Here is a 60,175-nt window from a genome sequence, read left to right as displayed (position 1 = left end):
TACATTTAGCAAATTAGGTCATTACAGGGGAGATTGTAGGGCAGAGGTGGAGAATTTAGCTTCAGCACTAAATTTGGGGAAGAGGAAGGGAGAAACATCAACAAGTCTTTTCTCTCTCCAGGGTTTTTGCTTTGTTTCATTTTGTCCTGGGTGATGGGCCTCCCAAGTCTTCTTACATGCTTTTTGTGCTCCCTTTATCAACCTACATGGTTACTTAATGGCTGCACCTGAAAAAGCCAGATGTAAGGGTTTTTATTTTTTAATGCAACTTATACATACTATAGGAATAAAAAGTTGTCTGGTTCTTTTCTTTTACATCCTATCATTTACATAATCTTTTTTACATCATAGTTTCATTTTCACTTTCAGCCAAATTATTCTCTTCCATTATTTTTCATCTTTATTGTTATTTTTTCTTAATACATAAAAAAATATCTGCAATTGCCCCTTCAAAGTTACACCAAATTTTCATTTCTTATTTTCTCAAAATATTGGTATGTTTTGCTATAAACAGCATACATCCTCTAATTCAATTTAAACATAGAGAGCATTTCTTTCAAAAAATTTTCTACCATTAACAATATACTATCACTTCTTTATTTCTTAATTAGTTACATAACAATGACAATCCTACTACTATTCTCTTTAGTCTACTAATATAACTCTTTTTTCCTTTCTTCCACTTTAACCATTTTCTCTTGGGCTCTCAAAAATCCCACTTTTAATTCTTTTCCTTCTTCTCCCCCTTTTCCCTAACTTCTTCTTTTTCTTTTCCCTATTTTTGTGGTTCTCGTATCTTTTCTTCTGAGTATTTACTTGTATTCTTCTAGTAACTTTCCGCAGGGTTTTCCCTGTTCTCCTCCTTTGCTTTCTATTTCGTGGTTTCTTTTTTGGGAGATCAATCCCTTTGTTTACCTTTTCTTTCTGACTGTAAATCCCAGTGAAATCTTCTATCTGCATTTTATTTTCAGTTCTTTTTTCCACCTTATCTTCCTGTACCTCATTTGTGCCCTCTTTTTACCACCTCTTCTTCTATTTCGTGTTCTGTATGTTCCCTTTGATTTCCTAGCTTTTCTTTACCAATTAACATTTCACACACGCTTTTCAGCATCACAAATAATTCATCATACATCCAAGTCTCCATTATGCAAGTTTAACTATTTTAGCAGATTTTTAAATTTTGGGGTTATACCACATTTAATTGCGAGTTTAGAATCTTCCAGATTCTGTTGCTCAGTTTTAAAATTAGTTCAGTCCAGGTCCTAGTTAAAGTTTTCTTTCTCTTCACAGCTGTAGATAGTTTCAGTCAAAACAATGTTGCAAAGACTCCTTAACGATTCTCACGTTTCAAAGTCTCTTCCTGAATCCAAGGTCACACTGCAGCTGCAACTCTCTCTTTTTTCCCTTTTCTTTTAAAGCACTTTAAATCCACAAAAAAGAAAAAAAAGAAAAAGGACTTCCCTCTGTTATTATTATTACTTTTTTTTCTTCACTAGCTGGTGTGGTATTTCTGCTCGCCGGTAAATGGCTCTCTGCAAACCACAGTACAATCCCACAACTAGCTGTCAATAGCCATCCAAGTGCGTTTAATCCACAAAGAATAGAATCAGATAAGGGGAAAAGAGACTTCCCCCTGGGCTCTTCCTTTCAGTTGTTAATTTTTCTTCACTTCCAAATTGCAGAAGACAAAATCCTCTGAGGCTTTGGTACTTAACCTCCTCTGCCTCCTTTTTTCAATAACATTCCCTGAAAGCTAGTTAGCCGCTAATTCTGCTCTGGGACCCTTTTTAAGATTAAGATCACCTTTTTCTTTTTTTTCTGTGAGTTGGTCAATCACTCACTCGGTTTCAACACTCTGGTCCGACACTGCTCCTGCACAATAACTTAGTCCAGATACCCCAGCTTTTTAGCAATCATTCAATTATGCCCTCCCCCCACTGCCGGTTTGAAGAGTTTTTTTTCTCTGACTTCCCGAGGAACTGCCGCTTCCTCTAAGTCATCTGAGACATCACTTCTTCTCCCCTGTCCCTCCAGGACAGGTTTTAATCCAAAGACCTCCCGACAGAGGTTTGTCCAGCTGGATTTCTGTGAGGTTTGGCAGAGCCTGCTTTTTCCCAGCTGGTCTCTCTGCGATGCTTCTGGCTTCTCCGTGTGACTGCCATTTTCTGAGCAGTGGACAGTGATAGTACAAAGCGAAGAGGAGAGGAAGAGGAATAAGCTCAAGACAGAGGTTTCCTGAAGCTGATCATAAGTGCTATTGAATTTATTGGATTCCATTGGATTGGTGACTATAAACTCTGTTTCTTGATAATAATGTACTGTATAGGCTTGTGAGGAGGAGAAGCTAAAGAGTAAAGATGTATATGTTGGATATAATTTAAGATGGACTAGAAGTGGATTGCAACAGGACTGGAACTATGAATTGTGTATTTGGATAATATCATAACTGTTAAGAGGTGATGGATTTGAGAAAAACTTTCAAAGCTGAAACATAGTAAAGGAACCTGTGCTGAGCAAGAAGAACAAGAGCCCCAGATTGTAGATATTGGACTGATAGAACTAATCAACTAGACTGTATAAAGAAATGATGCAAGACTCAAGACTTGATGGAATTCATTGGTTGAAGTGGTTGTAGAAGACAACATGGGGGGAAAGAGAACAATGTTGAAGGACTTGGGAGGATAATAAAACAAGAAGAAAGAAACAAAAGATGCATATATAAACAAAAACAAAATAAGAACTACATGAAATAGAATTAAGTGTAAAAGGTGATATAACTGTTTAACACTTATAGAATTTTGGTAATTTGAAAATAAGATATTTACACTCTACATATATATTACCTATATGTTTATAAGGTGGTTGTAAAGTGTTATAAGTATCATTAGAAATTATATTGAAATTATAGTGTGTGTGTTTGTGTGTGTGTGTTTGTGTGTGTGTTCGTAGATTTTCACGGGTGTAGGTATGCTGGTTTTGTTGTATTCGGGTATTTTTCCGTGTAAGGTTACACGGGAAAAGACCCGAATACAACAAAACCAGCATATATATATTATCACAGTAGGATATATACTTATTTATATTTATATTTATATTTATGGTATTTATACGTTCGAAGTTATTTATAAGGAGTTTTATATTTAAACCCATTTATATTTATGGTATTTATACGTTTGAAGTTATTTATAAGGAGTTTTTATATTTTAAACTAAATAGCCTAAGGCACAGTGAAGATATTCTTATCAACATGGCAGAATTGTTGTTTGATATATATATAGGTGTGCAGTGGCCTTAAAACGAAACCTAAATGGTTAAACCATTACATGTTGTTTTGGAGAAATCTCTTCCGTGTGGAAAAAATGATGAGTACCACAACTATTACCAGGACAAGTTAGAAAACCTTCCCAAACCCTACATCTACTACTGCATCTCCATCACACCAGCATTCAATAGAGAGTATGTTGGGACCAGAAAAAGGAGGCTTAGCATCAAATATCCAGAGTATGCAAGCCATGCTCTTGATGATACAAGAAGCAATGATCAAAACACAAGAAGCAATAGCAAACTACCATGAAGAGACCAAATGAAATCATAAAGAGATCAAACAGGATATGGGAGAAATGAAGGGAGATATAAGAAGAATGGATGACAAAATGGAAAATATCCAGCAAGCTATTATTAAAAATAAACAGAGAATAAAAATAGTAGACAAAAATGGAACAACTAGACAAAAAGATGGAAACAATGGAACAGAAATACAGACTTGTAAATCGAGATATTGAAGAATCTATTGTCTTTCTTGAGATGGAGAAAGCTTCCTTCTTTTTAAGTTTTCAGAATATCGTAGAAGAGAAGAAAGAAGACCAAGGTGAGAAGATGGCAGAACTTCTAGTGGATGTACTGCAGAGGGACAAATGGGATAGACGGAAAGATATAGACGAGGTGTGCAGAGTGTATACCAACTATGCACATAGACCCAGGTTAGCGAAAGAAGTCCATGTGGAATACCACCAAAGCATATATATGAGGACTCACTACAGTGTACATGGCAAGAAGAAACAAGAAAAGGAAACAAAACAAAAAGGATTGCAAAAATCACAAGAAGCAACCATGAAGAGACCAAATGAAATCATAAAGAGATCAAACAGGATATGGGAGAAATGAAAGGAGATATAGGAAGAATGGATGACAAAATGGAAAATATCCAGCAAGTTATTATTAAAAATGAACAGAGAATAAAAATAGTAGAGACAAAAATGGAACAACTAGACAAAAAGATGGAAACAATGGAACAGAAATACAGACTTGTAGATAGAGATATTGAAGAATCTATCCCAGAGGCCCAAAAAGATAATTTAAATTTGAGATTTATTATTTTACAATTGGAGACTATGAACTTTGGGGAGAAATTTGTAAAGATGGTGGAAAAAATATACACAACCCAAATAGCCAAAGTAAGAGGCAGAGGGGCTGGAAGCGTGTGTTCCTATAGTATCTTCCAGCCCCTCTGCCTCTTCCCTCTTCCTGGATTCATCAGACGTTTTATAAAACCCACAGCCTGTGCACACACACACACTCCTCTAGCAGCCCCTCAGCCTCTTCCCTCTTCCCCAACATCCTTCCCACCCCCAACCCAGCCACTCACCAGTTCTTTCTTCTTCTGGTTTTTCTTCTGAGAACTTTTCGGCAGCATGGTGAGGATGGGCAGGGTGAGTGAAAGAGTGAATGAGGGGAGGGAGCGTTCTGGTACGGGGCCTCCTGACCAACGGGTACAGGAAGGCAAGCTAAATTTCACCATATGGTACAGCTGTACCAGTCCGTACTGGTTGAAATCCACCCCTGCACAGGAGTTAGAAAATAGCAATGTATAGGTAGAGATGAACAAACATGTATTGTATAAATGGAAATGGTACATAATGAAGGATTGTAAATTAAGGAATGTATATAATAGTATCATATGTATAGACAAAGAGAAACTGAAATAAGGGAGGGAGAAGTGTATTTACAATGGATGTATATTGAGGTAGAAATGTACAGAAGTAAATTGCAAAAAACCTTTTGGCCTTTTTAAAAAAAAATGTTTAATAAAAATTTTTTAAAAAGCAAAAGGACAGAGGAGAGATATTTTCAGACATGCAAGAATCTGTGACTATAATTTTTCCACAAAGGTAGCATTAGTACTCGTGGTTGGTGCTTCTTGTCAGGGTAATAACGATTTAATAGCTGACCATCTGCTGTTGTAAGGTTGTAAACCAAGCTGATGAAATGAGAATGAATCAGCAGGGTTATTGCACTTTAAGAAGCTGCTTATATAAGGGGGGCCATGTGAGGGCATATCTCTCTCTCCTCGTGTATCACTCTTCTTGTGTATCTCTCTGGGTGCTTCCATGCTATAGTTGATGATCGATTGCCTGATTTTGACTAGTACATGTATGTATATATTCCTTTTATATAAAACACTGTTTGAAAGACAAACTTCTATTTACTCTATTTTGCTCCTGTGACCATCTCAAAATGGTCACACTGTGCTCATTCTGACACTTCTTGTCTGAACTATCATGAAGAACTCACAATTTGCAACTCTCTGTTTCTGCATATCATTCGCAAATTTTCTCTCATCCTCATTTTGGGCAGCAACAATTCTCTTACATGGGTTTGTTCGCTTCCACAGCTTCTTCCGTATCTTTTCCCACCAAGCATTCTTTTTCATATTTCTCACATCCAGACACTCATTTTATTCATACTTTTAAACAATTGTCTATATCCTACAGTCATCCCCAGATGGGCCTCTTAGATATAGACCTCTGTCATCTATCATGGTTTTCAAGTAATGCTTTTCTTAGTAAAATAAAGGTTACCTCCATCTCTGCCATTCTTGTTACTTAGGTTATTACTTAATCATCATGTTCTACCATCTTCTTTAGCTCTTTTTAAAAGGGACATGCAGTGCTGATACAATGTTTGACTAAAGACAAACCTTCCTTAAATATTTCAGGAACAGGAATACAAAAACATTGAAACAGTACTTTAAATAAATGTTGCTTTTAGACATGACATGACTGACTGCCAGAGATTCGATAAGACAAAGTAAGGTAAGAAAAGAATTGCAACTAGTATGTTCTTAGTACTGTAATTCAAACTTTCTCTTCTATGTAGAACTCTTAGATGGGAAGAATAGGAGCAAATGTACTCTTTCCAATGGAAACCTTCGTGAGTGAAAATTGAGTTCATGAAACTAATTAACTAAATAATTAGGTAAAATAATCTAATGATATATGTGTTTTTCTTCATGTTGCCAAGAATCAATGAATTTGAAAGAATTGAATTAATTCAACATTGACTATTAATATAGGAATTATTTTCAATTTCTCTATTCTATCAACAGGACAAGCAATGGAGCCATCAGAGAAGGGCATATATCTACACAAAGGGTGTTATTTTATATCAGTGGTGTCCTCACCTGAAAATATAGATTCATTGGAAAGTTTTGAAATCCGAGATGATGATACATTTATAATCACATATCCTAAATCAGGTAAATTCAAAGATGTCTTCCGAGGAAGAGTTGGTTTTGGATCCAGTACTTTTATTCAGTTTTTCAGTACTTTGGTTGCTGCAACTGTATCGTGCTGTAAACAGATTTTAACATTTGGCACAGAAGATGAAATGCAGGTGAAATAAAGCTGCAAATCTGTATTTTGACCATTTTTAATTTTACTTTACAAAGCTGACTTTCTGTCATACAACATATCAAATATTTTAGAAGAAGTTGTCTTTATGCATCTCTGAAATGTTTACTATAGGAAGATTGACTAAGAACATAAAATAATAGAACTGGAAGGGACCTCAGAGGTCTTCTTGATCCCCACTGCTTGAGCAGGAGACCCTATACGGTTTCAGAGAAGTGGCTGTCTCTAGTTACTTCTTAAAAGCATCCAATAATGGAGCACCACAACTTCTGAAGGCAAGCTATTCCATTGGTTGATTGCTTTCATTGTTAGGAACTTTCTCCTTAGTTCTAAGTTGCTTCTCTCCTTGATTAGTTTCCATCTATTGTTTCTTGTCTTGCCTTTGGGTGCTTTGGAAAATGGGTTGATCCCCTCATCTTTGTAGAAGTCCCTCAAATATTGGAACAGTGCTATCATGTCACCCCTAGTCGGTCTTTTCATTAGACTAGACATGCCCAATTCCTGCAGCTGTTCTTTCTATGTTTTAGCCTACAGCCCCCTAATCATTTTTGTTGCTCTTCTCTACACTCTTTCCAAGGTCTCAACATATTTTTTATATTATAGTGACAAGAACTGGATGCAGTATTCCAAGTGTGGTTTTATTAAGGCTTTGTAAAGTGCTACTAGAACTTCACTTGATCTTGATTCTATCTGTTAGTGCAGCCTAGTGCAGCATTGGTACTTTGCTGTCACCACACATTGTTGACTCATATTTAAATTATTGTCCACTAGGACTTCAAGATCCCTCTCATAGTTACTGGGATTAAGCCAAGTTTCACCTAATCTATACTTATGCAGTTGGTTTTTCTTGCCTAAGTGAAATATCTTACTGTTATCTATGTTGAATTTCATTTTGTTAGATAAGGCCTGGTATTTAAATCTGTCAAGGTCTGTTTGGATCTTGTCTTCCGGGGTGTTGACTATTCCTGACATCTTAGTGTTGTCTGCAAATTTGATGAGCTCCCCTTCAATTCCCTCATCTATATCATTTATGAAGATATTGAAGAGTACTGGAACCTTTGGGTACCTCATGGTTACTTCCCTCCATATGGATATAGTTCCATTGAGGACTACATGTTGAGTACTGTTGGTCAGCCAGTTACAAACCCACCTAGTGGTAGTGCTATCTATACCACATTTAATTAGCTTGCCAAGAAGTAGGTTATGATCGAGTTTATCAAATGCTTTACTGAAATCTAAGTATACTATGTTGACAGCATTTTGCTCATCTACTAATTTGGTCATTTTGTTGAAGAATGAAATAAGATTTATTTGGCATGATCTGTTTTCAATGAATCCATGTTGGCTTCTCATCATTACACTGTTTGCTTCTAGGTCCATGAGGGCGACCCTAGGGAGGGCAAAAAACAACCCAATGCACAAACCGGAAGTTCAGGAACAGACTTCTGGTTGGCCCTTTGGGCCATTCTTCTCCCTCCAGAGGCTTCGGGGAAGCCTCCTGAAGGCTCCAGAGGGTGAAAAACAGCCCCACAGGCAAACCAAAAGTCAGTTCATGAATTTCCGGGTTGCCCACAGTGCCTTTGTTTGGTCTACGGCGAAATTTCTGGGTTTCAAAATTTCTAGGGCCGTTTGTCGCCCTCCAGTGGCTTCCTGAAGCCTTTGGAGGGCCTCCAGGGGGACGGGGGGCTATTTTTGCCCTCCCCAGGCTCCTAAAAAGCCTCTGGAGCCTGGGCAGGGCGAAAAACCAGTCCATTTCACACCAAAAGTGTGTGTGGGGGGAATGGCAGGGGTCGTGCGCACATGCACATGGGGGTTGCACATAGAATATGGGTGTGAGCACACTTGCACATGACCCCCGCTGCATCCCCCCGCTTTTGGCACACGATGGGAAACAGGTTAGCCATCACTGTTCTAGTGATGTTCACAGATTTGTTGCTTGATTATCTTTTCCAAGATCTTCCCAAGTATTGATGTCAGGCTGATTGGTCTATAATTTCCTGAATCTGCTCTTTTTTCCCCCCTTTTTGGAAGATAGGGACCACACCAGCTCTTTTCCAGTCCTCAGGTATTTCACCGGTGATCCAAGAACTTTGAAATATATGTTTCAAGGGTTCTGAAATTATGTCTGCCAGTTCCTTCAGTAGTGTTTTTCTTTTTGTGTGTGAAGATAGATGTGTGAAGTATGAATTAAGCAGTTCTGCTGTCTCTCTGCTCTCCATTTCTTCTTTGACATCTTCTCCGATTAGTAGACCAATTGCTTGACTTTATTTCTTGTTATTCTCCAAATAATAATGGCCCTGGATGAATTAATTTAATTATTTCTTATTTACAGGCACAGTGTGGACTCAGAACATTGTGAGCTTGATTCTTTATGAAGGTCATCGAGATGGAACTGAAAATATTACCCTGATTGACAGGGCACCATGGCTAGAGTATAATATTAATCATGTAGATTTACCTAGTCGCCCATCACCTCGTGTCATTTGTTCCCATCTGCCCTACTATTTGGCACCCAAAGGATTACGAAGTAAAAAAGCAAAAGTAGGACATATTTTGGTAACTTGTGGGGTGGAGTAGGGAGCTTTCTGTCTTCTTTTTTTTAAGCTCTACATCTGATTGTATTATTGACAAATAAATGCAAATGAACAGATGTTACATTGTTCCAATGTGTTGGGTGATTTGCAGGCTGGGAAAAAATAACTCAAATAAAATGGGGAACCCAGAATCTCATGCTTGGCCAAAATAGAACCCAACTGAAGATCCATACAGAGATATTTAATCCTTCAGGTTACTTTTTCCAAAACGACATTTCCAGATGGATTGGAACTTTTTGTGCTGCATAATCAGTTTCTATCTTAACATATATGGAGGATGCCAAGTTGAGGGATGCCAAGTTGAGGAATGGCTAACATAAAATCCTTTTTACAATTGCTACTCTAAGTCACTCATGCCCTTCTTGATGGAGGACTGTAGTAGCTTTAATTTGGAGCTGTTTTATTTATCAATTATTCAGAAACTTGAGTGGGTACAAATGTAGCAAGGTAGGCATTTGTGTGTTCTCCAAGAACTGCATACATTTCACTTCTGCTATTGAAACCACATTTGCTCTCTGTTTGATTCTGGATCAAATTCATATTTCCTAGTTATGACCTTTAAAGCCCTTCAGGAATTGGGGACAGGTCATTTGAAGGACCTCTGTCCTCAGTTACATCTACCCATTCCATCAAGTCCAGTAGGAAAGGCATGATGGGAAATCTGCCAGCTAGGGAGTTTTAGGCATGACCTAGGCAGACCTTTTTTGCCAATCCCCTGTCCTATTCCCTCTAAAGTGAGGCTGGTTCCAACCTTGCTGGCCTTCTGGAAGGTCCTCCAAATGGTTTTGCTAATAGCTTCGAGGTTCTATAATAAAGTGTAGCTTCTAAGGTGATTTTATGAGAATTAATTGATGTACGTACTCTGTATGCTTTGCTGCCATTCTGGGTTTGTTTGTTTGTTATCTTCTTTTAATTTAAATTTAAATTGAGGTTCTTAATGGTTTTTATTTTATTTATTTAATAAATGAATTAATAAATAGTTACCCCAAATCACCATGTAAGATGTGCAGGTACACAAATGTGATAGATTGTGTGTGTGAGAGAGAAAGGTAGGGGGAGGGAGGGGGAGAGAGAGACATTGCAGATATATATTTTTTCCCATGGAAAGTTAACATATTGTAAAATAAAGTGCAAATGGATTTCTGCTCTCTAGAAAGTCCCCTAAGGTCCACCAAGCCTCAAGGTTTTTCGACCAATCCCACTTTTTTCCTGCTGTATTCCCTCTAACTGGAGTCTGAGATAATTTTTGACTAGATACTTTCTTCTTCCTACAGATTGTTTATGTGTTCAGAAATCCGAAGGATGTCTTGGTTTCTGGCTATCATTTTTTCCCAGTTATGAAAGTGCTGGAAGCATCAAAAAAATTTGATGTTCTCTTGGAGAAGTTTTTGGCTGGCAAAGGTAATAAATTAATCACAATCAGGTTAGTTTTTGTTTTGGACAAGAGATATAAATTCAATCCACTTCCTCCTCCATACAATAAAATAAGAATAGCTATTTTCAATCCTCATTCAATAATTTGCATAAACTGTATGCAAACAGTTTATAATGGGATGGATGAGTGGAGAAGAATGCAGGATTCCTAGAATAATTTGTGATGCAAAAATAGATGGGAGAGGGGAGACAAGGCAGCTTATTAAGGGAGAGTGAGAACAAATACAAGGATCCATTAAAATGGAGAAAAATGGAGGGGAAAATTTGATGGATTTAAAATCAGGGTGTATTATTATTATTGTTGCTGTCATTGTTGCTGTTGTTGTTGTTGTTGTTGTTGTTGTTATTATTATTATTATTATTATTATTATTATTATTATTATTATTATTATTATTATTATTATTATTATTATTTTACGATTGTATCACAGCGGCCAGTTGTTTCGCCGGATTTGGCATTGATTACCAGTCGGGCCCCACCCAGGGCCCTAGGACGTCGTAACGTATTTTCGTAATATACGTGCAGATCCAAGCAGTGCAGCTTTTTGCATTTGACTGATGGTGATTTTGTCAAGTTTTAACTGTTTTAAATGTAATTCCAGTGCTTTTGGAATAGCACCCAGTGTGCCGATTACCACTGGAATTACCACTGCTGGTTTGTGCCATAATCGTTGAATTTCAATTTTTAAGTCCTGGTATTTCGCGACTTTTTCATGTTCCTTCTCCTCAACCCTGCTATCACCTGGTATTGCGATGTCTATGATTGTAACCTTATTTTTCTCAACCAGTGTGATGTCTGGTGTATTATGCGCCAGTATTTTATCCGTTTGTATGCGAAAATCCCACAAGATCTTGACCATCTGACCCTCGGTGACTTTTTCAGGCTTATGTTCCCACCAGTTTGTTGCTGTTTTAATATTATAATTTTTGCACAAATTCCAGTGGATCATTTGTGCCACTGAATTGTGCCGCATTTTATAGTCAGTCTGCGCGATTTTTTTACAGCAGCTGAGTATGTGGTCAACAGTTTCATCAACTTCTTTGCAGAGTCTGCATTTGGCATCATCAGAGGATTTTTCAATTTTGACCTTAATGGCATTTGTGCAGATATCTTGTTCTTGTGCAGCCAGGATTAGTGACTCTGTTTCTTTCTTTAATGTACCTGTTGTTAACCATAACCAAGTTTTTTCACTGTCCACTTTATCTTTTTTTTTTCTAGAAATTGACCATGTAAGGCTTTGTTTTGCCAACTCTCCATTCTTGATTTTATCATATCTTTTCTGTACTCTTGTTTCGTCTGTTGGGCCTTCAGTAGATTTTTGTTCTTTACTTCGATTAATAGATGTTCTTGACTTTCTTTTAAATAATCAGTCAGTGCATGTTTTTCTTCTTCAACTATTTGCTTCACTTGTAATAATCCTCTGCCACCTGATTTTCGGGTTTGCAGGTATAGTCTATCAGTGTCACCGCGTGGATGTAAACTGTAGTGCATTGTCATTAGTTTCCTGGTTTTTCGGTCCAAAATGTCCAAATCAGCTTGTGTTCAGTTAACTATACCAGCTGTGTATCTTATAACTGGTATTGCCCAGGTATTTATGGTCTTGATTGTATTTCCACCATTTAATTTAGATTTCAAAATTTTCCTAACTCTATTGGTGTACTTATTATTATTATTATTATTATTATTATTATTATTGTTATTGTTATTGTTATTGTTATTGTTGTTGTTGTTGTTGTTGTTGTTGTTATTATTATTATCATCATCATCATCATCATCATCATCATCATCATCATCATGTAATGGGGGATAAAAGCTGTTCCAGATAGGGAGGTTTTTTTGTAGAATCACAATGTTCACTGTTAGATACGGCAATGAGAAGGCAAACTCAGGTTTAACGCAACAACAGCTCTTTATTACAACAGTCAAGTCTGTACAATCCAGCAGCAGTTAGGTCTGACAGCTCTCCTTTTATAGGGACCTGTCAGACCTCTCGACCAATCAGATTGAATCTCTGTTCCTGCCACAGTAGCCTGTGTTAATGTCTAACACCCCTCCTCTCTTGGTCAGGATGTTCCAATTGGTTATGTAGTCCTTGAGGTAGGCGGGTCTTTGTTTTACCCTACCAGACCTACGCAGTTCATTCGGAACCGGCTCTTCAGGCAGGTCGGACAGAACTCTGTGCTCTCCAGCTCCGCTCTGTGGAACCTGCTGGAACTTACCCCAGGCTGCGGCTGGAGTTCCTTGAGTTTGCTCACTTGGAGCTCGCTGTGGGCCTGCAACAAACTCAGATAAGTCTACCGGACATTTCGGGTTTGAGTTGTCTGTGAAAGGAGTGAATGTTTGCTCCTTTTGGGTAGGGCCTTGGCCGTTTGGTTTCAGAGTTTGGTCTGGTACTCTAAGATTGGAGTGGGAGAGGCGACCACCGAGTTGGTCAATGTGCCTCCTCCAATTTCTACCATCCTCAAGCTCCAGTAAGTAGGAGCGAGGCCCGGTGATGCCTATCACCATAGCAGGAATCCACAGAGTTCCCCGGCATAGTTGTGGGCGTATACTGAATCCCCTATGCTAAAGTTCTGAATCTTGCTTGTGGAATCTGGGGGCGATGTGGCAGAGTAGTTTGGATGTAGCCGGTCTAAGTGGGACCTTAGACGGCGACCCATGAGAAGCTCGGAGGGGCTTCTCCCGGTGGTGGCGCTTGGCGTAATATGTTGGATTAGTAGATAGTGGTCAACCCATGTTTGCTAATCACCCAGGCCCATTCTGGTGAAGGCCTCTTTAGCAGATCACACCATTCTCTCCGCCTGACCATTGGAAGCTGGATGGAATGGCGCTACCAGGGCATGCCGAATTCCCTGACTGGCTAAGCAGGTCTCGAATTGCATGGCCGTGAATTGGGGCCCATTGTCTGAGACCAAGATGTCGGGCAGGCTGTGAGTGGAGAAAAGTCTCTGTAGCACCTTGATGACCGCCTCTGCCGTGGTAGAGGTCATCAGGGCTACCTCTAGCCATTTCGAATATGCGTCCACAACTATGAGGAATGTTTGGCCATGAATGGGGCCTGAAAAATCAATGTGCACCCTAGGCCAGGGTGCCTGAGGGCGCTCCCACTCCTTAGCGGGCGCCTCTGGGGGAGCTGGTCTGGATTCCTGACATGGAGCGCAGGTAGCCACCCACTCTTCTATCTCCCTGTCCATGTTAGGCCACCAGATGTAGCTCCTAGCCAAGGACTTCATCCTGACGATGCCAGGATGCACCACATGTAATGCCTCCAATACTGCCTTTCGCAATTTGTTTGGAACAACCACCCGGTCCCCCCACAGTAAACAACCTTTGATAACTGACAGCTCATCACGTTTAGCAAAAAACAGCTTAAAATTGGCCCCATCAGGCCCCTTGGGCCACCCCCTCCACACCCAGTTAAGAACCTGCTTAATAACAGCGTCTTTGGTGGAAAAGCGGGCAATGTCAGTGGAAGAGACAGGTCCAGAGTCCAGGCAGTCAATAAGAAGGACCGGTGTCTCCAGAGTGGGGTCAGCCAACAGTTCAGGTAGGGGAGAGCGGTTTAACGCGTCGGCATGTTCCAACGTAGAGCCAGGGTGGTGGATGAGCTTGTAGGACTAGGCAGCCAGGAAATCAGTCCACCTGGTCATGCGCGGAGATAAGGAAACTGGGGTAGGTCGGTCCCCAGCCAGCAGCCCCAACAATGGTTTGTGGTCCGTTACAAGTTTGAAATCGCAGCCGTAGAGGTACTCGTGAAAACGCTTGACTCCCGCTACTGCAGCCAAAGCCTCTCTGTCCAGCTGGCTATAGTTCCGTTCAGCGGGAGACAAGTTTTGTGAGTAGAAGGCAATGGGGGCTTCCGCGCCGTTGGGCATGCGGTGATTGAGGACAGTGCCAACGCCAAAGGGGGATGCGTCGCACGTTAACACCAGCGGCAGGGTCTGGCTGTACTGGACCAGCTGGGAGTCAGCCATGAGCAGGTGTTTCACCCCGGTGAATGCGGCAGCCTCGGCTCGGCCAAAGGACCATTTGGCATTTTTGGACAGGAGGCGATACAAGAGCTCTGCGATGGTAGCTTTCTGTTTGAGAAAGACACTGTAGAAGTTAAGGAGCCCGAGGAAAGCTTGCAGCTCGGCCTGATTGCGAGGTGTAGGGGCGTCCTGGATTGCTCTTACTTTTTGGGGTGGATCCCAGAACCATCAATTATGTACCCTAGGAATTCTACCCTGGGCACATTAATTTTGCATTTTTCTTTTTTAAGTTGGAGGCCCTTTTCGTGAATTCTGGTCAAAACAGCCCTAACTCTTTTCAAAAGTTGTGCCTCGTTTGCAGCCGATACCAAAATGTCATCGAAATAGGGGACGACTCCTTGTACCCCCTGCAAAAGCCATTCCATTACGCTTTGGAACAGTCCTGGGGCGATACTAACTCCAAATTGCAGGCGGTTGCTTTTGAATGCACCCCTGAGCGTCACAATGGTTTGAGCCTCTGCTGTGGTGCCATCTACAGGCAACTGCTGGTATGCCTGCGCCATATCTAATTTAGCAAAAAAAATTCCTGGCCTTAGCGAATGTAGTAGGTGCTGTACAATGGGCACAGGGTAGGCGCTTTGTTGCAGCGCGTTATTAATTGTGCATTTATAGTCCACGCAGATGCGGACTGACCCATCCAGCCTGACTGGGGTCACTATAGGGGTCTCCCAGCGAGCATGGTCGACTGGTTCTAGGATCCCCTGGCTCACCAGTTTGTCAATTTCCCTATCGATTTTAGGGTGGAGAGCGCCATATCTAATTTAGCAAAAAAAATTCCTGGCCTTAGCGAATGTAGTAGGTGCTGTACAATGGGCACAGGGTAGGCGCTTTGTTGCAGCGCGTTATTAATTGTGCATTTATAGTCCACGCAGATGCGGACTGACCCATCCAGCCTGACCGGGGTCACTATAGGGGTCTCCCAGCGAGCATGGTCGACTGGTTCTAGGATCCCCTGGCTCACCAGTTTGTCAATTTCCCTATCGATTTTAGGGTGGAGAGCGAAAGGCACTCTCCTGGGTTTTAGCCTGATAAGCACGACGTTGGGGTCCAAATTAAAAGAAATTGGCATCCCCACATACTTACCGAGACCGGAGCCGAAGACGTCCTCGAAGTCCTTAAAAATCACCTTGGCGGCGCCATCCGCTATTGTGTTGATTCCGGTGACTTCCAAGCCCAGGGCTTCGAACCAGTCTAACCCCAGGAGGCTCTGTAGTGGTGCGCTGGCCACAGTCATGGGAAGCTTGGGTTGATGCCCTTGAACTGGACCCAGAAGGTGCCCTGGCCCATGATGTGGACTCGGTTCGCCTGGTAGTCGCGCAGCATGATGTCTGGTGTGCGAAGCTGCCGTTTTTTCAGGCTTGGGATGGCTTGCTTCAGGGTCGACCAGGAGATGATCGTGAGTGACGATCCAGTGTCGACTTCAAGTTCGCAGGGAGCGACCTCACTGAGGACTGTGACTTTCAGCTTTTTTGACCGCCTTGTGCGGACTTGCCCTATCGTGGTTTGATAGGTTACCCTTGGTTCTTTCTCTGGGTACTCTCTCTGAGCTCTCTCCCTGGGTTGTCTCTCTGGGGGCCCTTGGTATTTCCGCCAGGTCCCTGGGTTGGGCCTCTGTTGACGGTTTGATTTTGGCTGCCATGTGGTGGCAGGGACTTCACTCCGGCACACTTTTGCGATGTGCCCCTTTTTATCTCAATGCTGACAGGTTGCGTCCCAGAATGGGCAAGTAGACCGGGCATGATTTCCTCTGCAGCTTGCGCAGGGCGGCAAATGCGAGTCGAATTTTTGCGCCGGCTTTGTGTGGCTACTGCGCATGCAGTAACTGTCATCGTCTTCGCTGTCAGGGGTTTCTTGGTCTGCGGCCTTGTGTTGGATGCGCACCTGTTTCTGAGTGGTTTGTGGCGCATTGTGCTGGCGCTGCAAGGCTTCCATGGACTTGTCGGCCGATTCAGATGCTCTGGCTTCATCAAGTGCGATCTGCAGAGACATGTTTGATTTTGCGAGCAGACGTCTCTGCAGGTGGATGTCCTGCACTCCGCAGATCAGGCGATCTAGGATTTGGTCGTCCAGGTCATGGAAGTCACAGTATGTCGCTGCCTTTCGCAGGGCCGCAACATACTGGTTAATGGACTCTCCTTCCTTCTGGTTCCTCATGTTGAATTCATGGTGGCGAACGTGTCTTGAAAGCTTGGGCGCGTAATGCATTTTTAAAGTCTGTTGCAAGGCCGCCCATGTAACCGCTTGGATCGGAGTTGGCTCTGATAGGTCTTTTGCCGTTTCGAAAATCTCTTGGCTGCAGTAGCCCAGGAAGAGGTTTTTTTTGTGGGAGTCTGGAACTCCCATGAGGTCGTTTGCCTCGAGGAAGCATTCGAACCTCAGCATGTAGGATTCCCAGTGTTCGGCCACTGGGTCGTACGGAGTTGGCGGGGCGTGCATGGCCATTTCATCTTGGAGCGATTTGAGTTTGCTGCTTAAAATGGCTGCTTGATGCTGCGCCAATGCTCCGGGCTGGATTCACTTGCTGCATTGACTCGTTGCTTGTTCTTCGCCTTATCTGCCTCTCGATCCCACCTTCATTGCCAATGTTAGATAGGGCAATGAGAAGGCAAACTCAGGTTTAACGCAACAACAGCTCTTTATTACAACAGTCAAGTCTGTACAATCCATCAGCAGTTAGGTCTGACAGCTCTCCTTTTATTGTTAGCTGTCAGACCTCTTGACCAATCACATTGAATCTCTGTTCCTGCCTAAACAGAGGACTGGAGTGGAAACCACAGTACCCTGTGTTAATATCTAAATGTAGAATTTCCAAATAGCGAGGTAGCCCTATTATTATTTGGTTAATCTTTGGTGAGATTCACAGCCTTTGCAGCTGGTTGATTTAGGTTAGGTTAGGTTTATTAAATTTATAGACCGCCCCGTCTCCCCGTAGGGACTCGGGGCGGTGTACAGACTGTTCATGTATAAAACAACAAAACATAACATAAAACACCAGACAAAACAACGCAACCATACCGTCTGTATATACAACCCAAACTAATTAAATAATTAAAAACAATTCTAAAACCAATTTAAAACCCCAGAATTTAAAATTTAAAAAGCCAACCAGGAAGGTCAGTAGTGGGTGCTACCTGTAGGTACAATTACAATTACAATTAGGCCAGGCCAGCTAGTCGAAACAGGTGGGACTTGAGTTTCTTGCGGAAGGAGCGGAGGTCCAAGGTAGTTCTAATATCGGGGGGAGGTCGTTCCAGAGGGTTGGGCCCATCACAGAGAAGGCCCTATTCCTAGGCACCACCCGCCCGCACTGCTTAGCGGAAGGTACCCGGAGGAGTCCCTCTCTGTGAGAGCGGATTGGTCGCAGGGATTTGTGGGGTAGAATGCGATCCCGCAGGTAACTAGGTCCCGAGCCATGGAGCGCTTTAAAGATGACAATCAACACCTTGAAACGCACCCGAAAAGCCACAGGCAGCCAGTGCAGCTCTCGCAGGAAAGGTGTTACATGGGAGTACCTAGTACTCCCCATAATAACCCGCGCAGCTGCATTCTGGACCAGCTGGAGCCTTCGGGTGCATATCAAGGGGAGCCCCATGTAGAGAGCGCTGCAGTAATCAAGACGGGAAGTCACCAGGGCATGAGTGACTGTGTGAAGGGCGTCCCCTCTAGTAGGGGGCGCAATTGGCGCACCAGGCGAACCTGGTGGAACGCCCCCCTAGCCACGGCTGTCACATGATCATCTAGCGACAGCCGGGAATCTAGGAGGACGCCCAAATTGCGTGCCCTATCCACCGGGGGCAGTTGTTCCCCCCCGATGGCCAGAGATGGAACACACTGGCTAAAGCGGGGCGCCGGTAGCCACAGCCACTCCGTCTTGGAAGGGTTCAGCTTGAGTCTGTTGTCACCCATCCAGACCCGCACGGCTTCCAGACACCGGGATATCACCTTGACGGCTTCGTTGGGGTGGTTCGGGGTAGAGATATATAGCTGAGTGTCATCTGCATACAGATGGCACTCAACCCCGAATCCTCGAATGATAACTCAACAGCTCGAATCCTAATCCTATTTCATTCTCCAGAACCTTCTCAACCTGATGTATCACAGAACATGCTCTCAAAGTGCCAGGTGGGCAGAAGCTGAGGCAAGTGATGGGGGCTCACCCCACCATGCAATGCTGAAGCAGAGACTGTCATGAAGCCACTGAGTAACCACATCTCATTAATCAGGGTGTGATTATGTTGGGAATAATGGACAGAATCTAAAATTAATACAAATCAATGTTCATTTGGAAAAGTAGCGAGTTATCTGTATTTTTTTTAAAAAGACTAAAACTAAAAAAAACAAACACACTCTAACGTGAAATCACATGGGAAGCATTTAAGGGTTGGACATAGAAGAGAGCTAACGGGAGTAAGTCTGATATTTGCAAATGTATAAAAAATTAATTCAGAGTGTCCAAAGATGCAAATAAAGAAAAGCAAAAGAAACAAAACAATGTAGCAGCTTCTTGACAAAACTCTCCCTTTAGCAAGTGAGAGTATGCAACCACATTAGTTATGGCTCCCATTCCTTCTCTCTCCTCTCCGCAATTAGTGTTATTAGGTGTTTAGTGTTATTATCAATTGAGCTTTCATCTGTAGGTCCATCCAGTCATAAAGATAAATGGAAGAAATTAAAGCATTCAGAATGTATCTCTGAGATGGATTGTTAGTTGCAACATTGCAGTGCCCAGCTAAACAATTAAACCAAGTGACTTTGAAGATTGCACTCATAATTATGCCAAATTCATTTCTTTCCTATCAGTGTTCTGTAGTTTATGGCTAGACCATATAGAAGGCTGGTACAATCATAAGGATGATTTCAATATTCTCTTCCTTTCTTATGAAGAAATGAAAAAGGTAAGATGTGCCCATTTTGTGTGGTGTGGCATAAACAAAAATTAAGCACAGAATGGTTTAGAAATGATGGGATGTATAGAATAACTTATTCCAAGAAGGAGTAGTAGAGTTGACCACCAGAACCACCCTTGGTTATTTCTGTGAACTCCCCTATGACCGATGAGATCTCTGAAGAAACATAAGAGCCCTCTCTTCAACAGGAAGGAGGAGGATCCATGAAACTAGAATGTGATCATCTTAGTATCAAAAAGATTAATTTTAAGGCATTTTTGGGAGCACTTGCTGAGATGATCAGGATATGAATTTAATCAATAAAATAAAATGCATAATGTTCTCCTCTTTTGGCTCAAAGAAGATTGACTCAACTCAAGTACATTTTCAAGAGAGACCAAAACATTCATTTAGTTTGGTTGGAGAACCAGCCAGCTTCTGTTGCAGCCAAGATTGCTTAGAATGTAAGAGTCTGAATCATAAATACATTGAGAACCAAAAATGTTTCTCAACAATTTGTCTCCTGGAAACCTTTAGCAGCAATTCTAAGGATGGATTTCTGTGTTTAACGAATATTGTACGCTTTTTGAAAAAAATACAAATGATTTAATATTAGAATAACTGTTTCAGTAAGAAAAGAATTAAAGGCAGGGGAAGTGAGAGACAGCATTGACATGCGAGATATGTATAAGATAGTGATAATCTTTAGAATTCCCCAAATATATCAGCCACATTTTCCGTCTCTTCTCCATTGTTATGGATGAACTAATATAAAGCTGTATCAAATTGCAGGATCTGAGAAGTTCTGTACTGAAAATATGCAATTTCCTAGAAAGAGAACTAACTGAAAAGGAGGTGGATGTTGTGGTGGATAAAGCTACATTTGATGGCATGAAAGCAGATTCTAGAACAAACTATGCAGTCATGAATCCTACCTTAGCAGATTCTAGCAAAGGGGTCTATCTTCGTAAAGGTAAATCCATAGAAATTTATACTCTAGGGGTATGCTTATGAATTTGCCAGGATTGCAATTTATACTCTAGGGGTATGCTTATGAATATGCCAGGATTGCCACCTTCATCTGAAAGGATTTTTTTGTAGAGTGGTATCAGGGATGGGCTTCAAAAATTTTAGCAAGGGGTTCTCTGCCAGGTTGCTGAGTGGGCGTGGGCATGGTGGGCATGGCCTAGTCGGCCTCCTGCACCACAGCGTGTGTGTGTGTCCTCTCCAGGCTCTGGAGGCTTTCTCCGAGCCTCCAGGAGGGCAAAAATGACCTCCTCGGGCTCAGGAGGCCTTCTGGAGGCTGGAAACGGGCCCATTTCTGGCCTTCTTGAACTTTTGATAGGCCCGTTTTTCACCCTCCCTGAGCCTTCATGCATGACCTGCACTTACCTGCATCCAAAACAGGCCGTGTGGGGACTCCTTGGGACAAGCAGGGTGGGATGGGCAGGGCCAGCCAGGTGTGGGATTTGGGGGTTCTCAGAACTGCACAGAATCTTAGCTAGAGGTTGTCCCAAAACCCTGCGAACTCCCAGCAGCCCATCCCTGAGTGGTATGTACATTTTCTAACAACTTCGCTTTCTGCTGTCTCTTCATGATGTTGCACTAATCTGAGGCAACCATAAGGCTTTCTTAGCTGTACCAAAGTTTAATTGGTGTACTTTGTTTTATCCTGATAGTTTTTTTTTTTTGCCATGGATAGAATCTGACAGTTACAATGTCTGGTCTGCTGCTTCACAGTCTAATGATCCTTTAGGAATGAGATTGTTCAAATACTGACCACTTCAGCCTGTTGGAGAGACATCATCTTTGCTCTCTACCCTGGGAATTGTCCTCCAGTCTTAGAGCTGCCTCCTTTAATCCTGCAGTAACACAGCCAATGCTAAAAAAATACAACCCATCAATCATTTTAATTAAGCATGGGACCGGTTCCAACAGGGTGAACTCCAGATCATTTAGAACTTCACTGGCAGACTATTGGTTCCATGACTTCCCAGAACAAGATGCTTATACCAGAGAAATCACTTGACTCCATATAGTTAGAAATCTTTACTGTTCTATCAAGCCTTCACTCTGTAGTCCTGCTCTAGTTAAAATAGTAAGGAACCAGCTTCCTGCCCAAAAATTAGAAATACAGATTTGTATATATTGTGTGATGGACAGGGAGGTAGACATTCCTCTGATAACATAGGGATATGCAATGTTCCCGATTTTGCAAACTATTACCCTCTATCTAAGACTCCATGAAACCGATAACAGGCATGGTAACTGGAGGCTAGAAACCACATCTGGAAGACTTTTGACCTTCATCTCTATAGTCCACTCCAGAAGCTCTAAAGATATAGATATATACAATGTGTGTATGTATGTGTGTGTGTGTACATACACATACACACAAACATACATACATTCCAATACACACACACACATTCATTTTGGTGATAGGATGACACAAATAGCCTCTAGTTTAATTGAATACAAAAATTATGTTTTGCAAACCATTAAACTGTTGACATTTTTTTAACCACTGCTTTCCAGGCATTGTTGGGGACTGGAAGAACCTCATGACTGTTGCCCAGAGTGAAAGGTTTGACCGTGTATTTAAGGAGAGGATGGAAAAACTGCCCTTCAAGTTCTGCTGGGATATTCAGGAGGATCCATGAGCCTATTTCCAGCTTACTGGAGGAAAATAATGTCTGATACACACCTTCAAATAGCTTGAATCAGAGATGACCTTCCAAGAATGGTCTTTATGTAACTTTGTAATGTTTAATTCTCAACTTTGCAGAGATCATAGAACAAAGCAACATTAAATTATATGCTATTATTATATGTAAAAGATACTGCAAGAAACAGTTAATAGTAAATCTCTCTGAAATTCTTACTATCATTTGTATTTTGATTCCACAAATGAGGCCAGATGCACTAAAGTTTTGACATTGTCCAGCTAGTTCCTACTGTACCCTTTAAAAAAAAACAATTTGCCAATTCCTAGCATCAGATTTCCTCATATGGGTAAGGCCCTTTCTCCATTGCCTTTAGTTAGTAGTGGAACTACTAACTACTACTGGTATAAAAATTGCTGTCCTTATTGCTGATGTCTTTCTGAATCTATTACCTCCCATTTGGCTTGTCCCATAAGTGATGTCCTTATTTCTTTTTTCTTTTTAACACTTAAAACACTCTTTTATTAAGAAAGAAAAGGAAACGGGACACCTGCAGGCTCCCCTCCCCATTTCTTCCTCTCAGGAAAAATAGGAGAATATTCTCTGCATAAAAATAGCAAAGGCGGGTGGAAGGAGGAAGGAGGAGAAACACTGCAGAGGCCACCCCCAAAAAAGGGGTATGAACGGAGGTGAAAAACTGAAGGTGCTGCTCTGTGTATGTGGGGGGGGGGAGAGATCAAGGCGACTCGGCACTTATGGGCCCCTCTCAGCAGGGACCTGGATCTGACTTTGCAACCCATTCAACGGCAAAAGTGGAAGAGATCCACCCTGGATTAAGAATTTTAATTGAAGCCCTCAAAAACCTGCACAGGATGGGGGTGGGGGTGGAGGAGAAATGGAGGCCGCCTGTGCTGCGCCATCCCAACTGGGCCCTTCTGGGCTAGGGGCTCATAGGGGCTTCTCGAGGGCAGAGGGGTCTTTGCTGTGGAACAATGGGTGGTGGTGATGGAAGGGGAGAGGGTCCAGCAGGCCAGGCCGACCTCTTGCTCTGCTCTGTGGGGTTAGCTGAGCTGTGGATGTTGAGGATCAGCCTCTGGCAGTAATCCTTGAAGTTGATGGGCTTCACCTCTGTGGCCGTGGCCTTCAGGCGGGGATCATCATTAAATGTCTCCAGCTTGACTCGGATCCAGAATTCATGGGAGGTAAAGCAGGTGCAATGAGTGGGGCATGGGTGCTTTCCTGATTTACTACAATTTATTTGCCAATTCTCAAGGTTTTTTTTTTTCCCCCAGGCATCTTTGGAGCAGGATCTGGCAGTCTTTCAAAACTCTGCTCAGCCACAAGTATAATGAGGGAATAAAGTTCAGGGGTGTTGAAAGACTGAGGCTCCCGCACTTTTCTCTTTCAAAACCCCTCACCTAAGGAAGTACAGGACTACAGCATCAGCTGTCCATCATGCTCTGCTATTCCTGCGTACAGAAGTTTAAAAAATGCATAGTGATGAAGGAAAGGGGAGAGCTGTCCCTGCACCAGTCTGAAGCAGATGCTGATTTCCCTTAGAACATAGAATATGCTTTCATAGGGGTGAAAGGGACCTTAAAGGAAGTTTAATCCAATTCCCTGCACAAGGCAAGAGACCTTATACAATCCTGATCAAATGGTCATTCAGTTTATTTTTAAATATTTCCAATGAGGGAACACCTACAACTCCAGGAGGCAAGCTATTCCACTACTATTAATTGTTCTAAGAATTAATCAGTGGAGGAATACTTCTCCTTATTTCAGAGGAAAATTTCTCCTTATTTCTAAGTTGGACCTCTCTTTAGCAAACCTTCCACCCATTACTTCTTGTCCTATTCTCTGGAGATAAGTCAGTCCCCTCTTCTCTGTAACAGCCTCTCAAGTATTGAAAAACATGTATCATTTCCCTCCTAATCTTTCTCTTCGACAGGCTAGATGTGCCTAGCTCCGTAAACTGTTTCCCTTTATCCTGTCTGCACATGATAGAATCTCAGCATCTCTTTTGTAGTGTGGTGACCAATACTGTATGCACTATTCCAAATGCGGCCTGCCAAGTACAATATAAAGCAGTTTTTATCACTTCTCGTGATCTTGATGCTGTCCCTTCTTTCATCTTATACCAGTGATGGATAACCTTTTCGGGACCGAGTACGGAAAAGGGAGGGTGTGCGTGTGCCCGCTTGTCTGGGCCGTGACCCAGACGTGGAGCTGCACAGGGGGCATACATGCACAGGAAAATGAACTTCCAGTTTCTGGCTTGCACGTTGCCCAGCTAGTCTTGTGGTTACTGGCATAGATGTGTGCGTGACAATCAGCTGGCCAGCGTGCATGCTCACACGGAAAATGGAAGACCAGCTCTTCCAGTTTCTGGCACTGCCACACACCTGAAGGCCAGCTGATCATCACCTGCGCAGAAACACGAAAGAGGAACAGGCAATGCCATGCGCACCAGGCAACATGCATCCGCATGCCACTTCAGGCACATGTGACATAGGTTCACCATGATTATTCTTATACTATAACTTGGCCAATCATGTCAGATCCATTCACTGTCAGGGTTCCAAATGACATCCGAAATTAAATCAGAGTCCAAGGCAAAGTATTGCTCAAAGTTCCAATTTATTAAAAGAGTCATGTTGGCACATGTGGAGAAACACGAATCTGAGCTTCCTGGTTTTTCCCCACCCAGTTGAAAGTTCATGATCTTGCCCCCACACCCACAAGTCCATCACATGGTTCAATCTTCCACTGACATGCTGGCAGTTTCACCCATCCAGTTCCGGTCAGGTGCAGAGATGCAGAGACAAAGGATGACCTTGGATTCTAGAAAGGAATTTTATTTTGGCTACATAGCATTTTACTCCATACTATCCCTCATCCCATTTCCCCCCAATAGAAACAGCATAGTAGAATAATAGAAAGTGTGCCAGGCCAAAGATCCAAAAAGGAATATGGCTGCAGGCCTGACAGGTGGCCTCTCCTCAGAAGAGAAATGGTTCCTGAAAGAGATTAATGTAGGGGCCAGAATTAACCACCTCCCCCCCCAAGAGGACCCTTTGGCTTATCGAGAAACTTATCATGGAATTGTTTTACTAACTTATCTGCTTTTAGGTTCCAGATTTTCACCCAAGTAGCTTCAGACAAAGGGTACCCCTTCCAATGCACTAAATACTGTAAGCGACCCCTATACAGCCTGGAGTCTAAGATTTTTTTCACCTCATAATGTGTTTTCCCTTCTATCACTACAGGAGGAGGGAGAGGCTGGGTGGATGGTCTTATGCTGGACCCAATTACTGGCTTCAATAAGCTACAATGAAATACTGGGTAAATTTTCCCTAGAATTCTGGGTAGACTGAGTTGAACTGCAACTGAGTTAATTATCTTCACTATTGGGAATGGACCTAGAAATTTTGGGCCAAATTTCTTGCTAGTCATTCTTAATCTTATGCATTTGTTAAATATGAAAACTTTGTCCCCCACACAAAAGGGGGGGTTGGAGTGAGTGGTGTTTATCAGCTTGTTTCTTGTAGGCTTCTGCCGCTTCCACTAGAGCCTTCTTCGTATTTTCCATCCTTTCTTTAGTGTGTCCATCCATTCAGTCAGCGACATGGAGGAGGGAGGTTCTCTAGGCAGCTCAGGCATGGGAACAAATTCCATGCCACTGGTAATTTGGAAAAGAGTTAATCCAGTGCTGCTGTGACCATGTTGTTATATGCCACTTCGGCGAAGGATAGTCCAACCAGTTGTCTTGCTGATAGTCCACATAACACGGGATGTATTGTTCCACTATCGCATTGGCCCTCTCCGCTGCTCCGTTCATGCTTGGATGAAACACTGAGCTCAGTCCTTATGTGGACCCAATGGACCGCAGGAACTCTCTCCAGAACTTGGCGGTGAACTGGACTCCGTGGTCTGAAATGATCCTCCTGGGCACTCCGTGCAGGCGATAAATGTGTTTCACAAATATTTTTGGCAATTTCTTTGCGGATGGCAAATGACCTTGTTATTGTTGAGCCATGGGTCTGCTGGGAGCATCGATTTCATCGCTGTTGTCAGCTTATCCTGGTTTCAGGTGGTGACTTGGGTCGCCTTTTGGTGGGAGAAAGAAAGGATGGTGTGAATCACTTCTTCCTTCTTACTGTCGTATTGTGGTTGTTTTTGACAAGGCATCCGCCAACAAATTCTTCCCTGCAGGGATGTGTTTCAGTTTGAATTTGAATCTTTGGAAGTATTGGGCCCAGCGAACTTGTTTTGGGGACAGTCTTTGATGGGCTTTGAGAGCTTTGAGGTTTTTATGGTTACACTAGACCTCAAACGGCATATTCCCCCCTTCCAAGAAATGACTCCAAGTGAGCAAGGACCACCTGATCACATACTCTTCTTTCTCCCAACTGGCCCACCTCCTTTCAGTAGTGGTGAGTTTTTTGGAGATGTAAGTGCACGGCAGTAGCACTGCCGCTATTGCTACATCACTGGCTTCCATCTAGATTATGAATTGCCATTCTGGGTTGGGGTGTTGCAGTATGGGCTCTTGGGCAAAGAGCCATTTTAATTTCTAAAAGGCTTTTTGACAGTCCATTGTCCACTTTAGGGGTTGGTTTGCTTTTGGCTTTGTCAGGGAAGGCCCTGTTTTTAATAGTTCAGTCAATGGGAGGGCAATCTCCATGAAAGCCGGAATGAACTGCCTGTAGAAATTGGCAAATCCAAGAAAGCTCTGTAGTTGTCTGCAAGTACTTGGAGGTTACCAGTCTAACACAGCTTTCACTTTTCCTGGATCCATTTCTATCCCCTCGTTGGAGATGCAATAACCAAGGTACTGTAGTGAGGTTTTGTGGAACTCACACTTTGATAACTTTGCGTATAGCTTAGCGGCTAGAAGTTTTTTCAGGATTTGCCGTACCAGCTTCACATGTTCTTCCAGGGTTTCAGAGATGTTTAAGATGTCATTGAGATAATCGAGCATTCCGCCGTATAGGTGCTCATGTAGCCTCATTTATGTACTGCATGATGACTGCAGGTGCTCCTTGTAACCCAAATGACATGACTTTGAATTGAAAGGTGCTAATGGGGCAGTTAAAAGCGGTCTTCCATTCATCTCCCTCTCTGATTCGTATGTAGTAATACGCCTCTCTCAAGTTCAGCTTGGTGAACACGTTGCCTTTAGCCAAGTGGTTCAACATATCTTTCATGAGGGGGAGGGGATAGGTGTTCTTCACACATATGCCATTCAACCCCCGCATATCAATATAGAGACAAACAGTGCCATCTTTCTTTTCTCTGAAGAGCACTGGGGCCGCTACTTTAGACTTTACTGGTTCAATAAAGCCCGCCTCAAATTGATGTCGATGTACTTCCACATTCAACCATCTCCTTGGGAGTCATTTTTGGTTTTGGTAGGGTAGCCCCAGGTATCAATTCTATTGCGCAATCTGTGGGCCGATGAGGGGGAAGATGGTTGCAATCTTCCTCACTGAACACCCCCGCCAAGTCCCAGTAGTCTTTTGGTACTTGTTGGATCCCTGGGGTTTTGGTGTCTACTGCAGGTTCTGGGCTATTGGGTTCAATCGTTCCTGGGCCGCCCTTTGACTCCACCGGTGTTAGCGGGCCAAAGCTAATAATCAATTTCCTAATGCCATCCTCCCACTTTATTGTAGGCACCCACTTGTCTAGCCATTCAAGCCCCAAGATAATTGATTCCTGCATTCTTGGAGCTACAATGAATCTGAGGAATTCATAGTGGCGGCCTATTTGTAACTTTACCAATTTGGTAATTTGCGTGGCTGCCCCCTTTCCCCATTAGCATTCCATTTACCTGCTAAAACCAAATTGGATGGGCTAGAGGTCTTGTGCGTATGCCGAGTTGCTCAACAATCGACATGCTGATTAAGCATCGGGTGCAGCCGGTATCCACAATTGCCCCAACTTTCCCTTCCACCCCCGTTTCGGGCACTTGGAGTTTGGATTTGATGGTAAAGGGGCAGATTGGTCCACTCACCATTGGGTCGTCTTCAGTATTTTTCTCCTCCTCCTCCTCCGAGGTGGATGGGGCTTCTCCAATGGTCAGATTCTGTCTCCGTAGGTTGGGCATTATGCTTCTCAGGTTTTTGTACAGCTGACTCTTTTCTGGTGGCTTTTGGGGTTTTTTGTTTGTCGTGCTGGCAGGTGGTGGGAGCGCTTGTGAGACTGGGGCTGGAGCCAGGCATTCTGATGCTCTGTGGCCCAGCTGACCACATTGGCAGCATTTTATTGCCCCCCCAGTCAGGGAAGGGAGGGTGGAGGCTTCTCAGCTTGCTGCGTCTGCGTTCGGCAGCACAAAGGCCTTCACATGGTCCAATCTTCTACTGCCATGCTGGCAGTTTCACCCATCCAGTTCCAGTCAGATGCAGAAGTGTAGAGACAAAGGATGACCTTGGATTCTAGAAAGGAATTTTATTTTGGCTACATAGCATTTTTCTCCATACCACCACCACCACCACTCATTTTCCCACAATAGAAATGGCATAGTAGAATAATAGAAAGTGTGGCAGGCCAAAGATCCTAAAAGGAATATGGCTGCAGGCCTGACATTCACATCCATCCATTCAGGAATTCCCTGGGTGTTTTAAGAGACTTTACCCTCGGGCGAACCTGTTGGTCAATGAACCCGGAAGTAAGTTCCTGCCCTTGCCCTGTCACTCACTCGCTCGCCCCCGCCCGTCCAGAAGCCACTCCATTGCTCGCTCCCCCCTTTCCTCCTCTCAGCGATCTTTTGGAAAGGGAAAGAGCTGAGAGGGGGGGAAAGCCTCCCATTGAAAACAGCGCTGAGTGCAGTGGGGAATCCTCCCTTTCCTCCTCTCAGCGATCTTTTGGGAAGGGAAAGAGCTGAGAGGGGGGGGGAAATCCTCCCATTGAAAACAGTGCTGAGTCGGGTGGGGGACCCTCCCGTTCCTCCTCTCAGCCATCTTTTGGGAAGGGAAAGAGCTGAGGGGGGGGGGGAAGCCTCCCATTGAAAACAGCGCTGAGTGGGGTGGGGGATCCTCCCTTTCCTCCTCTCAGCGATCTTTTGGGAAGGGAAAGAGCTGAGAGGGGGGAAAATCCTCCCATTGAAAACAGCGCTGAGTGGGGTTGGGGACCCTTCCGTTCCTCCTCTCAGCCACCTTTTGGGAAGGGAAACAGCTGAGAGGGGGGAAAGCCTCCCATTGAAAACAGCGCTGAATGGGGTGGGGGATCCTCCCTTTCCTCCTCTCAGCGATCTTTTGGGAAGGGAAAGAGCTGAGAGGGGGGAAAAGCCTCCCATTGAAAACAGCGCTGACTGGGGTGGGGAATCCTCCCTTCTCCATGGCGCTGCTTGGAGAGTCCAAGGAAGGGTTAACACAGCCTATCTGCCCAAGGACTGAGTTGATTTTTTCCTCTGGTCATGCCTCCTTTGCCTCCCTAGGGTCAGTTTTAAAAACTCAGTCCGCCCGATAGGACGTGTTCAGGGGAGTTCCCGGTCTTTGGACAAATAGGCTGGGTTCCCCAGAAAAATTCTCTTAGTGTAGTATAAATTGCTACAAGGATTTTTTCCCTTTATTTCCCTTTTTTTCTAGTACTGATTCGGCTTTTTTCTTATTGTTTTTTCACAAAAATTGAGTGTGATAATATCGAGGCATTGGAGAAGCCCACCTGCTGCCCTTGCAGTGCAGGATTTACTGTAGCTGTGGCCACTGGTCTGGTGACTGCCAGCGAGTGCGGGGATGATCCTAGCTTCGGCGCGCCCCCGGCCGCTCGCTAAGGAGATTTTCGGCTGGATTTCTCCTTCGGCGGCTCCTTGCTGGCTCCAGAGGTTGCGGCGGCCATTTTGGAAGCGATGTGTTGGCGTGCTTTCCAACGGCCGATTTAGACATCTGGCTGCATTCTGGACGCATTTTAAAAGTGCGCGAAAGTCGCGGCGGCCATTTTCTCTGCTGATTTTAATAGCAAGCAGCAGGGAAAGCTCTTAGATTCTCCGCACCTCTCTGCCTCACAGCAGATCACCGCGGAGAGCTTGGAGTGTCCTGCTTGGGTCACCGGCAGTACCGGAGACTCTTTAGTGTCCCTTTGACTGAAGGAGCGGCTGTGGAGTGTCCTGGTGCCTTTTTCCAGCCTCCAGAGAGTTCCAAGATCTGCAGATGCTCAGGAGCCGGCTGGCCAGCGTCGACTGCCCTTCTCCAACAGTTTGAGCTGATCCACACCTGTGCAGCCATGGCAGACGAAGGTTTGGAGCAGAGGGACGAGCTGGTTGGGCCATCCGCCAAGGGCAGTAGGCCAGATCCCTTGGGCCAGGGGAGAAAGGGTGGTAAAGGGGCAGGGGGCAAACCCTCCCATAGTTCCTCAGGAAATAAGGGCCCCAAGCACCTAGGGGATAGGAGGCTTGAGGGCTCCAAAGAGCAGCCTGACAAGGCCCAGGCCCTTCATCTTCCTCAAACCTGTGAGGCTGAGCTGGGTCCTGTCTTAAGCAGACATGAGAGAGAGGACTCTCTCTCTAATCAGGGGGATCAGTCTCCTTCTATTAGTGGTAGGGATTCCAGGTCTGGTTCTCCTGCTGCATCACTGGGTTATCCTGATTCCCCCAGTTCCTCTGTAAGGGATGATTTGGGGCCTTTCTCTGGCTGTCCCCACATGGAGGGGCCCTTCGCTCCTACTCACTATGCAAGGGGTTCAGTCTCTTCTAGGCCCAGGCCTGTTGAGGACAAGGGCCCAGCTATTTCGGCAGAGATGAAGGAGATCATTACTCAGGCCATCTCTCAGTGGGTGGTTGAGGCCTTACACCACATGGAGAGTAAAAAGAGTAAGGCCTCGAGGCCTACCTCTTCACAAGCGGCGGGTAGGAGCCTGGTTCTCCAGGCACTTCTGTTACCACAGAGGTGTCCACGTGGGAAGATGAAACTGTGGATGAGTTTCAACTTTCGGAGGATGAGGATATGCCCCCCGACAAACCAGCTTTCACTGGTTTGTTCAAGCCTTCCTTGTTTAAGGCCATATTGCACAAGGCTAGGACCTCTACAGAGTTAGGTACTAAGCCTAAGGATAAGGCCTCTATTCCCATTCCTCAGGACCTTAAGGCGGGTCTATTTAGTGAGACCACCCCAGATCCGGAACTCATTCCAGTTCCTGACATGTTTATGGACGTGGTGCAGCGTCAGTGGGTGCAGCTGGGGACTCTGGCCAATCCCAGTGGCGCGGACAAAACTCTGTTCCCTCTGGAACAGAAGTTGGAAGATGTGTTAAAAATGCCTGAAGTGGATGCCCCAGTGGTTTCTCTGACCTCCTCTTCCTCCCTCCCAGCTGACCTGTTGGATGGTTTGAAGGCGGAGGACAAGAGGTCCGAGAAGGCCTGTCTTAAGACGCACCAGGCGGCTGCCCGGGCGATCAAGGCATCCACCTCCTCTTCTTTCTTCACGAGGGCTTCCTTGTTATGGCTACGCCAATTGAGATCCAAGCCTCCCTCTGAGGCATCTCGCTGGCGTCACGATCTGGACAAAATAATTACGGCCGTAGAATATTCTGCTGACGCTTCCCTAACTGCTGCAAATTTTGCATCCAGGGCGCTGGCCTCCAACGTGACCTCACGTCGCTTGCTATGGCTCCGGCACTGGCAGGCAGACATGAAGGCCAAATGGAAGCTGGCTTCAGCACCCTGAAGTTTCGCTTTGGGGATGCATTAGACAAGTTTGTAATAGAGACGAAGGACAAACGTAAGGTCCTTCCGTCTACCTTCAAAAAGAATGAGAGGAAGGGTTCTGGGTCCTTCAGGAAACAGTCCTTTCGAGCTCAGGACACCGCCCAGGCCTCCACCTCTTCCTATCCCTATCAGAGGTCCTACAGCCAGTCCAATGACAGGGCACAGGACAGGGGCAGCTTCAACCCCAGGGGTAGGCAGCATAACCAGGGGTCCTTTCGAAAGCCCTTTCGAGGGGGCTCCAACAACCGACAGTTCAGACGTGGCAAGTGACCACCAGAGGTCTGCTCCCATTGGCGGCCGCCTGCAACTTTATGCAGAACGGTGGGAGGAGATCACCACTGATTTGTGGATTTTAAACACTATCAGGAGGGGGCTGACTCTGGAATTTCTATCCTTCCTGCCCCATTCATTCATTGCCCTGTGGCCAAAAATCCCATAAAAAGATCCCTCATGCAAGCAGAGATTGAATATCTTCTGCTGATAAGGGCCATAGAGCCCGTTCCCCCAGAGCAGGAAGGGAGGGGATTTTACTCCATTCTATTCCTGGTCCCCAAGAGCTCAGGGGGGTGGAGGGCCATATTAGATCTGAAGCGCCTGAACCGGCATCTGGCCTACAAGCGCTTCAAGATGCAGTCCCTCCAGTCCATTCTCAGCTGCATTCGGCAAGACGACCTGCTCACCTCCATCGATCTCAAGGAGGCGTATCTACATGTGCCCATTCATCCGGCTCACAGGAGGTTCCTCTGACTGTACTACAACGGCAGACACTATCAATACAGGGCGCTGCCGTTCGGACTCTCTTTGGCTCCCAGAACGTTTACAAAGCTTCTTGCAGCTGTGGCAGCTCATCTGCACAAGCTTCCCATCCATTCGGAGTGCTACTTCGACGACATCATCATTCACTCGAGGAGCCAATCGAAAGCGGCAAAGGACGTAAGTGTCACCATCCGCACCTTGCACGACCACGGATTCTCTATGAACTTGGAGAAGAGCCACCTGGTCCCTGCCACTTGCATACAGCACCTGGGCACCATAATAGACTCGGCCTCGTGCCATGTTTTCCTGTCTCCAGACAGACTGCGCAATCTCAGGGACAGAATTCGGCAGTGTCGCAGAGCTACAGCCTTGCCAATCATCCAACTATCCCAGTTGCTGGGGATCATGATATCTTGCCACAATGTGGTTCCCTGGGCTCGCCTTCATGCCAGGGAATTGCAATGGTTCCTCCTGCCAATGCAGAGGGAGAAGGCGAGCAACTTGACCAGGAAGGTTTGTCTTCCACTGAAGGTGGCCCGTTCCCTGAGATGGTGGCAGTCACAGGCGGTGGAGAAGGGCTGTCTGTTCAAAGAGCCAGACAGGATTGTTGTGACTACAGATGCAAGCCTCTTCGGTTGGGGGGCACATTGCCAGGGTCAGTTGGCACAAGGCAGGTGGTCGTGCGTGGAAGCAGCCCGAAACATCAATTGGCTGGAGCTGAGAGCTGCCAGACTCGCTCTGAGACGGTTTTGGACCCAAATACGGGGCCACCACGTGCTTCTGCTTACAGACAATATCGCCACGAAAGCGCACGTGAACAGGCAGGGTGGCACCCACTCCAGGAGACTCATGGCAGAAGCAGAGGCCTTGCGTCGTTGGGGAGAGCTTCACTTAGCGTCGCTGAGGGCAGATCACATCTCCGGCACCAGCAACGTAAGTGCGGATTGGCTAAGTCGTCAGACACTCGACAGCTCGGAGTGGAGGCTGCATCCGGACCTGTTCGACCACATTGTGAGGCGGTTCGGCCTTCCACAAGTCGACCTGTTTGCGACGGCAAAGAACACTCACCTGCAGAGATTCTTCTCATGGTACCGGTCAAATCAGGCGGAGGGGACGGATGCCCTGAGGTCCCAGTGGCCTCCGGGGCTATTGTACGCGTTTCCGCCTCTACCTCTTATTCCGCAGGTGATCTCCAAGCTCCTGAGGGAGGGGGCGGAACTCATCCTGGTGGCTCCGTATTGGCCCAGGAGATCTTGGTTCGCAGATCTGACCGACCTCTCAGTGGACAGACCATGGAGGATTCCCCCAGAGAAGGTGGTTCTGACCCAGGGGGCAATCGCTCATCCAGAGCCCCAGTGGCTTCAACTAGCTGTTTGGCGCTTGAGGGGCAGCTCCTGAGGGATCTGCGTCTCTCGGACAAGGTCATTCAGACTATACAAGCTTCCAGACGACCGGCCACGACTTGCATATATGAAGTGACTTGGTCTGCATTTTCAGCTTGGTGCAAGCAGCGAAACATCGTTGGCATTGAGGCGTCTGTGCCTCAGTTACTGGACTTTCTTCAGGCCGGTTTGGACAAAGGTTTGGCTCCGGCAACTCTTCGGAGACAGGTCGCGGCCTTGCCTACCATTCTGGCGAGACACCACTCTCAGACCTTGAGCCCTCACCCCCAGGTCAAAGGTTTCCTAAAAGGGGCTTCTAATTTACGACCCCAGGTGGTGCATAGATACCCGACCTGGAACTTACCGTTCGTTTTGCAGGCCTTGACCTCTGCGCCCTTTGAACCCTTGAGAAAGGTCTCTCTTTGGCATCTGTCTCTAAAAACCGCTTTTCTGATAGCTATTACCTCAGCTAGATGGGTGTCAGAGATTGCTGCCTTCTCTGTCAGGGAAGAGCTTTGTATCATCCACCCGGACCGTGTCATTCTGTGTCTAGATCCAGCCTTCTAACCGAAGGTGAATTCTCCTTTCCACAGAGCTCAGGAGGTGATACTCCCAAACTTCTGTCCCAAACCTCAGCACCCCAGGGAACGCTGCTGGCATAAGCTAGACGTGCGGCATGCTGTTCGGATCTATTTGAAAAGGACTAAGGATCTCAGACATTCTGAGGCCTTCTTTGTGTCTTTTCAACCTGGGTCATTGGGGCGCAAGGTTTCTTCATCGACTATTGGACCCTGGCTAAGGGCCTGCATCAAGATGACTTATGAACACCAGGGCAAGACGGTTCCAGCCCGGGTGACGGCCCACTCCACGAGAAGCGTGGCCACAACTGCAGCATGGGCGACCCAGGCATCTATCCTGGACATTTGCAGAGCTGCTACGTGGGCTTCTCCCACGGCTTTTATTAGAAATTATAAAATAGATTCCTTTGCCTCTGCCGAAGCCTCCTTTGGGAGAAGAGTGTTGCAGCAAGTGATCGAGGCTCCGACCAGTAGTGACATTTCCCGCCCTGGGACAATATAGCTTGGGTATGTCCCTTCCTTGGACTCTCCAAGCAGCGCCATGGAGAATGACTGTTGTCTTACCTGAACGGTCGTTCTCGGGGCGCTGCGGGAGAGTCCAAGACCCACCCAGGGTTCAGAGGCGAATATGTGACTGTTCCGTGAACTTGCAGGCGAATTGAGCTAACTCGACGGTCAAGACTTCGTTTTTAAAACTGACCCTAGGGAGGCAAAGGAGGTGTGACCAGGGGAAAAAATCAACTCAGTCCTTGGGCAGATAGGCTGTGTTAACCCTTCCTTGGACTCTCCCGCAGCGCCCCGAGAATGATCGTTCAGGTAAGACAACGGTCATTTCCTCCTCTCAGCGATCTTTTGGGAAGGGAAAGAGCTGAGAGGGGGGGAAAACCTCCCAGTGAAAACAGTGCTGAGTGGGGTGGGGAATCCTCCCGTTCCTCCTCTCAGCCATCTTTTGGAAAGGGAAACAGCTGAGAGGGGAGAAAGCCTCCCATTGAAAACAGCGCTGAGTGGGGTGGGGGATCCTCCCTTTCCTCCTCTCAGCGATCTTTTGGGAAGGGAAAGAGCTGAGAGGGGGGGAAAGTCTCCCATTGAAAACAGCGCTGAGTGGGGTGGGGGATCCTCCCGTTCCTCCTCTCAGCGATCTTTTGGGACGGGAGGCTTCTCAAAATGGGATGCCCCCATCTCTTTGCACCCTTCAATCCGTCTCTCTCTCTCCCTCTGCCCTCCCCCAATGGCTCAGCGTGAAAAACTGGGGGGAACCGTGCAGAGGAAAAGGAGGAGGAAGGAAAGGGGGGAGAGAAACGGGGAGAGGAAGAGAGAGAGAGAAAGAGTGACACACAAAGGGGGGAAGTTGGGAGACGCTCCCTCGAAATACTGACGCCCTCTGCTTTTGGGGGGAAAGGAGAGGAGGGTCCTTGGCAGGGCCGGATTTAGATGAAAAGAGGCCCTAGGCTATTCCACTTATGGGGCCCTTTCACCTCCCATTTTTAAGTTTGTAAATTACATGAGAGATAATAAAATACATCATTACTGTGATATATATCAATATATTAAATGAAACATGTTGTAATTGGTACTAACCTTTGTAAAAAATGTGGCAATAAAAATAAAAGGCCCCTCTTGATCTTGAGGCCCTAGGCTGAAGCACAGTTAGCCTATATGAAAATCCGGCCCTGGTCCTTGGTGAACCTTTACCCCCTATTCCCCCTATCCCAGTTAAGCCAGCTGGGTTTGGGACCCAGCCTTTCTAACTTCATTTGGGATCTTCTAACATCCCACTCCCACCCGGTCACATGGCCAGCAAGCCACTCCCACCCGGTCACATTGCTGGCAAGACACTCCCACAAAGCAGGCCACACCCACAGAGTAGGTTCCAAAAATTTTTGAAACCCACCACTGCCCTTTACACTGACTTATTATATAAATGATCTTTCTGGGAGCTCTGATTATAAAGAAGGAAGTCTACTTGCTAGTTGCTGAAACTTTTCAAGGATTAAGTCTAATGCAAAACATTAGACTTAATGTTTCTTTCCGCAAATATGAGGTGACTGCTCGCTCCCCCATCAACTACACTATATAGGTAACCTTTTTCCATTCTTGATTCTGGGTATTTCGATTTAAATATGTTTGCTGATGTAATTAATTAATGTGATTTTAATGGAATTGATTAGTCTCAACAGCAATATCAAATAAAAATAAAATAAAGGTAAAAGGCTATGATTTAATTAATGGGCATTTGATGATATTGTCTTACTATGGGGTTTTAGATGCTGCTGCTTCATTCTTCACTTTCTTATCTTCTTTTGTGTACAATAATAATCTGTGTAATAGAAAATACAACAATGAACTGTGTAATAGAAAATACAATAATAATTTGTGTAAAAGAAAATACAATAATAAAATGCATAAGTGGTAAATAAAAAGAATCAATTTCGATAATCACATTACCTGTTGCTGGTTCTGTTTGATATTATGTCTTCTTAGTTGACTTCCTATAAACTTAGCAGTTCTGTTTACACTGTGTACATTAAAGCCCAGGAGGAAATAGGGCAGCCTGACATTCAGGTCCCCTTGACAGGCTGTTTTTTCAAATAGAGATGTTAATGTCAAAGCCTTAGAGGTGCATAGAATTAATAATCAAACAAAACACAAGCAATACCTTTGATGGCTGGGGCATCACCTATATCAGTGATGGCTAACCTTTTTTCCTCAGGTGCCAAAAGCACGTGCCACACCTATAATGCAATGCCACTCCCAAGCGCCCACTCCCTACACATCTGTGCTCACAAACATGCAAAGGGAGACTTCTCAAAGCAGCGCTGAGAGGAGGGAGGAAGCCTCCCTTTTTTCCTTCTCAGCGCTGTTTTACAAAGGGAGGTTTCTCAAAGCAGCACTAAGAGAGGAAAAACAGCCGGATACATCCTGTTTTTCATTGCTCTTATCACTAAAATTACAATGTGATTTACAACAATGATAAGTCTAAATAAATCAGTTTCTTCACCTGTTGGAAATAATGTCCTTCTGGATTCAGCTCCAAGTGGTGGGGGAAAGATTGGTTTATTTGGTTTGGTTTATTTGGATTTATATGCCGCCCTTCTCCAAAAGGACTCAGGGCGTAGAAAGACACTGGAGACATGGAGGCTGCTTGGAAAGATGGTTTAATGGTGGACAGGACTACATGGCTTGAGTTCCTGAACAGAAAAGGGGGTCACATGCTTCAATGTTGGGTGAAGAAGAAGAGAGAGAGAAGGATTGAAAGTTCCTGGGTTTTTTATACTCTCTGTTTGGTCCCACCTCTCTGTTTCCTGTTCCTGCATAAGAAAATATATTCTGATTGGTTGTCAGACTGCCATGCAAGGGCAACTCTCTAGGCTTTATTTTGAGTGCAAGTTTGATTTTCCAGATGCCATGTGGTGAGTGGGGTAAAGGGCGAATACTATCATAATGCCTTAATCCCATCACCCTGGAGCTGAAAGGGAGAACTCTTCATTATGTAGAATAGACTGGCTTGGGCATTTTAATGGCCCATTAAGAAAAGTGGGTGTTCTGTAGGGAGAACGAGGCAGACAGGGACTGAGGCAAGGCAGGTTGAAGCTAACACAACCTTTATTAACAGTGACTAACAGCTCATATGTAAGGCAAACTCGCACCGGCAAACAGGGAGCAAAAGACAGCTGACAGCTCTTTTATAGTCGAGCTGTCAGGCGTTCAACCAATCAGGTAGCAGGATTCTCCCGCCGGCAGGCTGCTGCGTTTTAGCCAATCAGGAGCCAGCAATGCGAGTCTATGGCAGGGCAGTTCAGTACACAACAGTGGGGGCTATTAAGAGTGAGTCTGATTCCTGCCTAAACAGATGTTTTTCCATTTCTGATCCAGGGAAATGTAATATTCTGCCTTTTCAATATTTCCTAGGATATTTCATTTTTCTAAGGGGGAGGGGGCGTGCTAACTTCCTACACACCAAAACCCCAACAACAGGCTTTGTTACATTCTGTTAGCAGAGGCCCTGAGTTGCACCACATGTTGGTGGTGTCTAAGTCTGTGATTTGCAAAATGTTAATAAACTATTTGGAATCCGAGGCTGCTATATTATTTTAAAATGCACACAGAAGTTTAAACTGTTGAAGTTCACAGTGGCCTGTAGCTGACACATCTAGAATTCAGTGTGTGTGTGCAGAATCACTTTAAGTAATCAGAACATGAATCCCGGCAAGGCTCATGTGCCTTGGCAAGCCTGTGCAGAATCATGACTGCAGAATCACAGCCAGCCTTATTTATCCATAAGAAGGCTGGAAGGGGTGGAGTGAAATTTTATGCAGGGGGAGGGGGAGATGAAGGAGGGAGTTCAGGGAGTTGTTTGTGCGTAAAACTGAAACAAAAACCTGCCAAGCAAGTTACGTCTTATCACTTATAGCACATTGTCGTGGCAGAAGTTGGGTTACAAAGGAAGCCAGCTAAGCAGTAAAAAGCTTTCCAAAAATCTCCATTCAGGTCTCTCCTCACTCCACGCCCGTTTAAAAAAAAAAAAAAACTCCTGCGCGATTCTTTCTCTCTGCTCTACAACCGCCCCGTCATTCATCAAGGTAAGTCACACATTTTGACAGGCTCTTTACCATGCATAGTAAATTCAGCAAATTAAGTTATTAAAAGGGAGGGAGATTGGAGGGCAGAGGCGGAGAGCACTAAATTGGGGGAGGAGGAAGGGAAAAAGATCAAGACTTTTCCCTCTAGCGTTTTTGCTTTGTTCATTGAAAAAAAAAATGTGGGTTTGTGGAGGGAGGGGCTAAAGCAAGAGAAAGGTTTTTCAAAAGGTCGTCTGGGAGCTTTTCACCCTCGATGCACGGAGCTTGCTTCCAAAAATTGAAAGTCTCCTTAGTGCCAGCTGGTCTGGACAGAGGCCTAGCACACAAGCTAGCTTCAAAGGATCAGGATAAGAGGTAGTATTCAGCCACTTCTGACAGGTTCTGGAGAACTGGTAGTGGAAATTTTGAGTAATTCGGAGAACCGGCAAATAGCTGGTCTCTCTCCCCCCCCTTGCCTCCCAGCCTCCCAGCTAATCTTTTGTTGCCCTGCACAGGAGAACAGAGCTGGAAAGCAGGTTAGTGGGGTGGGGAGGGAATGGGGATTTTGCAGTATCCTTCCCCTGCCACGCCTACAAAGCCACGACCACAAAGCCATGCCACACCCACAGAGTCATGCCCACCGAACTGGTAGTAAATGTTTTTTAATCCCACCACTGATCAGGATGTCTCATTTGCACCAAGCACATAGGCTTGTTTTCAAGCCTCTTTAGCATTGGAAGCTTGTGTCCTAATATTGCCTCCTGCTTGCTGTTTTGGCTTCGCAAAGCTTTTGCTGGTGTCTACCTTCTTTTTGGAGACTGCTGGGTGATGGGCCTCCTACACCTTCTGAAGGTTTGTGTGCTCCCTTTATCAACCTACATGGTTACCTAATGGCTGCACCTGAAAAAGCCAGATGTAGTTGAGTTAGATCAAGTGATGACTCAATTTACGATCACCATGGGTTATGACCGTAATTCCAGGTACAGTTGTGGCTGTAACTCAGGGGCTATCTGCATACACATTTATTCCTGGCCATTCTTTTCATACGTCTATGATTTTCTTACACTGGTCTGTGTGTCACTGTGAGCAGGATTTGTATAGTTTCAGGACTTTAGGGGAGGGCAAGAGTGTTGCTACGCTTTAGAGCAGTGATGGCTAACTTTTTTGTTCTTGCGTGCCAAAAGCAGGTGCATGCACACGCTACAGCACACCCATAGCACAATGCATGTGTGACGCATCCCACACACATATTGTCCCCCATCTATGCACGCCTGACCTCCCTGTGCTCCCCTTCCCCCCCCCCACGCATGCGCCCCACCCACACTCACCCATTTTTTGCCTCTAGGTTGGTGCAGGAGGCCTTCTGGGCCCAAAATGGAGTGTGGGGGTGGGGTAGGAGGGGCTTGGAAGGCCTCCTGCACCAACCTGGAAGCCAAAATGGGATGCGGGGGGGGGGGGGGCGCCTGAGGCCCTCCATGCCCCGTTTTGGTTTTGAAATCTCTTGCACCAACCTGGAAGCCAAAATGGGGTGTGGGGGTGCCGTGCGAGGCTCCAAAATGCAATGCGAGTGCGGGCATGTGCAGTGGAGCTGGGCTGGGGCAATGGAGGATCTGAGGGTCTGGCCTATTAACTTATTATCAAACTATTAGGTGGTTTTGCAAGTGAGCCATGTTAATATTGCAAATAGTCACTCTAATTGCTGAAATTAGTAGTCTAATTTAGCACTGGCTTTGATATCTGTCAGCAAAGAGCTAAGGAGGCTGACCACAAATGCTTCATTATGTAAGAAGTGTCAGTCTAGCTGGCAAGTTGTGGCTGAAGAATTGTGCAAGTGGGTCCCTTGCTAGAACAGGGAAAGATAACGTGGCATTTAGCTTAAGTGCTGTCAAGATTGTCCAGGCAAAGTCCAGAGGTAGAAAGTTCATCATTAACATGTTAAAAAACACATTAGAGGTTAAGAATTTAGCGAATTAAGTACCCCTTCTATGCTTATTATGGGATGTTGTAAGTCTTCAATAAATCAGGATCACGTGATAAAATATAAGGAAATTCAGATGTGTATTTATGGTTTTCTGTATAATAATAGTTTATTGCATATCTGCAGGCACACTTGGTTTGGACTTGGATCCCAAATGTGCATTTTTACTTCTCTGCAGAAATAAAGCCTTAGATACTAGTTTCCTCTACTCAGCATGATATTATCATCCAATTGTGCCAGGTAAAATGAACCCAATGATGGACTGGGCCACTTTCTAGGGGAAAAAAAAAGAATGGGCCAATAACTTTATATTTTATCAACAGATCTAATAATGGAGATAGTAGATAAGTTCCTATTTAACTACAAAGGATTTAATTTCGTACGAAACGATACCACACCTGAAACTATCGATTCACTAGAAAGTTTTGAAATCCAAGATGATGATGTATTTCTAATCACCTATCCTAAATCTGGTAAGTTCAAGGATATCTCCCGAGGAACACTTACGGTAATCTTTTATCCAATGCTGTTATTTAATTCAGTATGTTGGTTGCTGCAACTGTGCTATGCTATAATCAGGTGTTAATGTTTGGCATTTTATTAGACCCTGAAAATGTAGGTAAAATAAAGCTGCTAAATCTGCATAATCACCACTTTATTTTTCTTTGCAGAGCTAATTATCTCTCATACATGCATCAACTACTTTAGAAGAAACTGTTGCTTTTATGTTCTCTGAATCATTTACTATTTTTTCCTGATAAGAAAGGTTTCTCCATGTAACTCCAGCATTCCCCAAATAATAATGGCCCTGGGTGAATTAATTTAATTATTTCTTATTTACAGGCACAGTGTGGACTCAGAACATTCTGAGCTTGATTTTTCATGAAGGTCATCGAGATGGAACTGAAAATATTACCCTGATTGACAGAATACCATGGCTAGAATATAATATTCTCCAGGTAGATTTATCTCGTCTCCCATCACCTCGTGTCATTTGTTCCCATCTACCCTACTATTTGGTACCCAAAGGATTACGAAATAAAAGAGCAAAGGTAAGACCTATTATGCTACATTATACAAAGGAATGGGGAACTGTTGGTCTCCTACTTTCTTAGCTGTGTATCTGAATATTGTATTAGCAAATGGGCAAAGACAAAGAAACAGATGCCATTTTGATCCACAGTGTTTGGTGGATGATAACAAAATTTGAAGTGGGAGGAAAAAATACCTCAAACAAAACAGGTGTTAAAAATGGAATGTCATGTATATATAGAGATAGTTAAACCTTATACTTATTTTTCCCCTAATGACATTTCCAAGTGGATTGTAATGATCTCTAATACATCCCTAGTTGTAATGTTAACATATCCAGAAGATGCCACGTTGACGAATAGATATCCCCCACCTTTATTATTTTTACAAATAACTCATGGCAACAAACATATCCAAAACACTTCCTCCTCCTATTTTACCCACAACAGCAACCCTGTGAGGTGAGCTGTGCTGAGAGAGAATGACTGCTCCATGTTTGCCCATCCAGTTCTCATGGCTAAGGTGGGACTTGAACTCACAGGGTCTTGCTTTTTACCCTTGTGCCTTAAGCACTAAACCAAACTGGCTCTCATCTCTTCACCAAATCTCTTCAGAGACTGCTACTCTTAGTCACCTCCTTGATGAACGACTGTAACAGCTTTAATATGGAGCTGCTATTTACAATGGCCCTTGAAGATGATGAGATGCTTCAGCTGGTGCAAAATTAGCACCATGGGATTTTGTGTGTTCTCCAAGAACTGCATAGATTATACTTCCGCTTTGCAAACTGCATTGGCTACCAGTTTGCTTCCCGTTCCATTTCAAGGGGTAAAATATGACCTTTAAAGCCCTTCATAAGTTGGGAACAGGTTATTTGAAGGATCACCCCTCCCCTATCCACCCTATCAAGTCCAGCTGGAGAAGTATGGGGGTCCTGTCAACTAGGGAGTTTTGTTGGGTAGGTTCTAGGTAGAAAGTATTTTCTGCTATGGCCCCTGCCCTATGGAAGGAACATCATTCTCCCCAAGGTGAGGCTAGCCACAGTCCTGTTGGCCTTCTGGGAAGTTCTCAAAACATTGTTTTACCGATGAGCTTCAAGATCCCATGATAGAAGGGGGCCTATTACAGGACTGTATGAGAGTTAATTGAATGCTGGCGGTCCATCTTTTTTCTTGTTTTTGTTTCATTTTTTTGATGTAGATATTATTTTTCTGCTACAGATTATTTATGTGTTTAGAAATCCAAAGGATGTCTTGGCTTCTATGTATCATTTTCACAAAGTTTCAGTCACATTAGAAACTCCAAAAGACTTTGATACATTCTTGGAGAAGTTTTTGGCTGGCAAAGGTAAGAGGTTTTTGATTATGATGATGCTTGTCATTTGTTTGTCTTGGACAAGAAAGTATGAATATATTTCAATCCACTTCCCACGTGGAGCAAAGAATCCACCCTCTTCCCCGAAAATAAGATAAGAATCGTGATTTACTCATTTTATTTATTTATTTATTGAATTTATAGACCGCCCCCTCTCCCCAAAGGGACAGTCATTTGTATGAATCCTAGGCAAACATGAATGTATGGAGAAGAACACAGGAATCCTAGGACAACTCATGATGTAAAAGTGACAGGGAAAGGCAAGAGAAGGCAAGAAATACTGGGATTCATTTAATGTTGAGAAAAATGGAGATAGTTATTTGGGGGTGTGATTGCGTTGGGAATGGATGGACAGAATCTAAAATTAATAAAAATCAATATTCATTTTAAAACTTGAGAGTAATCCCATTTTTTTGAAAATGTAATATCAAATATTCTCTAAAGTTGTAATCCCATAAGGAGCATTTAAGGGTTGGTAACAGAGGAGAGGAATAAGTCTGATATTTGATATTTAGTCTAGTGATTAAGGCACTAGAATGGAAAGCGGGAGACTGTGAGTTCTAGTCCTGCTTTAGCCCTGAAAGCCATCTGGGTGACCCTGTGCCAATCCCTCTCTCTCAACCCAACTCAATTCACAGGGTTCTTGTGGGACAATAGGAGGAGGAAGGTTGAATATGTTCACCACCGTGTGTTATTTGTAAAAATAATAATGAGGAAATACAAATAAATAAAAATAAGTAAATTTGCAAAAGTAGAAAAAATAGTCCAGATTAGCAAAAGCAAACAAAACAAAATAGGGACTTCTTCAAAGAACTCCCCCATGCCCCTTAGCAAGTGAGAGTGTGCAACCATATTTGTTATGGCTCCCATTCCTTGTCTCTCCAGTACACACCCAGTGTTATTAGGTTGTCCCCTCAATCATGCTTTGATCTGAAGGCCTCCAGGCTATTTTTATCCCACCACTGTTCATAAGGATAAATGGAGGAAATTCAAGCATTAAGAATATATCCTTAAGACAATCTGTAAATTGGAACGCTGCAAATGAATTAAATCAGGTGACATTAACACTGCTGTCATGTTTATGCTCAATTCATTTCTCTCCTCTCAGTGGGCAATAGTTTGTGGCTAGACCATATAGAAGGCTGGTGCACTCATAAGGATGATTTCAATATTCTCTTCCTTTCTTACGAAGAAATGAAAAAGGTAAGTTTTATCCATGTCATGTAGTGCAATATGACTATTAAGCTTTATAAATTGGATGTTCAGAATAACTTATTGCAGAAGGACGTTACAGAGGTGATTACAGAACCACTTTTGGTTATTTCTGTGAAATCCTGGAGGACTGGTGAGGTTTTTGAAGAAAAGTAAGTGCCCCATTTTCAATAAGAAGGAGGAGGATTCAGAAAATTAGACTTTTGTCACCTTGACATTAGATTAATAAACAGTGTATTTATAAATACTTAGACATGGTAGAAATGACAGGAGTCAGCGTATATTTCTTGCAGACAGGTTAGGCAAAATTAAGTTGATCTTATTTTTTGATAGAGTTACTGACTTAGTAGATAAGGGGAATCCAGTAAGCAAAATGGGTTTCTAATTCAGCAAAAAATTGGCTCATTTAATATTCTCCTGTTTTGACTCAAAAGAAATTGATTCAACTCAACTGCATCCATCATTTTCAAGAGAGGCCACAGCATTTATTTAACCTGACTTGACAACCAGCCAGTGTCTAATAAAATTGCTAAGAATGTAAGAATCTGAATCTTAGAAAAATTGTGTCATATAGATATATTGAGAAAAATGTTACTCAATAGTTTGCTTCTTGAAAACCTTTAGCAGCAGTCCTAAGGAAGTTTTTCTGTATCTAATCCATTGATAATGCTTGCTAGTTGATGTACAGTATTCATTTTTTAAAAATCACTTAATTTCAATATGTTTTTCAGTGAGTAAATAAAGATTGGGGGAGTGAGAGACAGCACTGATATGCGAGATATGTGTAAGGAAGTGGTATTCTTTAGAATTGCCTCAATATGTTCACAAACCTTTCCATCTTTTCTCCATTATTGTGAATGAACTAATGTAAAGCTGTATCAAATTGCAGGATCTGAGAAGTTCAGTATTGAAAATATGCAACTTCCTAGGAAAAGAACTAAGTGAAAAGGAGGTGGATGATGTGGCAGATAAAGCTACATTTGATAACATGAAAATGGATTCTAGAGTAAACTACAAATTCATGCCTCCTGATAAGATAGATTTCAGCAAAGGGGACTTTCTTCGCAAAGGTAAATCAGTAGTAATTCATATTCCCGAGGCTATGCTTGTGGGACATGTCAGGCTTCATCTGAAACCAGGATTACTGCCTTCATGTGAAAGGCGGTTTTTAAGTTTTATAGACATGTCCCAATATGTTTGATTGCATGTATCCGAGACAGCCCTAAAACTTTCTTAGCTGTACCAATCTTAAAGTAGTGTTCTCTTTTTCATTCTGACAAATTTTTGGCATGGATATACTTTGACTGTTTCTATGACCAATCTGGTGCCTGGACAGACTAATGATCCTTAGGGAGTGGGATTGTTCTAGTTCACACTGACCATTTTTGGATGATGGAGACATAGCCTCTTCACTCTCTACCCTGGGCACTGTCCTCCAGTCTTAGAACTGCCTCCTTTAAGCCTAGATGGATATAGACAATGCTCAAAGGACCATCAATCATTTCCCTTAATCATGGGGCCAGGTCCAACAGGGTGAATTCAAGATCATTTGAACTTCACTGGCAGACCATTAGTTCCATGACTATTCTTCTATCAAGTCTTCACTCTATAACCCAGTTCTAGTTCAAATAATAAGGAACCAGCTTCCTCCCCAAAAACTATGCATACATATTTCTAAGAACTGTTTTAATGAACAAGGAGGTGGCTAAGCAGTCACCTGGTAATGGAGAAATGTGCAATGTTCCATGTTCAGGGGTAAAATTCAGCAGGTCCTGACAGGTTCTGGAGAAGGGTTAGCGGAATTTTTGAATATGCCAAGCCAGCCTCCCTCAGCAACCAAGAAAGAAACCCTTAACTCCATTTTGCAGAATTAAGAGTACTTTTACTGGTTATGAAAAGATAGCAGCTAAGCAAAGCAAGATCTGAGGCAAAAGTGTGCGAAATCATACATATCAATATATGACCAAACCCCCTCCCCCTAGTAACCCTCATTCCAGTGTCCAATCTGCAAATCCTTTAGGTGTCATGTGAGTTCCATCTTCAAGGAGCATCATCAGATTGGTATGCAGGACAGTTGGCCTTGATCGACACCAAGCACTAATCTCCAGCATGCGCAGTAGACAGTTACACCAAAACTCCCTTTTTACAATCTCTTCTGTACTTAAACTACCCCTCCCAAATACCAGCCCCCCCCCCTCCCTGTTTCAATGGCAGCCGAAAGCAAATCGCGAAACAGAGGCTGACAGAGTAGTCCGGAGAATCGGCAAATACCACCTGTGACTAGCCCCAGAGTGGGGTGGGAATGTAGATTTTGCAGTATCCATCCCCTGCCACGCCCACCAAGCCACGCCCACAGAACCGGTAGTAAAAAAAAATGAATTTCACCACTGCCCAAATTAATTATTTTTTGCAAACCATTTTGCTTCCTCCCCAAAAACTATAAATACAGATTTCTAAGAACTGTTTGATGGACCAGGAGGTGGCTAAGCAGTCATCTGGTAATGGAGAAATGGGCAATGTCCCAAGTTAATTATGTTTTGCAAACCATTAAACTGTTGACATTTTTTTAACCACTGCTTACCAGGCACTGTTGGAGACTGGAAGAACCTCATGACTGTTGCGCAGAGTGAAAGGTTTGACCGTGTCTTTAAGGAGAGGATGGAAAAGCTGCCCTTCAAGTTCTGCTGGGATATTCAAGAGGATCCATGAGCCTATTTCCAGCTCACTGGAGGAAAATAATGTGTGATACACATATCTTCAAATGGCTTGAATCAGAGATGACATTCCAAGAATGGTCTTTATCTAACCTTGTAATGTTTAATTTTCAGCTCTTTAAAGATCACAGAAGACAGAAATATTAATTTACTGTATGTGCTATCGTGAAGTATAATAGAACCTGCAGAAATCTCTTAATGTATGCCTCTCTGAAATTCTTATTTTCATATGTATTTTGATTCCAATGAAGCCAAATGCACTAGAATTTTGATATTTGATGTCCAGCAGATGTCCATTTGTGTCTAGAATTGCCTTAAAATAGGGCAAAACTCACTTAACAACTGTCTTGCTTAGCAACATAAATTTTTGGCTCATTTGTAGTCATAAGTTGAGAACTACGTGTATAAACTGCAGATACTTTCCATGTGGACAGGGTTGCCAAGTCTGAGCAGTTATCGAGCAGAAACTTCACTTTCCATTTCTCAGGAGCAAACATTCAGAAATCCCCAAAACAGCTTCCTGAACTTTTGAAGCCTGGATATTGGCCTCCTGTATAAAATTCCAGAAAGATCATTAGTATATGGAGATTTTAATTCTGAACTGCATGTTACTTAGAAGTCTTCTTCAAAATCATTGCATTAGAATTACTGATATTGCCTTTGTATGTACAATGTTTAAAAAGAAATATTTTCCTTATAGCTCATATGAGGACTCAGAATTAACTTAAACATGCCCAATGTTGTCACCATTCACTGCTTGCAATTTGGTCTTTGATCATGTCAAACGATGGTATATGCATCTGAATGAATCAGTGGTGGGACTCAAATAATTTAACAACCGATTCTCTGCCCTAATGACCAGCTGAGTAGGCGTGACTGAGTGGTCATGTTACTGGGTGGGCATGGCCAACTCAACATCACTCACTTCAAAGGGGCCTCGCCTCGCGCGGCCACTTGCCTCCAACATTTTTATGCAAAATGGAATTACTTGAGAAACTCTGATTCCAAGTCGCTTGGGTTTAAATCTGATTTAAACTAACCTAATCCACCTCCATGAATCAGGTATCAAAGATCTTTCTTCAGTTGTACCAATCGTATCCCATTACTACAACCTATTAAAACTATACGGGTAGTCCTGAGATCACTTCCGGTCCCTGCAGGCGACGGACGTTTCGTCAGCTGCTTGTCTTCTCGGTGGGCTCCTTTTGGAGCACAGGAGACCTTGGAGGGGACTTCTGCCGTAGGGGCGGCTTGCTGGAGCCCCCCAGACTCGACGGCAGCCAGCGGGGTTTTTTCCACCTTTGCCCCAGGAGCTGGGGAGTAGAAGGGGGGGCATGTCTGCCTCTTCACCTAATGGATTCCGGAGGAAACAAGTTATTCAAAAGAAACGTGGCTGAAATGTTGGCTGTGGAGGATCCTTCCTAATCTCTTCAATTATTGGTAATGGATAAGCAGCAGGCTATCGTAAGTTTTTGTTTAATCTATTTTAAACTAAAGATTGGAGGGGGGAGTTTTTCTTTTCTAACCCCCCCCCTTGGACAAAGCGGCATTCAAACTTTCTCCACTCTGGAATGGAGAGAGAACAAAGGCTGACTTGCCACTCGAATTAACTATGTGAGAAAGACTAAAATCACAGTTGCAAGAGTGTTTGCTGAGCTGTTTTTTTAAAAATTAAAACTTTTGCTCTCCTCCTGCGGAAAGGAGGAGTCAAAATGGCTCCCCTCCACTCTCGTTTTTGTACTTACAAATGAAGTCTGCTTTTTGAAACCACCCTGGGGAAAAAAGAAATGATTTCTGGCATCTTTTAATACCTCCCCCGAGGGTGCTCCGGACCTCTTCTGCTTCGTGGACCTTCTGAATTTGATTATTTGGTTTTTCCCTTCTTGCTGTACCTCTGTGTCTTGAAACAGTGAAGGAGAACTGACTTTTTACTTTCGGATTTGCCTGTCACCCTGGACCAGCCCGGCTGCATGCCCTGGCGATGCCATTTTCTTTGCATAAGATTTATTTTTTATTTATTTTTATTTATTCGATTTATCAGTCGCGCCCTCTCCGCGAAGGGACTCGGGGTGACGTACAATCAAATATATAGGCGTGTGGCATGGAGGAGGTAAATACATCAACATTTAACAATTCAAATAGAAATAAAAGCCACAAAGTTAAGATAAATAACAGTAAAATTACAACAATTAAAACAGTTAAAATACCCAAAAGATTTAAATTACAGTTTAAAATTGCCAGGGAGGTTAGAGAGTTCTAATTAAGCCAGGCCGGCTAGTTGGAACAGGTGGGTCTTGAGTTTCGTGCGGAAGGAGCGGAGATCAGTCGTTGTCCTAATATCTGGGGGGAGGTCGTTCCAGAGGGCTGGGCCCATCACAGAGAAGGCCCTACTCCTGGGCGCCGCCCTCTGGCACTGCCTAGTGGACGGCACCCGGAGGAGTCCCTCTCTGAGAGCGGATTGGTCGCAGGGATGTATGGGGCAGGATACGATCCCGCAAATAACTAGGTCCTGTGCCATGGAGTGCTTTAAAGATGGTGATTAACACCTTGAAGCACACCCGGTAGACCACAGGGAGCCAGTGCAGCTCGCGCAGGAGAGGTGTTACATGGGTGAACCTCGTTCGCCCCATAATTGCCCGCGCGGGCCGCATTCTGGGCCAGCTGTAGTCTCCGGGTGCATCTCAAGGGGAGCCCCATGTAGAGAGCATTGCAGTAGTCCAGACGGGACGTCACCAGCGCGTGAGTGACTGTGCGAAGGGCATCCCGGTCTCAATCATCCATAGACAGCCGGGCGTCTAGGAGGACGCCCAAATTGCGCGCCCGCTCCACGGGGGCCAATTGCTCGCCCCCGATGGCCAGTGATGGAGTACACTGGTTGAACCGGGGGGGCGGTAGCCACAGCCACTCCGTCTTGGAGGGGTTGAGTCTGAGTCTGTTGTCTCCCATCCAGACCTGTACGGCTTCCTCCTTTGGCCGCTGACCCTGAACTAAGGTGATCTGGGTGGAGCCGACGCCGACAGGCATATTTGGCTGACTACACATGTGCTAACTGGGAGGAGAGGGGTGTTAGGGTTTGAGTTACTGCCTTAGAGTATACGTGTTCCTCTATCTTCCAAGGTCATTCCGACCTAACATTACAAAAATAATGCTGGTAAATGGTAAACTTACACAATTTGCAGATCAAGTATAACAACGTGAATGAATTATTAATCATGGTTGACTGGAAAGGTATACTCATCAGCTATTTGTTAGGTAGTAGAGCATGGAGACATTCAACAGTGTGTCTCTTGGAGCAGCAATTAATTTACTGACTTAAAAAAAAATGCCAGCAGGAAGTAAAGGCTGTTTGGCATGTTCTATGTTCAAAACAGCTGCCTTAGGTTAGGGTGCATCTCAAGGGGAGCCCCATGTAGAGAGCATTGCAGTATCATCTCTGAACTTAGACAATGGGACCTAAGAAACCCCCAACGGGCAAGTCACTTTCGGCTCCGGCTTCAGCGGCTTCCAGTCCAAATACCCAGCAGCCGAAGATTACGTCATTGCTTCAAACAGAAGCTGCTGGAGAGAGTTCAAAAGAACTATCTGTCAACCAAATGTTTCAGGAAATTATGAGAGGTCAAAACGAACTGAGGAAGGAAGTGGCAGACCTCAAAAATGAACTCAGAGGGGTACAACATAACATAGCAGAGAATAAACAGAGAATTGTAGTACTTGAGGAAAGTGCAGCTGGGATGGAAGAAAGGGTTAAGGAGGTCCGAAAGGGAAATTTAGAACTGGAAAATTTTATGGCCAAAATAGAATTGGAAAGAATGTCTTTTTTTCTCAGGTTCCAGAACCTACCAGAGACAGAAAATGAAGATCTTAAAGATATTATGAGCACAATTTTAGCAGAATACCTTAAGAGAAACAAAGAGCAGATGTGGGGGGATATGAACCTGGTCTATAGAATCAATTCAGCATATGCCAGAATTCATAATGTTCCAAGAGAGGTACACGTTAAATTTCTCAGGAGGGCCACAAGAGACGAGGTACTAGGGGCCCAAAGGGAAGGACCTTTAAAATACCAGGACAAAGAAATTACCATTCTAAAGCAAATTCCAAAAAAGATCAGAGAAAAAAGGAAGAAGTACGCTTCCTTATCAAAGAAACTATATAACAGAGGAATTTGGTTCAGATGGTTATTGCCAGAAGGAATGTTGATTTTCTGGGAGGGAAGTTGAGTTAGAATAAAGACAGTGGATGAGGCAGAGGCCTTTATTAAAAAACATCTTTCCCTCCCAGAGGACAAAGATAGCAGAGGTGGGGGGAAAAGCAGCAATGTACAAGATATAGAGAGGGGGGGGGTACGGCTCCACCCGGGGGCAGGGAGGAGGGAGCAATATTGAAAAGGCTCAGGTCACAAAAATAAAAATATCTGAAATATTATTGCAATTGTTGATATACTAGAAAGTGACAAAGAAAGAAATGATTGAACATGTTGTTGACATAAAGTAAGAATTCTGTTTATGTCATCCTTTACATGTTATTTTTAAAATTGTAAAAGTGTGAGATTTGGGGGGATTTCTACTGCCCTCATGGGAGCTATTAAAATTTTCTATGTACCCAATTACCTTTTCTCTATAAATGTTTTTAAAACCAATAAAACTTTTTACAAAAAAAAAAACCCTATACAGGTAGCCCTCAACTTATAACTACAATTAGGATCAGAACTTCTGTTGCTAAGTAAGGCAGTCATTAAATGAATTGTATTCAATTTTATGACATATTTTGTCACAGTTGTTAAACAAACTGCCATGGTTGTTAAGTGAATCCAGTTTGAAGAGGTCGAAAATGGCAAGCATTTGACCCCAGGACACTGCAACCATCATAAACACATGCTGGTTGCCAAGTGCCTGAATTTTGTGCCCTACACGACCGCAGGGATTCTGCAATGCTCATAAGTGTGAAGACCAATTTTAAATCACTTTTTTCAGCACCACTATAACTTTGAACAGTTGCCAAGCAAAAGGTGTAAGTCAAGGATTATCTATATTTACATAAAGAGCAACCCCATTCCAGTGGTGAGTTGCAGGCGGTATGCCCTGGTACGGGCGTACCAGATCCTGCCCAGAGCACTGGGTACCATTCTGGTACGGTGCTCTGGTGGGTGCACCCGCCCGCCTAAGCTCCTTAAAGCTCAAGCTTTAAGCCTTTGGTGCTTCCATGCATGCACATGGTGCGTATGGTGCCTGCGTGATGCTCCGCCGAGCAGCTGGAGCATCACAGAGGCTTGCGGAAGTGTCGCAGGCAAGTACGATGCATGCACATGCTGCGTGCGTATGCGCACACAGTCCATGTGGGTGACACCGGGGCCGTTCCAACCGTACCGGTTGGAACAGAATCCGGAACCCACCACTGCCACATTCCCAGCCATTCCACAAGCATATTTCCTGACTCATGTACCTTTTACATAACCCTAACCCTGAGGATAATTTTTGCATCTGCCTGTTTATAGTTACTTAGCATTTACTTAACAAAAAACAGATTTTTCTTTTTATACGTTTTGTAGATATGGGAATACCTTGGATATAAAGTCATTTTTTATAACCCCCTATTGTCCAATGAGTGCATTGATTAACAAAATTAATAAGGGTTTATGAATAAATACAGTGGATTTCAAGAATTATTCCATTTATGAAATATTAATTATTAGCTTGATTAAGAAATAAGTGCTATGAATTGCAAACACCTTACATGCAGAGTACATTATATAAATTTAGCATTTTCACATCAGCTGTATTTTCCAAAGATATAATGCAAATTATAAAGATTTTTGTTTCACTGAGAGGCTTCATCTGAGAAATGATTGCATACCACAAATTCACCTCTGTTTTTTGAACTTAGTTGACCAAGATATAAAGATGATTGCAAATTTTGCAGGTTGTGTTTTTTATTTGATAAACTACTGCCTAAAATAATGATAAACAAGGCAGAGTTCAGCTAATTGTTCTAATAAAAGTGTGATAAATGCACTTTTATGCCCTTTAATTTTTTTCCTGCATTTGAAATATTACGTTTAGCAAAATACAAAAGAAAAACTTTTGTAATATCATTTCTTGGTTTTTCTCTAGATTTTCTTATCCCAATTTTCTCTGTATAATTTTACTTCTTGTTAAAATAAAATAGTTTCAATTTCTATTATTGAAAGAGACATTGCCTTCTTCATAACTAAATGTCCATCAATTATTTATCTGGAAGAAAACTGTATCACCATAAAATGTCTGTTCGGGACAGAAGAAAGGACAGGCTGAGCTTAGATACCTTTGGGTTCCAAGCCAAAAAAAACCCTATTACGTTTGGACAGGAAATTCAAAATAAGAAAGGGGGGTGGGCAAAGCTATTGGTACATGGCCCATATTTTGCAAGATAAGACAAGGTTAGGGATGCTTTGAATCCACTGTATGGGGATCAGATCAGAGACGGGTTGCTCCTGGTTCAGCCCGGATCAGGGGAACTGGTAGTGGTGGCAGTGGGAGGCATGTGGTTGTATTAAATAGACAATGCAGCATCCTGAGAAATGCCCCTATCGAGTTATTATTTTTGCAACTTTAAGCCCTTTTTATTCTAAAATGGAAATAATAGTGGATGAAGCTGCAGAAGCTAGAGATAATGCAAGAAGTGAACAGCAATTTCAGCTCCTCCAAATTTCCCACCCCCTACTTTTTCCTTTGTTAATAGAATTTGTTTCTACTAAATGATAAAAGAAGTGTACTTATGTACTTGCACTACTAGCATGCAATTTAAAAATATCTAGTCGGAAATATGGGGCACAATATTAGGATTGCTTACGAACAAACAGGTTTCTGGATGCTTTTCCTTGTAGACAAAGCTTCTGTCCCACAGGGAATCTTTTCTAAAACTTCTGTCCCACAGGGAATCCTTTCTTCTGACATTGTCCGGGTGGGTGGGAGCCTGGGAGGCCTCCCGGACAGCGCAGGACTGCAGTTCTCATGTCCCAAAACAGCACGGGTGTGCAGTCTTGTGTCCCAAAACATCCACCCTGCTATCAAAGTGGATCCTGGGTACTGCACTGTAATGTAGAAATTGGAAATGGAGCGGCCAGCATGAGGGGAAGAGGAGGAGCAGGGAGAAGAGAGGGTCTCTCCGCTGCCCTTTTCGCTATTGCTGTGCCCGGGAGCTTATCACCACCGCCCAGTTCCCTCACTTTCCCCAAGCATTTCTTTGCCTACCTGATTTCCAGATCTGTCGTATTTCTCGCCATCATGTGCAGAGAAGCAAAAGTTTGTGGGACTAAAAAAAAATCATTCAATTCCAACTTCACGAGATCTTTTTCATGAGAAGTTGAAATTGATTGAGTGAACCTTTTTTTTAGTCGCACAAACTTTGCACACAAAGGTGAGAAGCGTGCTAGACCTGGAAATCAGATAGGCAAAGAAATGCTTCGGCAAATCAAGGGCCTGGGTGGTGGTTGGTGGGGCAAGCTCTTCTGCCCACAAAAACCTTGTCTTTGATGGCTGACACCGAAAGGCAGAGCAAGAGCTGCCTGGAAGAAGCCAGCTGGACCAGGAGTCGGGAATACCCTTACTCCCCATCCCTCCCCACCTGCCACACATTATTATTAGAACCATATAAGCCTGCCAGGAATAGGTTCATACCGACATTGGTACTGGTTTGCTTCATGCATGTGCTAAGCGTGCATTGATTGTGCATGCACAGTTCCCCGTAAATTGTTCTGCGCATGCACGAAGACCATGAAAAGCTAATAAAAAACATGCCGGCAATGACAGTGAAGTTTGGGAAACCGGTTTGGGAGCTTGGCCAGCCTGGGTCACTGCTGGTTCTGTGACCCAGGCCAAATTACCACTACCGGTTCGCCTGAACCGATGCAAACTGGTAGAAACCCACTTCTGAAGCCTGCTAAATGTAACAAATATGATTAATAATATTTTATTTGTGGTAAAAGGAATGACACTCAGAATAGCACTTAGCAATAACAATAGCATTTAGATTTTTATACTGCTTCATTGTGCTTTTACAGCCCTCTCTATGTAGTTTATAGAGTCAGCATATTGCCCCCAACAATTTGGGTCCTCATTTTACCCACTTCGGAAGGAGGGAGTATCTTCTGCTATAGAAAAAAAAATGGTTTGCTCCTAGGAGTTCATGTTCTGGTGAAATATCTTTGCTCTACCTGTGTTGTCTGCCAGTCACATAATATTTGCCCCAATTTGGTATCCTTATTTATTTGAGAAGTGATAGGGGTGCTCACTTTGCAAACCAGGTAATTCGAGAAATATGCACGGAATTGTCAGGACCCTGTTAGAATGGGTTGACCCTCAGACTTGCCTCTCTTCCATCTGTTGTTCACCTGACTGACATACAAGATTTGGACAGCATTATGTTAGACTATTGCCGTGTCTCAGTTACAACCTTAAAGACTTGTCATTCACAGGTTGCTGCTACACTTTAAAAGATGGCGGCGGGGGGGGAGACTTTACATTCTTGCTACTCCTTGGCACCTTAGGTACTGGTGAAGGTGTTTCAACCAAAGAATTGCCTGGCTCCTCATTAGAAGGGTCCATTCCAGATCATCTTGACCACCAATACTACTGTGAAGTATCCACATCTGGTCTCTTGGGTGCATGCCTTGCACTGAAAAAAAGATACCAGCCCCAGATGAGGAAGCCCCTTAGCTCAGGTCACCTGGCTGCTACAAGGCAAAGACTGAAGCTTTGCCCAACAGGGAGGCAAGTGCTAGCAAGCTCTGCCCCTGTTCTCTGTACAACCTTTGCCTAAAACCATGCCAGCATCGAGTAATTTTTTTCTGCCTTCCATCAACAAACAAAACAAGACAACCACCTGCTTTAGGAGAAGACTTATGTCTGCAGTCTGGACCAGCGTTGCATTGCTCCTCTATAGTTCCATTCTGTATTTAAGGTTGCATGTCTCATCATTCAAATGGTTCATCCTGTCTGTCCCCTTTTCTGTATTTGCCTTGCTGGAATGTTTTTAATCAAAGTAGATGTCCTCCTTCATTTTAAATGAAGGATGTTTTGTTTTATGCATCTTGTTGGCTAGAAACCAGCCAGTTCAAGTCTTTCAAGATCCTCCTGAATTTTGAGTCTATCCTCCAAAGGGTTAACAATTGCCCCAACTTGATGTTATTTGAAAATTTAATGAGTTCATCTTCTATCCCCTCACCTACACCATTTATGAAGATTTTGAAGAACACTGCCCCAAAACAGTGAGATAGCCCTACAGAATGCTGCCCTCCATGTAAATGTAGTTCCATTAGAATTTCACATTGAGTGACATTGGCTATTGCAAATCCATCTGGTGATGGTACTTTCTATCCCACATTGTTTTATCTTACCAAGAAATAGGCTGTGGTCTACTTTGTCAAATGCCTTATTGTAATGTAACTATACTATATCCACAGAGTTTCTCCGATCAACTAATTTAGTCATTTTCATCGAAGAAGGTAATAAGGCTTGAACCTCATGATCTATTTTTAACAAACTCACATTGACTTTTGGTAGTTACTTTCTAGATGCTAATAAATCTGCTGCTTGATTATCTTTTCCAGGATTTTCCCAGTTATTGATGTCAGGATGATCAGTGTCTAATTTTCTGGATCGACTTTTCCCCTTTTTGTAGATTGGAACCATCCTAGCTCTTTTAAGTCCTCTTCAGTCCTCTTATCAATTTTTTTTTGCTTATTTTGATCTGCATTACTGTTCTGTCTCCCATGGTATTCTTTTTGGTAGGATGGACTATTTATTCCTTTTGCTTTTATGATCTCATTTTTCAGAGTTTCCCAAGCATCTTCAATTGTTTTTCCCTTTAAGATTTCCGTCCATGAAATATTTCTTAATCTCTCCCTTGGTATGTTGACGTCAGCCCTGTTAAAGGAAATTAAAGATGGACCATTCACAATTTCAGTCTGACTAGTGAGAATTGCAGGATACATCTTGTTTTCCACTGCTCTAATCACTAACATTACAATGTGATAAGTCTGAAGAAATCAGTTTCTTCACCAAAACCCTGATTTTGCAGAATGTTAATAAACACTTCGGAATCCGAGGCTGCTATATTATTTTCAAATGCACACAGAAGTTTAAATTGTTGAACTTCACAGTGGCCTGTAGCTGACACATCTAGAACCCAGTGTGTGTGCAGAACAGTGGTGGGTTGCAGTGGTACTCCCCGGTACGAGTGTACCGGAGCCTGCCCAAAGCACCGGATACCATTCTGGTATGGTGCTCCAGAGGGCCCACCCGCCCGTCCGAGCTCGTTACTGGTCTTTTAAGTTTTCGGCACTTCTGCGCGCACTGAACAGCTGGAGTGTCGCAGAGGCACTAAGACACATGTGTGCACTGCGCATGTGTGCATGCACAAGTGTATGCCGCCGGACCTGTTCCAACCGGTACGGTTGGAATGGGATCCGGAACCCACCACTGGTGCAGAATCACTTTAAGTAGACCTGAACATGAATTCTGACATGGCTCACATGTCCTGGGCATGCCTGTCATAAGCATCTGTGTAGAATCACAGCTTTGTGTTTATCCTTAAGAAGGCTGGAAGGGGTGGAGTGAAATTTTATACAGGGGGAGGGGGAGATGAAGGAGGCAAAGTTGTTCTGGGAGTTGTGTGCAAAGCTGAAACGAAAAACGGTAAAGCAAGTTAAGGTTAGCACATATAACAAGGCAAAAGTCATAAAGGAAGTCAGCTAAGCAGTAAAGAGCTTTCCAAACATTTCCATTCAGGTCTTCTTCTCCCCTTTACTCCTTAAAAATAAGCTCCTGGGTGATTCTTTTTCTCTGCTCTTCAACCTCCCTGTCATTCATCAAGGTAAGTCACACATTTTATACCATCTTTACCTGCATAATAAATTTAGCAAATTAAGTTATTAAAAGGGAGATTGAAGAGCAAAGGTGGAGAATTTAGCTTCAGCACTAAATTAGGGGAGGAGGAAGGGAGAAAGGTCAACAAGTCTTTTCCCTCCAGCTTTGTTTCATTTTGTCCTATTTTCCCTTTGAAGCTTCTGTTAATTTGATGGATTTTTTGTGTGCTTTTAGTTGATGTGATTGCTCTGAATCCTGTCTTCGTGCCTTAATGGGTTAATCTTATCCCAGGACCTTTGTGTATCCCATTCCGGGGGTTAAATACTGTCAGCGGCAGGAAAAAGGGTGTTCCTGATGAGTTATTTTTAGTGTAGGCTTGAATATTTTCAGGATCAGGCTTTATTATTTCTAGTAATTGTGTTTGGCTGCCTGCCCATACTTTCAATTTATTCTTGGTAATGGCTTTTGGCAATGAACCCAGGCTTTCAATTATGTCCTGAGTGCTTACTTTCAGTTCTGTCTCTTTAAGGGAAAAAGAATTTTTCTTCATTCTTGCACCGTTTTGGCATCTCCTGGCACTGTCTTTTTGGGCTGGCACTGTCTTTTCTAGGGTACTTCCTACAGTTCATAGAAAAAAATGAGAGTTTGTGGAGGGAGGGGCTAAAACAAGAGAAAGGTTTTTGGAAAGCTCGCCTGGGAGGTTTCCACCCTTGATGCACGGAGCTTGCTTCCCAAAATCAAAAGTTAGGGGAGGCCTGCAGTCTCCTTAGTGCCAGCTGGTCTGGACAGAGGCCTAGCACACAAGCTAGCTTCAAAGGATCAGGATCAGAGGTAGCATTCAGCCACTTCTGACAGGTTCTGGAGAACTGGTAGTGGAAATTTTGAGTAGTTCGGAGAACTGACAAATAGGCTGGTCCCATCCCCACTGCCTCCTAGCCTCCCAGCTGATCTGCTTTTGTTGCCCTGCACAGGAGAACGGAGCTGGAAAGCAGGTTAGTGGGGTGGGGAGGGAATGGGGATTTTGCAGTAGCCTTCCCCTGCCACGCCTACAAAGCCACGACCACAAAGCCATGCCACACCCACAGAACTGGTAGTAATTTTTTTTAATCCCACCACTGATCAGGATGTCTCATTTGCACCAAGCACATAGGCTTGTTTTTGAGCCTCTTTGGCATTGGAAGCAGGGATGGGTTGCTTTACTGCCAGTTCTGTTAGATATTTACACTAGCTACCATGGTTTCCACTCTGGTCCTCTGTTCCAGGGGGAACAGAAGTTTAATCTGATTGGCTGAGAGGTCTGACAGCTCCCTATAAAAGGAGAGCTGTCAGACCGAACTGCTGCTGGATTGTACATCCTTGTTCCTCTATAATAAAGAGCTGTTGTTACGTTAAGCCTGTGTCTGCCTTCTCATTGCCCTAACACTGGCGACGAAGGTGGGATCGAGAGGCAGATAGGCGAAGAATGAACAACGAGACATCCAGCAAGTAAATCCAGCCCGGAGCATCGGCGTGGCATCAAGCGACCAATTCGAGCGGCAAATTCGAATCGCCTCAGACAAGAATGGCCATGCACGCCCCGCCAACTCTGTATGACCCAGTGGCTGAACACTGGGAATCGTATATGCTGAGGTTCGAATGCTTCCTCGAGGCAAACAACCTCATGGGGGTTCTCGACTCCCTCAAGAAAAACCTCTTCCTGGGCTACTGTGGCCGAGAGGTATTTGAAACAGCGAAGGATTTAT

At 43.9% G+C, this 60,175-nt stretch overlaps 1 protein-coding gene and 1 pseudogene across 2 annotated transcripts; both read left to right on the top strand.

Annotated features, from left to right (window-relative positions):
- Positions 1–2,263: 2,263 nt before the first annotated feature.
- Positions 2,264–22,474, top strand: LOC309388058 (amine sulfotransferase-like; annotated as a pseudogene). The gene is made up of 7 exons (XR_014176850.1): positions 2,264–2,284; positions 6,386–6,535; positions 9,022–9,230; positions 10,558–10,684; positions 19,550–19,644; positions 20,428–20,608; positions 22,174–22,474. The product of XR_014176850.1 is annotated as an amine sulfotransferase-like (transcript).
- Positions 22,475–39,057: 16,583 nt separating this feature from the next.
- Positions 39,058–47,788, top strand: LOC309388063 (amine sulfotransferase-like). The gene is made up of 7 exons (XM_081945036.1): positions 39,058–39,300; positions 41,581–41,730; positions 42,101–42,309; positions 43,510–43,636; positions 44,772–44,866; positions 45,765–45,945; positions 47,460–47,788. Exons 2-7 carry the CDS (start codon positions 41,589–41,591, stop codon positions 47,582–47,584), a joined length of 879 nt encoding a protein of 292 aa, XP_081801162.1. The 5' UTR covers positions 39,058–39,300; positions 41,581–41,588; the 3' UTR covers positions 47,585–47,788.
- Positions 47,789–60,175: the final 12,387 nt, after the last annotated feature.

Source organism: Natrix helvetica (genome assembly GCF_964273705.1).
Source record: "Natrix helvetica genome assembly, chromosome: 2".
Lineage (NCBI taxonomy): Eukaryota > Metazoa > Chordata > Lepidosauria > Squamata > Natricidae > Natrix > Natrix helvetica.
Note: the sequence above shows the minus strand (reverse complement) of the source record. Positions and strands in the feature narration are given on the sequence as shown.

Excerpts from the sequence above, each read along its gene's own strand:
- LOC309388063 (XM_081945036.1), top strand. The coding sequence starts at position 41,589 with ATGGAGATAGTAGATAAGTTCCTATTTAACTACAAAGGATTTAATTTC. Across the intron at positions 41,731-42,100 it reads AATCACCTATCCTAAATCTG|GCACAGTGTGGACTCAGAAC; the intron begins GTAAGTTCAAGG and ends TCTTATTTACAG. Across the intron at positions 43,637-44,771 it reads GAAGTTTTTGGCTGGCAAAG|TGGGCAATAGTTTGTGGCTA; the intron begins GTAAGAGGTTTT and ends CTCTCCTCTCAG.